The sequence below is a fragment of the Entelurus aequoreus genome, linkage group LG04 (assembly GCF_033978785.1).
Source record: "Entelurus aequoreus isolate RoL-2023_Sb linkage group LG04, RoL_Eaeq_v1.1, whole genome shotgun sequence".
NCBI lineage: Eukaryota > Metazoa > Chordata > Actinopteri > Syngnathiformes > Syngnathidae > Entelurus > Entelurus aequoreus.
Genome location: NC_084734.1, coordinates 29,375,168 through 29,447,256, shown reverse-complemented (window position 1 = coordinate 29,447,256; position 72,089 = coordinate 29,375,168). Strand labels below are relative to the sequence as shown.

Below are 72,089 nucleotides of genomic sequence, written 5' to 3'. Positions count from 1 at the left end.
CAACCTGCCATCCCGGGCCAGAACATACTGTTATGTATACAGGGGGAGTAGTGACGGCACGGTTCCACAAGGGGGTAATGTTGCGCTATGTTTTATTATATATATGCAATATATATATTTAAAGGCCTACTGAAACCCACTACTACCGACCACGCAGTCTGATAGTTTATATTTATATTGAGAAAGTTGTCCTCCAACAACTAAATCACTTCTTGGCTTCTACTGGCTGCCACAACAACTTCCAGTCAGGATTTCGACCTCTTCATAGCACAGAGACGGCCCTTCTTAAAGTTATAAATGACATCCGTCTAAACACAGACTCTGGCAAAACTTCAGTATTAATGCTTTTGGACCTCAGTGCTGCATTTGACACTGTCGACCACTCAATACTTTTGGACAGGTTGGAAAACTGGGTGGGGACCTCAGGCACAGTTTTAAGCTGGTTCAAGTCATATCTACAAGATAGGAACTATTTTGTTTCCATTGGTGACTTTGTATCAGAACCAACCAACGTAACGTGTGGAGTCCCCCAAGGTTCAATCTTGGGGCCGACTTTATTTAACATCTATATGCTCCCACTAGGACAAATCATGCAAAATAATAATATTGACCATCATTGCTATGCCGATGACACCCAAATCTAAGTAGCGCTATCACTAAATGACTATCACCCCATAGATCTTCTGTGCCAGTGCATTGAGTAAGTCAAACACGGGATGTGCCAAAATTTCCTACAACTAAATGAAGATAAAACTGAGATAATTGTTTTTGGTGCTAAAAAAGAAAGGTTTGAAGTCGTCCAACACCTTCAATCACTGTCCCTGAAAACCTCAAATAAAGCCAGAAATCTTGGGGTTATTTTAGATTCTGATTTACATTTCGACAGTCACGTCAAATCACTAACAAAATCGGCCTACTATCACCTCAAAAATGTAAAAAGACTTAGAGGGCTCATGTCAGCTCAAGACTTTGAAAAAGTTGTACATGCCTTTATTACCAGTAGGCTAGACTATTGTAATGGTCTCCTTGCAGGTCTTCCCAAAAAACTGTCAGGCAGCTACAGCTTGTTCAGAACGCTGCTGCTAGAGTTCTAACAAAGACCAAAAAATGTGAGCACATTACACCAATTCTTAAATCCTTACATTGGCTCCCTGTACATCAGAGAATTGATTTCAAAATCCTCCTGCTCACATATAAATCACTACATGGTCTAGGGTCGAAGTATATTACTGATATGCTCCCACTATATACGCCCTCTAGATCATTAAGATCTTCTGAGACCAATCTGTTAGTGGTTCCAAGAGTAAACTCAAATCAAGGGAGAGCATCATTCAGTCACTATGCAACAAATAGCTGGAATAAACTTCCTGAAGATGTCAGACTTTCCCCAACTCTGACTACTTTTAAAACTAGACTGAAGACTTTTATGTTCACCTTAGCTTTCAGCTAAATCTTTTAATCTTTTAACTTTTAACGTCTGCACTGTTTTTATTTTTATTGTCTGCATTTTAATTTTGCTTTTATTTTCTTTCATTTCACTTTGTTGTCTGTGAAGCACTTTGAGTCTGCCTTGTGTATGAAAAGCGCTATACAAATAAAGTTGCCTTGCCTTGCCTTGCCTATATATCAATGATGAAATCTTAACATTGCAACACATGCCAATATGGCCGGGTTAACTTATAAAGTGCAATTTTAAATTTCCCGCTAAACTTACGGTTGGAAACGTCTTTGGATGTGGCGTATGCGCGTGACGTCACGAGGGCAACGGAAGTATTCGTACCCAATGTGTCACCATACAAACTGCTCTGTTTTCATTGAACAATTCCACAGTATTCTGGACATCTGTGTTGGTGAATCTTTTGCAATTTGTTTAATGGACAATGAAGATTGCAAAGAAGAAAGTTGTAGGTGGGATCGGTGTATTAGCGGCTGGCTGTAGCAACACAACAAGGAGTACTTACTTGGATAGCAGACGCGCTAGCCGATGCTAGCCGCCAACGCATCTGTGATCGGGTGAAGTCCTTCGTCGCGCCGTCGATCGCTGGAACGCAGGTGAGCACGGGTGTTGATGAGCAGATGAGGACTGGCTGGCGTAGGTGGAGCGCTAATGTTTTTATCATAGCTCTGTGAGGTCCGGTTGCTAAGTTGCTAAGTTAGCTTCAGCGTCGTTAGCAACAGCATTGTTAAGCTTTGCCAGGCTGAGAATTATTAACCATGTAGATACATGTCCATGGTTTAATAGTATTGTTGATCTTCTGTCTATCCTTCCAGTCAAGGATTTATTTATTTTGTTTCTATCTGCATTGGAGCCAGATGCTATCACGTTAGCTCAGTAGCTAAAGAGCTTCGCTGATGTATTGTCGTGGAGATAAAAGTCACTGTGAATGTCCATTTTGCGTTCTCGACTCTCATTTTCAAGAGGATATAGTATCCGAAGTGGTTTAAAATACAAATCCGTGATCCACAATAGAAAAAGGAGAGTGTGTGGAATCCAATGAGACCTTGTACCAAAGTTACGGTCAGAGCGAAAAAAGATACACCCTGCACTGCCTCTCTAGTTCTTCACTTTAACGTTCCTCATCCACAAATCTTTCATCCTCGCTCAAATTAATGGGGTAATCGTCGCTTTCTCGGTCCGAATCTCTCTCGCTTCATTGTAAACAATGGGGAATTGTGAGAAATCCTACCTCCTGTGACGTCACGCTACTTCCGGTATAGGCAAGGCTTTTTTTTTATCAGTGACCAAAAGTTGCGAACTTTATCGTGGCAATATCGCGAAAGGATCAATGACACATAGAATGGATCTGCTATCCCCGTTTAAATTAAAAAAAATAATTTCAGTAGGCCTTTAATAATACACAATACTAAATATTTATATACACTAAACAAGAGAATGGAGTGTGACTAATCCAAAAGGGGTGTATGGTGGGAGACAATGTGTATGAATGATGAGTATTACCTAATTGTTGGATGAGGAAGCAGACAAGTCCCAAGGGGCTAAGCAGAAGAAGGTCCTTGAGACAAGCGGGAGGTCCATGGGGCTGAGAGAGGTGTCAAGGGGTTCGTGTGCAAAGCGGGGGTCGAGGATCGAGGGTGGCAGTCCAAAGTCCAAAGGGGAAGTTGAGGCGCACAGCTCGATCACGCGTGGACGAAGGCAGACTGGGTACACGACAGAAGATTATGTTCTGGCGACGGATAGCAGGCTGCTCAGGCTCTTGAAGGCAGGACCTCTCGTTAGCGCCAGGTGCGCAGATTGCCGGTGAATGATTGCAGCTGCCGGCTGCTGCGGGGCGGAGACACGCCCGGCGCGTCCCTGGAAGTGCGCCGCCGTGGGCTTGTCCCGAGGCGCGCTCCCGTAGGCGCAACAAGCAGAGCGCAAAGATGATGGTGCATTGGAATGTGCCCTGGCCGTGACAGTGGTATTGTTTTTCCATTGCATTCCATTTATTAAATTGTTTTATATGCTGTAAAAAAAATCACTGCTTTTACTGTAAAATTGTGGTGACTGAGCTGCCAGTTTTTAAAGTAAAATTTTAATAGCTTATGTAAATAAATATATTGTTAATGTATTATTATTATTATGTATTATTATGTAATTTATGTATATTCATATATTACTCATTGTTAAAAGAGACCCTCTGAGGGCAACGATAACTGCGATGTGGCCCTCAATGAAAACGAGTTTGACTCCCCTGCCCTACCCTGAGGGGCCTAGAGCCCGCCGCTGCCGGGAGGGAGATTCGTCTCATCCCAACAGCGATGGGAAAAACACATACAAATGTTTCTACATGTCTATTATTATTATAACGCCCTGGTTCTTCACCAGTCACTTGTCGATCTTACCTAGTCCTGAGAACACAGTTATTATGATGGTCATGATACACAGCACTGTAACACCACACCCCAAAACAGTCTGTTTACATTCCAAACACAGAGTGGAGCCGTTCACTTATTCGTTGTTAGGATGAGGTGCTGCACTTCTACACCATTGTGTTTGGTACAAACCCCCAAACCAGTGAAGTTGGCACGTTGTGTAAATCGTAAATAAAAACAGAATACAATGATTTGCAAATCCTTTTCAACCTACAGTATATTCAATTGAATAGACTGCAAAGACAAGATACTTAACGTCTGAACTGGAAAACGTTGTTATTTTTCGCAAATATTAGCTCTTTGGAATTTGCGACATTTAGGAACTTTTGTGGGGCATCTGTGTGCTGAAGAATGCTAATCAGTGGAACTATCTTGCAGTGTTTTTACTCAGCTGTAGTCTTTAAACCAGGGGTGTCAAACGTACGGCCCGCGGGCCTTAACAGATTTTATCCGGCTCGCGGGATGAGTTTGCTAAGTATAAAAATAAGCGGAAATTTTGAAATGAAAAAAACTGCCGTTCTAAATGTGTCCACTAGATGCCGCAACAGCAAATGTAGATGATGCTACATATGTAAAAAAAAAATAAACCACATGATGTTAGTGCACCGGTCGAGGAAAATGAGCAAAGTAAATAAATAACATCCTGTAATTTGATTTTGATATAATTTTTTTATCTTGATAGATTGAAAATTAACACCAATGAGTTGACTGATGAACATTATCACATCATTTATTCAGAAAGTATAAATAACGACAAATAAAGATAGAATACTATTTACCGCAACATGTAAGTGTAAAAAAAACCGAGCAACATTATGATTTGTAAATTTTCAGAATGTGCTTGTTTTATTTTTAAACAAAGAAAACAATCTGAAGTTGTCTTTATTTTTAAGTTATCCTGCCGTGATTTTACCAGTTCGGCCCACTTGGGAGTATATTTTTCTCCATGTGGCCCCCCATCTAAAATGATTTAAACTCTATGCAGTTTATTGTTTTTTATTATTTTTACAAACTTCATTCCAATACGCGAAGCTACAAGAAGCGGACTCTTTTAAACATATTAACGGAGGAGTATGAAGCCGGACTCGAAGCGGCGAACTCAACTGCTTACTCCACTGACTTCATTGGATAAATGTGGGGGAAAAGGAGGCAGCACACGAGTGGAACAAACGTAAATAACATGAAATATTAACTATTTACTTTATTACATGTTGTAAAAGTAGTCAGTGACACTCCATTTGTTGGATTATTAGCCTCAGCCCGAGTGAACAGAATACTAATGCTAACAAGCTAATGCTAAAGCCAATGCGTTCGTGTTGTCGGCTTGAGATAAACCCTGACAGTTATTATTTACATATTGTTATTTACAGCTGACATTGACCACATGGAATTCTTCATGTAAGTGGGAGAAGCCTGTGCAGAAAGCAATGAAATAATGTTGCTGTGAGTTTGTTGGTTGGTTCCGAGCATTCAGTCAGGGTATGCCAGAAGGTCTGACAGGCCTCTTTCTAATAGGTGCTAATTGCATTCCATTCTGTGCTGGTCAGTAGCCAGGAGGAATGCGGCTGTTATTAGACTTGATCACTGGAGCCTACATCCATCAGCATATTCTTTGTGTTAGTCATGACTTCTGACTTAACTGAGGCGTTCCCCTAGGCAGCCCTTTAAGTCCTCTGCTTTTTGGCAGTAACAATATTTTTTTTCCCAACAGGATTTATCTAACGAATGTGTTGCTGCAGCATTTTTTGTGTTTACTTCAGACGGAGTTAGCAGTCATTTCTTAAAAGTATTTACCGTATTTTCCGGACCATAGGGCGCACCGGATTATAAGGCGCACTGCCGATAAATGGTCTATTTTCTATCTTTTTTTCATATATATGGCGCACCGGATTATAGGGCGAATTAAAGGAGTCATATTATTATAGTTTTGTTTATAAATGTAAAACACTTCCTTGTGGTCTACATAACATGTAATGGTGGTTCTGTGGTCAAAATATTGCATGGATTATGTATTACAATGTAACGTGCAAGGACGGGAGTGGAAGAAGTGTCAAAAGATTGAGCTAACTGTTTTAATGACATTCAGACTTTACTTAAATCAATGACTGAGCAGCATCTCCTCATCCGTGAAAAAACGTCTGACCGGAACTCTCTAATAACTAAAGTTCCTTGGGTGAATAATGTAAACTCACTACTACTTCCCTCGCAAAATATCCGCTTCGCACTGACAACTTTCTTCTTTGCTTGCTCAGCTTTTCTCCATAATGCAATGAACAAATTGCAACAGATTCACCAACACAGATGTCCAGAATACTGTGGAATAATGAGATGAAAACAGAGCTATTTCGTATTGGCTTCAATGGGGAAGCCATACCTCTGTTAAACTGGCTACGTCACGCGCATACGTCATCATACCGAGACGTTTTCAAGCGGAAGTGCAGCGGGAAAATTTAAAATTGCACTTTATAAGTTAACCCGGCCGTATTGGCATGTGTTGCAATGTTAAGATTTCATCATTGATATATAAACTATCAGACTGCGTGGTCGGTAGTAGTGGGTTTCAGTAGGCCTTTAAATAACCTATATATTTAAATATGATATAGATTATGTATTGATGTACGTTATATAAATACCATATTTTTTGGACTATAAGGCGCACTTAAAATCCTTTCATTTTCTCAAAACTCGACAGTGCGCCTTATAACCCGGTGCGCCTAATGTACGGAATAATTCTGGTTGTGTTAACCGACCTCGAAGCAATTTTATTTGGTACACGGTGAAATTATAAGTGTGACCAGTAGATGACAGTCACACATAAGAGATACATGTAGACTGCAATATGATTCAAGTAAACAACACCAAAATATTATATGTTCCATTGAAAATATAGAACATTACACACTGCGCTCAAAAATCTATCAAAATGTTTTAGTACGACTTTGGTAAGCTATGATGGATTGTACTGTGCTTCAACAAACGAGTATTATTATGGTGTGTGGAAAAGGTAAGACATATTATCTGACCTTTTTTTTCCGCAATATTATGCAAAAGCAAATTTTCTTACCTTCTGGTACCTGCTGATCTGTATTTGGGATCTGCATACGTCCTGAAAATTTGCGCGCGTCCGCCTTTTTAGTCCGTGGTGACACCGTAGTCGATAAGCTTTTTCTCTATCTTCTTGTTATGGGACATTCATCCTCCGCTGTTGCCATTTATAATATGAAATAGTGTAAAGTTCTTACTTATATCTGTCAGTAAACTCGCCATGAAAGCGCTAAAACATACCGGTGTAGTGAGTTTACATTATTCACCCAAGGAACTTTAGTTACGGGACACATTTTCTGTGTTGTTGTCGCATTAGTGAGCCACGGATGAGGAGATGCTGCTCCGTTATTGATTTAAGTAAAGTCTGAATGTCATTAAAACAGTTAGCTCCATCTTTTGACACTTCTTCCACCCCCGTCCTTGCACGCTACACCGCTACAACAAAGATGACGGGGAGAAGATGCTGCCAAAGGTGAGCCATGTAAATAAGACCGCCCACAAAACGGCACATCCGGAAGCGACTGTCAGAAAGCGGCTTGAAGATGATCTGCAAAACAACAAAATTACAAAAATATGACCCCTTTAATGCGCCCTATAATCCGGTGCGCCTTTTGTATGAAAATAGACCTGACTAGACCTGCTCATCGGCAGTGCGCCTTACAATCTGGTGCGCCTTATGGTCCGGGAAAATACGGTATTGATATGTGCTATAAATAATTAAGAATGGACATAAAACAATTTTCAAAAATCAATTCAGTCCTAAAGGTTCAACAGTTTAGAAATCTTATGGAAAAGGGGGTAGATCCAAGTAAGGGTAGGGGCGCCCATATCTCCCACGTGAAGCGGTGTGTTGGTAGCTCATGTCAGGAATGATAACGCTACACCCTCTGAAATAGGTCAAAACACACAAAGTTGTCATCAATTGTATACTTGTAAATAACATTAGTTGACTATATTTTTAAAATTGCATACAGCAATATCAAAACCTTTTCTAAATAATACATTAAACCAATTAATGTCACATTCCATTCAGCAATTTTGAAATATTATCCAAATAATACATGCTTTCAATATACTGGTCCATCTCTTGATACATTTGCAATTTACTGTAAGTTCAAGAAAAGGTCAAAGTGCACTTTATAAATCCATAAACGAAGTTCAATTGGCATTAAAGCTAAGTTTTAATCATGTCACTGTCATGATCTGCCGCCTATCTGCTTTTTTATTCAGTACCTGGTTGCTGGGCCACGGGGCGTAGCCACCCGCACTGATGCCCATCATCTCCTGACTACTTAGGCAGGAAACTGCACAATTTTTATTTTTATTTTGCCGATTGTTCACAATCATTATGAGAGACAAAAACACATATGTCTTTAAAGGATTTTAAAGATGATACAAAACGCTTGGAAGATGCGGCTAATGGAAGTCACCATTGTAGCCTTCAAAGACGTCTAAGACAAATTCAAAACCCTCCATCAATGGGTCAAATGCAGAGAATAATTTCGCCACACCTAGTGTGTGACAATCATTGGTACTTTAACTTTAACTTAACATTTTATATACACACTACAAATATGTATCAAATGGAAATAACAGACATTTTCATAACAATATATAATATGTTCAATATATACCGTATTTTGGTCATTATATTCATTGCCGGTACCGGTACCAAAATGTATTTTGATACTTTCCGATAACTGTCGATACTTTTCTAAATAAAGGGGACCACAAAAAGTGGCATTATTGGCTTTATTTTAACAAAAAATCTTAGGGTACATCAAACATATGTTTCTTATTGCAATCGAAGAACAATGTTGTCTTTAATTTGTCTGCTGGGGTATGCAGTAACATATTGTGTCATTTTTCATTCTATTTTGTCAAAATAATGACGGACAAGCTGTAAAAATTGATCATTGGGGGGCGGCGTGGCGCAGTTGGGAGAGTGGCCGTGCCAGCAACCTGAGGGTTCCTGGTTCAATCCCCACCTTCTACCAACTTCGTCACGTCCATTGTGTCCTTGAGCAAGACACTTCACCCTTGCTCCTGATGGGTCAGGGTTATAGGGCCTTGCATGGCAGCTCCCGCCATCAGTGTGTGAAAGTGTGTGTAAATGGGTGAATGTGGAAATAGTGTCAAAGCGCTTTGAGTACCTTGAAAGTAGAAAAGCGCTATACAAGTATAACCCAATTACCATTTACCATTATTAATCCACTTGTTCATTTACTGTTAATATCTGGTTATTTTCCGTTTCAACATGTTCTATCTACACTTCTGTTAAAATGTAATAATCACTTATTCTTCTGTTGTTTGATGCTTTACATTAGTTTTGGATGATACCACACATTTAGGTATCGAACTGATACCAAGTCGTTACAGGATCATACATTGGTCATATTTAAAGTCCTCATGTGTCCAGGGCCGTATTTCCTGAGTTTATAAACATAATATGATTTTTTAGAAAGGTTAAAAGATTTCGTGACGATAAAAAATATTGATGTAATCATAGTAGTATCGACGATATACGCTATTGTACTTGGTATCATTACAGTGGATGTCAGGTGTAGATCCACCCATGGCATTTGTTTACATTTACGGTGAGCTACGGTGTGTTGTGAAGCATGTTTAGCTATTCCTCGTCCTGCAGGGATGATACTTGTAAGAAACTTACTTTATTTGTTGCCATGGAGGCGAGGATTAGTTATTTAGAAGTAGCTAAAACACTGCCAACTAGCTAGATAGCCATGTCTTAAAGCACCTCTTCCTGAGAGCGTTTCAGTGCTATAACTTCACCTTTATCGTTAGTTTTTAGGCCAACATGCGTCCGTTCTCCCTTTTCTGTCTACACGCTGTGTCTGCTTGTAAGTACTCCGTGATTGTGCGCTGCCGAACATGCTACTCTGCTTGCAAAACCAGCAGTGTCGCGACGTGACGACGCGCCGTCATGCCCGGGAACCAGTACTTTTCAAACAGAGTATAGTACCGTTTTTGATTCATTAGTACCGTGATACTATACCAGTACCGTTATAACGTACAACCCTAGTTCCTACTGTACGAAACAAAGGCGTGTGTCTTCTAATGATGGCAGACTTTGTAACAAACAACAAAGACGACTATTTTTGGACAAATGGGGATTCACAACCTTCTATTTTTTTTAAGCTGAACATACGAAGGATGAACTGCTGCTTCTAGAAGCGAGCACACAGGAACAGTGGGAGCAGACAGAGGCTGAGAGAGTGAGGTGAACGTGACGTCTCTAGAAATGTGCAAATTGGAGCCAAGCTATTTAGACAGAGATATAGGGATTACCCAAACAAATCAGAAAAAACTTGCCCGGCCAGCTGGACCAAAGAGACAACTGTCCATCGAGTGAGTCACACTTTAAATATTGATCATGATAGACGCAGCACACCAGGCTTGTTATTACAACTACAGTACATACGCTGTCTGGCTAGCGGCGTACAAACAAAACATGAAATGTGGGCTAATGCTTTACAAATACTGTAATATGATTGTTCATGTTTTTCACTCAGTACAAATAGGTGTCCTATCTCAGTGTTGTGCATTACTAACTCAAACACGTTTCGTGTTGACGTTGAAGCTAGCTCATCTCTTGCCGTAGTTAGCTTTTACGGCTAATACCGAAGCACGCCGATGTGTTACTACGTTTGTACGATAGAAAAATAATTTCTCAGTGTTCACTCTTACATTAACAATGTTGTTACAGCTTGGTTATTATACAGGTTCTGGAACGTAAATTAAGTATTGTTGACGGTTTTTTTAAAGCATTTTTAAAGTGACTTAGAGGTAGAATTGATTGCTCCCATTAGCTGCATTGCTAGCCTCCAAAAATGCCCTGATTTTTAGATGTTAGAATGCAAAATACAACAACTTTTGTGTTACGGTCTCTCATAATGATTGTGAACAATAGGCAACATTCCATAAAAAGTGTAGTTCCCCTTTAGGCTCTTCAGTCCCAATATACTCAGCGCCAGTATATTTCCTTATGTTACATCCTTCCTGCCGTGTTCATCTTCTCTGTCCCCATCTTGTCCCCTGTGACTTAGTCACAGCCTTGCTGTGTAGTTTATTTATTACCTCTCACACATTAAGTGTGCTCCCTTTGTTATTTTTGTCCTCTCCCCTTTTGAGTGCTCTTTTGGTTTAACCATATAAGAAACCCATTGAGATCAAGATCTCTTTCACAAGGGTGACCTGGCCAAGAGGTCAACAGCACATGTCACAGATCAGTTTCAAAAAGTAATACGTTAAGACATACATTTTAAAATACATAAAAGAGAACTGTAAAACAATAAAGATTTACACCTTTTAAAAACACAGGCACTGTGCAAAAGTCTCTTGCTGTCTGTCCCCCAGGACAGAACAGAAGGCTCCAAGTGGAAGTAATTCAGTGAGTTTCAGTTTCATCTGCAATGCATTCCATGCCATAGGGGCAGCAATGCCTAAAGCTCTTTTGCCAAATTCAGTCCGTACATGAGGAACAGTTAGAACATACAAACTGTTAGAGCGTAATGCATTAGAGCTGTTTTTTCTTAGTAACAAAGTACACAAGTATGGAGGTATTAAAGATGCGCGGATAGGCAATTATTTCATCCGCAACCGCATCACAAAAGTCGTCATCCACCCGCCATTCACCCGAACTAACATTTTATCAAAACCACAACCGCCACCCACCCGTTGTTATATATCTAATATAGACGATGCAAGGCATTAGTGAGGTTAGAAAGTTTTTGCCTGTTAAAGAAAGGAGACTGATCCAATGCAGCAGAGACATTCAATGCGTGCCACACATTAATATCTCTTGGCCACGCATTAGAGGCTAAGAGATATTAATGAGTGATAATATTATTTATCATTATTACAATATTATTGTCATTTCCATTAAGAAAGTGTTGGCTATTATTGTTATTTTTTTCCCCTGGTCTTTAGTATTCCCTTTTTTAGTTTGTCGCGTACCACGTTTGCTGCCGGCGTTGCCATCTTTTTATTTTTTTCTTCTTCTGCTGTTGTGTTGTGTTGTGGTGTGCTGTGTCACGCCAACCTTCTTCCCCCTACAAAAACCTCCCCTCCCCCCCATTTACTTCCGTGGTCATGTTTCCTCTTACGTCATTGACAGCGATCGATAGCACTTCGGCTTTGACTGCCCGTCGCTGGAAGGATACTTCGTCTTTGATGCTGGAATCTGAAGAAATCGATTATTGCTTTTTTTTGTACAGGCGCGAAACAGGACAGTCGCGTGCCGGTTAAGGACCCCCGGCAACTTTGGGATTTTATTGGACGCAGCCCCGGAAGTAAATAGGGAGGAGGGGAAGGTTTTTGTAGGGGGGAAAGAAATTTGGCGTGACAGCTGCAGCAGTGCCTGATGAATGATTGCCTGTTTCAAAGAGTGCTGCTCGTTTTTTGTATGTGGGTAACAACATTTAACTATGTATATATATTTCCGAATTGGTTCAACCGCCACCCGCCCGAATCTATTTAAAATCTATTTTTTTCGTCATGCATCCGCCCGACCCGCGGATTATCCGCGGACTCTGCGGTTGTGTCCGCAAACCGCCCATCTCTAGGAGGTATTAAACCTAAAAGAGCCTTATAAATGATAGTCAGCCAATGTGTGTATCTGCATGCACTCAGTGAAGATAAGTGTGACTTCATATACAGTTGACAGTGGTTGGTGAGACTACGACAGCCAGTAACAAATCTTAGAGCTGAGTGAAAAACAGTGTCCAAGGACTGGAGGCATTTAGATGAAGCACTAAAATAAAGCACGTCTCCATAATCAATTACGGGCAAGATAGTCGCTGTCACCAATTTCTTTCTGACTTTAAGAGAGAAGCAGTTTTTATTTCTAAAAAAGAAACCAAGCTTTACCCTAAGCTTCGAGACCAAGTTGTTAATATGGGCTTTAAATGAAAGCTCCTGATCAAGAGTAAAACCCAAGTACTTTTAATTTAAGACCTGCTCTATAGGGTTTCCATTTGATGTTACAATATTTGGAATATTTTCCAGTAGCACCCTTGAATGAGAGAAAACCATTACCTTGCTTTTATCTGTATTTAAAACCAATTTAAGATCAAATAAGCGAGCCTGGATGACATCAAAAGCAGCTTGTAAAAACTCAAAAGCCTGAGTGATGGAGGTTGAACAGCAATAAATAATGGTGACGTCTGCATAAAAATGTTACATTGCATTTGACAAATTATTGCAAAGATTATTTAAGTAGACAGAAAATAAAATGGGCCCCAGCACTGAGCCTTGTGGAACTCCTTTGGTAATGTCCAGTAATGAAGAGGTGATCCCAGCCACCTGTACACGTTGTGTTCTGCTGGAAAGATAGTCTGTGAACCAGTGGCGTGCAGTCACTAGAGGCAGGGTGGAAAGAAAAAAAATGTAAAAAGAAAAAAAAAAAAATTAAATTGTTATATGTATCCAGTAATTATACTAAAGTTATTTTCCATTTAACTTCACCAGTTTTAGATTATTTTTATTTTTATTTTCACATTTGCCGTTCAAATACTGAGAAGAGACGGTGCGGTGATCAGCAGCCAGTTGAGGCACGTCGCTGATTTGTGCCTCAACATGGATTGTGCACAATGACTCGGCTAACTGCTGAGCTGCTGTGCAGTGAGACTGTATTGCTATATGAATTATATCAGCTAACTAAACTATGGCAGAGTTTAGTTAGCTGAGGTATATAATGTACAGTGTATTTTGTCAAAAACTATATGTCTGTAACATATTTCTTGTGCTGAGCATTCATAAATCTGCTGCAAAAGACGTACTGGTTGAGGCTCGCAGTAATCCGGCCTCCTAGTGGTAGAGGGCGGTAGTGATCCCAGAGATCATTCCTCGGCCGCAGAACAAAAAAAAACAAAAACAAAAAAAACGTTTGCAAGTCAATTAGTGCAGCGATTGTTTATTTCCTCTCGCCTGGACTTTTATTAAAAACATGGAGGATTACATATGTAAAATTAAACAGTTTTCTAAACTGGACTTTCAATCGAAGCAGGAGGTAATAATTAAAGGTAGACCAACGCCGGAGCTAAAAGGTTTGCTTTTGACTTCGGGACAGAAGACCCGTTCTTTTCAAACGGCGTGGTGCACACGCAAAGGCTGGCTGTGTGGATGTCCAGCAAGAAAGGTAAGACCATAATAATGTTTTTTTTTATTAAATGTGCTTTTAGCAGTCCTAAGCGGCCTACAAGCTACGGTGTACCGGTTGAGACGCATAATAGATTTAGCTCTTTAGCTAGTCCTACACCCCAGTCTACCGGGCACCACACCTTAGTTATAGGGGACTCCATCACCCGAAACATAAAGCTTAGCAAACCAGCCACAATAAAGTGTATCCCCGGGGCCAGAGCACCTGACATTGAAGCTAATCTTAGGGAGCTAACTCGCAACAGGCCTAGTAAACACGTACGACAGGCTAATCGCACCACTAATTATGCGAATATAGTTGTACACGTTGGCTCCAATGACACTAGAATGAGACAGTCAGAGATTACAAAGAGAAACATAGCCAGGACTTGTGATCTCGCCAGAAAGATGTCCAGGCATCGAGTAATTGTCTCTGGCCCCCTGCCTGCGAGAGGCAATGATGAGAGATATAGCAGATTAGTCTCGCTTAACAAGTGGTTGGCTAGCTACTGTAGGACGCAGGGACTAACGTTTATTGATAACTGGCCCTCTTTCTGGGGCAAACCAGGCTTGCTGATGAGAGACGGCCTTCACCCTAACCAGGAAGGCGCCATCATCCTGTCTAGAAACATAGACTACTATTTAAGTCTCACTTGACTGACTACACTAGAGCAAGCCCGGTCACAGGCAATTACAATGTCTGTTAGTCCGGGTGAGGAGTCAGTTAAGCTAGAACTAGCCAGCGCCAGGCTGGATAATCCATGTACGCATAGCAATTCTCTTAGAATAATACACAATTCACATAATGTTTTTTCTGTTGTGTCTGTGTCAGAGGTGGACATGCATTCTACTGAGGTGGCAAATTATGATATGTCCAGTCTATTGCAGCACCAAGCAAACAATCGGAAAATTCCCGTCATATCAATTCCTAGATATGGTCGAAACTATTTAAAGTGCACTACGCATAATAAACGCAACATTGTTAATATTGCCACTACGGATAATCTTAACAAAAACTCGTCAAAACAGCCCAATACCTATAATATGGGCTTTTTAAACATAAGATCATTGTCTCCCAAGGCGTTATTGGTTAATGAGGTCATTAGAGACAACAATCTTAACGTCATTGGTCTTAGCGAAACCTGGCTCAAACCGGACGAATTTTTTGCGCTCAATGAGGCATCTCCTCCTAACTATACGAATGCGCATGTTGCCCGCCCTCTTAAAAGGGGAGGGGGTGTCGCACTAATATACAATGAAAATTTCAACCTTACCCCTAACCTAAATAATAAATATAAATCGTTTGAGGTGCTTACTATGAGGTCCGTCACACCGCTACCTCTCGACCTGGCTGTTATCTACCGCCCCCCTGGGCCCTATTCGGACTTTATCAGTGAATTCTCAGAGTTCGTTGCTGATCTAGTGACGCACGCCGACAATATAATCATAATGGGGGACTTTAATATCCATATGAATACCCCATCGGACCCTCAGTGCGTGGCGCTCCAAACCATAATTGATAGCTGTGGTCTTACACAAATAATACATGAACCCACGCATCGCAACGGTAATACAATAGATCTAGTGCTTGTCAGGGGTGTCACCACCTCCAAAGTTATGATACTTCCATATACTAAAGTAATGTCCGATCATTACCTTATAAAATTTGAAGTTTTGACTCTTTGTCAACAAGCTAATAATAATAATAACTGCTATAGCGGCCGCAACATTAATGCTGCCACAACGATGACTCTTGCTGACCTACTGCCTTCGGTAATAGCACCATTCCCAAATTATGTCGGCTCTATTGATAAACTCACTAACAACTTTGACGATGCCTTGCGCGAAATTATTGATAGTATAGCACCGCTAAAGCAAAAAAGGGCCCCTAAAAGGCGCACCCCATGGTTTACAGAAGAAATTAGAGCTCATAAATTATCATGTAGAAAACTGGAACGCAAATGGCGCGCGACTAAACTTGAGGTTTTCCATCAAGCATGGAGTGATAGTTTAATAACTTATAAACGCATGCTTACCTTAGCTAAAGCTAAATACTACTCAAATCTCATCCGCCTCAACAAAAACGATCCTAAATTTCTGTTTAGTACAGTAGCATCGCTAACCCAACAAGGGACTCCTCCCAGTAGCTCCACCCACTCGGCAGATGATTTTATGAATTTCTTTAATAAGAAAATTGAACTCATTAGAAAGGAGATTAAAGACAACGCATCCCAGCTACAACTGGGTTCTATTAACACAAATACGACTGTATATACGACGGACACTGCCCTCCAAAATAGTCTCTCTATTTTTGATGAAATAACATTAGAGGAATTATTACAGCGTGTAAGTGGGATAAAACAAACAACGTGTTTACTTGACCCACTTCCTGGGAAACTTATCAAGGAACTGTTTGTATTATTAGGTCCATCAGTGTTAAATATTATAAACTTATCACTTTCCTCCGGCACTGTTCCCCTAGCATTCAAAAAAGCGGTTATTCATCCTCTGCTCAAAAGACCTAACCTCGATCCTGACCTCATGGTAAACTACCGACCGGTCTCCCACCTTCCGTTTATTTCCAAAATTCTCGAAAAAACTGTTGCACAGCAGCTAAATGAACACTTAGTGACTAACAATCTCTGTGAACCTTTTCAATCCGGTTTCAGGGCAAATCACTCTACGGAGACAGCCCTCGCAAAAATGACTAATGATCTATTGCTAACGATGGATTCTGATGCGTCATCTATGTTGCTGCTTCTTGATCTTAGCGCCGCTTTCGATACCGTCGATCATAATATTTTATTAGAGCGTATCAAAACACGTATTGGTATGTCAGACTTAGCCTTGTCTTGGTTTAACTCTTATCTTACTGACAGGATGCAGTGCGTCTCCCATAACAATGTGACCTCGGACTATGTCAAGGTAACGTGCGGAGTTCCCCAGGGTTCGGTTCTTGGCCCTGCACTCTTTAGTATTTACATGCTGCCGCTGGGTGACATCATACGCAAGTACGGTGTTAGCTTTCACTGTTATGCTGATGACACTCAACTCTACATGCCCCTAAAGCTGACCAACACGCCGGACTGTAGTCAGCTGGAGGCGTGTCTTAATGAAATTAAACAATGGATGTCCGCTAACTTTTTGCAACTCAACGCTAAGAAAACGGAAATGCTGATTATCGGTCCTGCTAGACACCAACATCTATTTAATAATACCACCTTAACATTTGACAACCAAACAATTAAACAAGGAGACTCGGTAAAGAATCTGGGTATTATCTTCGACCCAATTCTCTCGTTTGAGTCACACATTAAGAGTGTTACTAAAACGGCCTTCTTTCATCTCCGTAATATCGCTAAAATTCGTTCCATCTTGTCCACTAGCGACGCTGAGATCATTATTCATGCGTTCGTTACGTCTCGTCTCGATTACTGTAACATATTATTTTCGGGCCTCCCTATGTCTAGCATTAAAAGATTACAGTTGGTACAAAATGCGGCTGCAAGGCTTTTGACAAAAACAAGAAAGTTTGATCATATTACGCCTATACTGGCTCACTTGCACTGGCTTCCTGTGCACTTAAGATGCGACTTTAAGGTTTTACTACTTACGTATAAAATATTACACGGTTTAGCTCCAGCCTATCTCGCCGATTGTATTGTACCATATGTCCCGACAAGAAATCTGCGTTCAAAGAACTCCGGCTTATTAGTGATTCCCAGAGCCAAAAAAAAGTCTGCGGGCTATAGAGCGTTTTCTATTCGGGCTCCAGTACTCTGGAATGCCCTCCCGGTAACAGTTAGAGATGCTACCTCAGTAGAAGCATTTAAGTCCCATCTTAAAACTCATTTGTATAATCTAGCCTTTAAATAGACCCCCCCTTTTTTAGACCAGTTGATCTGCCGTTTCTTTTCTTCTCTCCTCTTCTCCCCTGTCCCTTGCGAGGGGGAGTCGCATAGGTCCGGTGGCCATGGATGAAGTGCTGGCTGTCCAGAGCCGGGACCCCGGGTGGACCACTAGCCTGTGCATCGGTTGGGGACATCTCTGCGCTGCTGACCCGTCTCCGCTCGGGATGGTTTCCTGTTGGCCCCGCTGTGGACTGGACTCCCGCTGATGTGTTGGATCCACTGTGGACTGGACTTTCACAATGTTATGTCAGACCCACTCGACATCCGTTGCTTTCGGTCTCCCCTAGAGGGGGGGGGTTACCCACATATGCGGTCCTCTCCAAGGTTTCTCATAGTCATTCACCGACGTCCCACTGGGGTGAGTTTTTCCTTGCCCGTATGTGGGCTCTGTACCGAGGATGTCGTTGTGGCTTGTACAGCCCTTTGAGACACTTGTGATTTAGGGCTATATAAATAAACATTGATTGATTGATTGATTTTTTGTGTGCTACAGTTGTGTAAAGAATGCTGGTATGAGCTGTTTAACATAACCCGTTAACTGCTGCCAATCACGTGGTGAATAAGATACTATTTAGGGTTCACATGTTTGTAAATCTGACTGTGATGATGCAGTGCCTCACCAGAGATTAACCCAGAGCCGGCCCAAGGCATAAGCGTACTAAGCGCTTGCTTAGGGCCCCGCGGCCACCAGGGGACCCCCAAAAGCAATTAACAAAACGTTCTTATTTTTATTTTTTGCATGTACGAGTCTGACTGATGATTTCTAAATGATCAAAGATATATTATTGTACAAAAACACAATTTTAGGTCAACAGAGTGCTGCTGCTGATCTAGGCCTAGTGATTCTTCCTGCCTCTCTTTAAGCTGCCTCTACTGCACCTGTGACGTTTGCCGCCTGCCGTGCAATGCCAGACATGCGCACTGGGCATCAAAAGCGCAGATAGAGGCAAAACAATGTCACAAAAAAGGACATATCCTTCAGGTGCAGAAAAAAGGAAGAAGAAGAAAGTGGAAGAGGAGAAAAAATGCCATGATAAAGGTATGTTTGCATGACTTGGTAATAAAAAGTTTATCAAAGAGATTTGTAGCTGTAATTAGCTTTAGCTAGGTGACGTTAGCTAGCTAGCGCGGTGCTAGCAATATGTTTTTAGCATCAGGTTACTAGTGAGATATGTTGTTTGCACAAATTGTTTGCAGCAGAGCACGGTAATTTATGTGAGTAAAATAAACATTATTTTTTACATCAACTCATAAGTTATGTGAAACTTCCCCAGGAGCATTGTTAAAATACTTTGGAGGCACAGAATCAGCCCAGAGCCAGTCCACATCCTCAGGCTCAACTGTGAGTGATGAATCAGGTGAGGAAAAGACTGTCACCATACAGTATACATTTAATTTCTTAGTATAAACATTACACCTGAAGGGAAATTAATATAGTCAAAGTATCTCATTAATATGTGTGCCTATATGTATGTATGTATGTATTTCATCTTAGGTCCATCTCCATCCTCTACAGTGCTCTCTCACACACCTCCATCCTCTGTGCCCACTGTCCCCTCCATGTCTGAAACCACAGCTGATTTATCTAGTAAGTTAACTGCAAAACACCCTTTATAATTGCTCATTGTACTGCAGAACATTCTGAGATTAATAATTATGTCCAACAGTGCAATTTAATGACCTTATAGGTCCTTCTTTTTTAGTCATTGTCTTTATTTGGTCACTTCCTCAGCAACTTCCACCACAACGTCCCCTTCACACCATGGACCATCATCAGCTCTGCCAGTTGACCCAGCTGAGTGGCCTTCTTTCCTCTCAGATTCAGACAGGACTGAGCAGGTGATCAGAGGACCACTGTCTATTAAGGAGAACTTTTCATTCCCCAAACGGCATGATGTCCGAAGTTTTCATTATCATTATAGCTACAGACAGCTAGTCAATGGGGAAAAAGTAAAGCGTAGCTGGCTGACTTATTCAAGAAGTAAAGATGCAGTCTATTGCTTTTGCTGCAAATTATTTTCCAAAAAGTCCTTAAAACTGGCAGCCGAGGGACAGCGGGATTGGGTCAACATAGGTGCAATAATATAGTGAATCAGAATTAGCTTTATTGTCCAGTTATGTTTAACACACATGGAATTTAACTTCAGTAGACTGCGCTCTCTTAGTACAAAGTAAACATTAAATATGAACAATTAACTAAAAATATAAACTAGTAATTAAAGACTAATATGTACAAGACTGATGAGACAAGATGACACTTTTACTGTAAATACAAAGCTTTATCACTTGTACTGTTCAACCCCAGGCCACTCTTGTAGCTGAATGTTTTCTACATTTTAAGATTAGGAACCATATGTGGCACTGTGGACATCATTCGTTCATTCATTGGTATTATTTATGTTCTTAAAGGCCTACTGAAATGAATTGTTTTTATTTAAACGGGGATAGCAGATCTATTCTATGTGTCATACTTGATCATTTCGCGATATTGCCATATTTTTGCTGAAAGGATTTAGTATAGAACAACGACGATAAAGATTGTAACTTTTGGTATCTGATAAAAAAAGGCTTGCCCCTACCGGAAGTAGCGTGACGTAGTCAGTTGAACATATACGCAAAGTTCCCTATTGTTTACAATGATGGCCGCATGAAGTGAGAGAGATTCGGACCAAGAAAGCGACAATTTCCCCATTAATTTGAGCGAGGATGAAAGATTTGTGGATGAGTAAAGTGCAAGTGAAGGACTAGTGGGGATTGAAGCTATTCTGTGAGAGCCGGGGGTGACCTGATATTCAGCTGGGAATGACTACAACAGTAAATAAACACAAGACATATATATACTCTATTAGCCACAACACAACCAGGCTTATATTTAATATGCCACAAATTAATCCTGCATAAAAACACCTACGTCTTTGTTATGCTAACTCCTAGCTCCTATGCTAGCTCCTAACTCCATGAAACACGCCAATACAATTCAAACACCTGATCAACACACACAATCACTCAGCCCAAAAGACCGTTCACCTAACCCAAGGTTCATAAAGCTTATATATTTTTAAAAAGTTACGTACGTGACGCGCACATACGGTCGAGCTATCAAATGTTTAGCAGCCAAGGCTGCATACTCACGGTACCTGATATTCAGCTGGGAATGACTACAACAGTAAATAAACACAAGACATATATATACTCTATTAGCCACAACACAACCAGGCTTATATTTAATATGCCACAAATTAATCCTGCATAAAAACACCTGCATGTTTGTTATGCTAGCTCCTAGCTCCTATGCTAGCTCCTAGCTCCATAGAACACGCCAATACAATTCAAACACCTGATCAACACACACAATCACTCAGCCCAAAAGACCGTTCACCTAACCCAAGGTTCATAAAGGTCATATATTTTTAAAAAGTTACGTACGTGACGCGCACATACGGTCAAGCTATCAAATGTTTAGCAGCCAAGGCTGCATACTCACGGTACCTGGTATTCAGCTGGGAATGACTAAAACAGTAAATAAACACAAGACATATATTTACTCTATTAGCCACAACACAACCAGGCTTATATTTAATATGACACAAATTAATCCTGCATAAAAACACCTACGTCTTTGTTATGATAACTCCTAGCTCCTATGCTAGCTCCTAGCTCCATAGAACACGCCAATACAATTCAAACACCTGATCAACACACACAATCACTCAGCCCAAAAGACCGTTCACCTAACCCAAGGTTCATAAAGCTTATATATTTTAAAAAAGTTACGTACATACGCAAAAAAAAGTTGCGCACATACGGTCAAGCGATCAAATGTTTAGAAGCCAAAGCTGCATACTCACAGTAGCACGTCTGCGTCTTTGTCATCCAAATCAAAGTAATCCTGGTAAGAGTCTGTGTTGTCCCAGTTCTCTACAGGCGTCTGTGTATCGAAGTCAAAAGTCCTCCTGGTTAGAGTCTCTGTTATCCGAGTTCTTCCATCTTGACTGCATCTTTCGGGAATGTAAACAAAGAAGCGCCGGCTGTGTACTGTTGTTGCTGACTACGTTCGAAAAATACGTCCATTTCGCACCGACAACTTTCTTCTTTGCTTGCTCAGCTTCTTTCTCCATAATGCAATGAACATGATTGCAACAGATTCACGAACACAGATCTCCAGAATACTGTGGAATTATGAAATGAAAACAGAGCTTTTTCGTATTGGCTTCAATGTGGAAGGCATACCCGTGTTCCCCGGGCTACGTCACGCGCATACGTCATCCTCAGAGGCGTTTCGAACCGGAAGTTTAGCGGCAAATTTAAAATGTCACTTTATAAGTTAACCCAGCCGTATTGGCATGTGTTATAATGTTAAGATTTCATCATTGATATATAAACTATCAGACTGCGTGGTCGGTAGTAGTGGGTTTCAGTAGGCCTTTAACTGGGCCACCCCCATATCTTTATAAATGACATGTCATTTGTAAAGACATACCAGGCTGACAATAGGATAATATAAACAACACTGCCAGAGCCGCAATGAGTTTATAGTAGGTGTGTGAATGATCAACAATCAATATTATTGGCAGAAATAGAGGGCCCCATGGAGGCTTGGGCCGGCACTGCATTAACCTCACCGCACGCCACTGCTGTGAACCAACCAGCTGCATTTTTAGATAATCCAACGTGATGAAGGACTTGAATTAACAGACTGTGGTCTACTGTGTCAAATGCTTTTGACAAATCAATAAATAGGGCGACACAATATTTCTTGCCGTCTACAGCCTCGATTAAATCATTGAGGACCTTAAGAGCAGCTGTAATAGTGCTATGTTGTTTTCTAAAACCAGATTGAAATGGAGATACAATATTGTTTGATTCTAAAAAATCCTTTAGCTGGTTACTGATGATCTTCTCAAACAAAAAATGCATAATTTAGAAATTGGTCTGTAATTATTTATATTTGTGGGTTCACCCCCTTTTAGCAGGGGAAGAACAAAGGCCGATTTCCACATTTTTGGAATGCTTTTACTTGTTAAACGTAGGTAAAAAAATATGCGAGAGAGGCTCAGCAACAAAATCAGCAGCCAATTTTAAGAAAAAGGGTTCAATTTGGTCAGGTTCTGCTGCTTTAGTTGTGTCCAGGCGCTTTAGTGCATTGTTTACCTCAGATACTGATACAGGTGTGAACTCAAAAGTGCAGGTGTTGCATCTTTACAGCCTGTGGAGTATTTGGTATATTAACATTAGTTAAACCAACATTTGACAATTGAGGATTTAACGACTCAAACAAGGATCCGGCAGAAACAAAATACTCATTAAAACAATTTGATATAGTTGTCTTATCAGACAAAGTACCAGATTGAGTAATTAAAGGACTTGGAAAGTCATTTGTTGTCACATGATTTAAAGAAGCTTTTATGGTTTGCCAAAACTTTTTGGGGTCATTTATATGTTTTTTGCATTCATGCAGGTAAAAATCAGACTTGGCTCTCTTAACAAGCGAAGTACATTTATTTCTAAGCTGGCGAAAGCTAAGCCAGTCAGCCTCTGTCTTTGTTTTTGAGCCCTGGCCCAAGCAACGTCTCTCTCTTTGAGAAGGTTTCCAATTGCAGAGGAAAACCAGGGATTATTTTGACCTTTAACTCTAAATTTTCGAAAGGGAGCATGTTTATTGACCATACGTTGAAATTCATTATACAAGTATTTCAACGCTATCTCAATATCATCAATTAAAGCAACTCTGTTCCACTGAAAGGCAGCTAAGTCGTATATAAAAGCTGGGAGGCAAAAGTTTTTAATATCTCTTTTGCATGTAATAGTGGGTTTTGATTTTGGTAGCTTGCAGTTTCTTACAGCTGCAGTTGTACAATGGTCACTCAAGTCATTGACAAACACCCCAGTACCAGTGTACTTATGGGGAGCGTTGGTTACAATTAGATCAAGTAAAGATGATTTTGAGGAGTTTTTAATATTGGGTCGAGTTGGGGAAGTGATTAATTGAGTTAAATTTAGTGAGTTGCACACAGCTTTAAGGTTATCAGGAGAAGAAGTCAACCAGTCAAAATTTAAATCACCAACCAAGAGAAGTTCACTAGCATTTAACCCACTCATAAAGGATTCAAGAGAGGCAAGGGCTTCAGTGGAGGCAGAGGGAGGTCTATAACACCCTACATTTGCGAGAGGTTGGCCATGCGAGAATTCAAGCTGCAAGGCAAGGAGTTCAAATTGTTTAGTGATTGACAGTGTTGATAATAAGGTAATATTAAATTTGTTTTTTATATACATAACAACTCCGCCACCTTTTCAAGGACGATCGCATCGGAAGACATTATATCCATTTATAGCAATGTCCTTGTCAGAGACTGCCAGAGGTGGGACCAAGTCATTGCTTTGCAAGTCACAAGTAAGTCTCAAGTCTTTGCCCTCAAGTCTCGAGTCAAGTCCCGAGTCAAGACAGGCAAGTCCCGAGTCAAGTCCAAAGTCAAGACTGGAAAGTCTTAAGTCAAGTCCCAAGTCCTGCATTTTGAGTTTCGAGTCCTTTCAAGTCCTTTTAACCACAGACTAATATATTTACACAGATTGTGTATGCTTTTAAAACACTGTATTTATTTATTAAAACAAGTGCATTTGAAATTGCAGGAAAAAAAATAGTGCTGACATTGCACTTCATAATAGCACTATTAACCAGTTATTTTAAACATTTAACTCATTCCTTTACAGAATAAACCCATTTGAAAAAACAAGTGCAACTGTACTTATTTGTACAAAAGTGTTAACATTGTATTTCCATGGCATATTGCATTGTAACTAGTTCCACAGCAGTTTCTATCCTGTTCTTATCTTATCTCATTGATCTCATCTCATACGGTATGTGTGTTTATGTGTGCGTACACATGAAAAACATAACAAATACGTGAACAAAATAATGAACAGAGTTGTACTTTTTAGATGTCAGGGCCCTATGCAATATGTACATATATTTTTAATATAGTATACATTTTAACTGACCTTTATTTTACTATGTTTGTCTTTTTGTAGGTGGCTAAAATATGCGGTGCTGCTGACCGCCGTCTAACGTTACGTTACTGTGTGCGATACATTGACTAACGCAACGTTAAGTATAGGTACCTCATGCAACCCTGCTTAAAAAAATCACTTGAGAAAAAGTATGAATAAGGTGGCGAACTGCAGTGGATGCAACATATTGCCGTGTTGGCAATGACGTTATAACCATAGACATCTTATAACTAGACGCATCATTGGCAATTTGGCTGCCATCTTGAAGTGGTGATGAGGAGCCGGCGAACAGCCTAAACTGACAGTTGACAGGTAGAAAACAAAGATGCCGGGCTGGTGTTCAGCGTTTTCCTACTCAAATGAGCGGACTGTTGAAAATAGGAATCGGGGGATTACTTTTCACAAGTAAGATTTAACATTAACGTACTATTGGTTGTATTTTATGAAAATAATATTACCACAGAGTTGAGAAGGAGCAAATATCTTCAATATTTGTATGTGAAAATCACAAATAAATCTTCTGGGGGAGGATGACCCCCCTACAGGGGTTTGGTTTACAAACTTTCAGCCCCACCTAAAACAAAATTCACCAGCCGCCCCTGATTATGATGCATTCTCATTTTAGGCAAAATATAAGACAATACTTTCTTAACAGTATAATTGTAACCAGGACTAAGTCTTCAAGTAACAATATTCAAATACTAACATTGTTGGGTAAGACAGAATTTGGTTTTATTCTGAATCCAGAGAGACATATTGGTGGTTTTAGCTGATATAAAGACTTTCAGGTGTTTATATATGTTTAAGTATTTGGCAGACGCTTTTATCCAAAGCGACATACATAAAAAATACATATATAACAATCACTGTAAACATTATCATTTAAGGGAAGAATGTAATAGAAAATATCAATACAAAGTGTCAAGACAGAATAAACTCTCTGCTGCTGCAGCAACAGAGATACAGTCTATAAGATATATAGATATCTAATGTATTCATACATTGTTTATGTAGGCTATACGCATGTTTATATAACCTAATCATATTGTTTTTTCAATTTAAAAATAGATGACCGTTTTTTCCCCCTTCTCTGGGATTATATTCCCAGTTTTGATCTCGGACGTCTGTATAAGAATATTATATTACTGTTAAGCAATATATGAATAATAAAACATGCCAAAACATGTGTCCTTTATCATAGATACACGTATGACAAAAAAGCGCGTAAAAATCAGTGGTATTCAGTGAGGTAAGATGAATTAAATGCGCTGACAGTTCATTGCTCCTGCCAAATGAATTGCACTAGTGGAGCGGATCACCACTCCAAGATGGCGGCCCCGCGTCTCGTCTGCGCCTGTAGGCAGTAGCGCTCCATGCTGCGTCTACGTATAAGATGTCTATGGTTATAACGTTAGCAGTGAGTTTACAGCCTCACTGATTTAACTACACATCAAATAAAAGTCACGTTACTTAGCCAATAAACGTTAGCTTACATTCAAAACTTACCCTTCTTTGTGCAACTTCAAATGTCGAACGAAGTTGGAAGTTGTTACGTCTCCGTCTGTAATATTCGAACCGCGTGATTTGCATAGGGCAATTCGTTTTTTGTTGACCGAGTCGTAGTTTTAATACCCGAACGAAATTAACTTTGGCATAATTGTTTCTCACTGCCGCATTGTTTGACAATTCTTCTTCATTGGTTGTCCTGCAATTTGATTGGATGAGAGCTGTGGGATGAAAACAACGTATATCTAATTTGATTGGCTGTTGTAATGAGAGCACAGCAGCTGACAGGAACAACACGCTGATAGACACAGACGAAGAAAAGGAAAAATACGGAGCGGCGCGCTCCCAAATAACTTTTTAATCTTTGGGTTTTGGGGAAAGTAGCAAGTCATGTCAAGTCAAAAGGCTCAAGTCCAAGTGAAGTCACAAGTCATTGATGTTAAAGTCTAAGTCGAGTTGCAAGTCTCTTTACATTTTGTCAAGTCGAGTCCAAAGTCATCAAATTCATGACTCGAGTCTGACTCGAGTCCAAGTCATGTGACTCGAGTCCACACCTCTGGAGACTGCTTTGCTTAGCCAGGTTTCTGATAAGATGAATATATCTGCATTGGTTGATCTGCGTTTGGGGTCCCAATATTCCTCACCCCCGCCCCGTTTCACTGGTGAGTCCGGCTTGTGATGATCTGTTGCCCGGATCATAGTTTGTTTATGTTTTGATTCACTTGTTGTTTAAGTTCTGTTTTGATTGTCTCAGCTTCCTCTGATTGGTGTGCAGGACGCTCACCTGCTGCCGGGCGCTAATCAGAGAGCTATTTATTCCGTCCTCTCGCCTCTCTCGGTCTGGTGCTTTTATTTGCTTCTGAGCAACGAGTTACGACGTCTACCTATTCTATTCCTGAGCTAATCTTCGCCCTGTTCATGTGCTTAGCTTTTGTTTTTAGCTACTCCGTTAGCTTCCCGTGCTATAGGCACGCTTGTTTTGTTATTTGGTATTTTTGGTATTTATTATAAATCATTCTTCTTACCTGCAAGCTGCTTCCTGGCGTTCCTCCGCATCTTGGAAAGACGACCTCCGGCATCACCATGCCACGCACTCCTAACACGGCTGCTGCAAACCGTTTCTCCATCAGAGCTCGTTAATTTTTGACCAGCAGTCTGGTTCTTATTCCACTGACCAAGCCTGCTATTGGACAAAGCAGCCGCTTGGACCACATCTCCTGCTTGCGCACGTCACTACCTTTGTTTACTAAGGAAATAATGAAGGTTTTTGATTACCCTCTAAAAGGCAGAGAAAAGTTAAAGTTAAAGTACTAATGATAATCACACACACTAGGTGTGGTGAAATTACCCTCTGCATTCGACCCATCCCCTTGTTCCACCCCCTGGGAGGTGAGGGGAGCAGTGAGTAGCAGCAGTGTCCGCGCTCGGGAATCATGTTGGTGATTTAACCCCCAAGTCCAACCCTTGATGCTGAGCGCCAAGCAGGGAGGCAATAGGTCCTATTTTTATAGTCTTTGGTATGACTCGGCCGGGGTATGAACTCACGACCTACTGATCTCAGGGCGGACACTCTAACCACAAGGCCACTGAGCAGGTGAATAAGCTGTCAGTCGTCTATTGGACTTTAAACAAGGCAAGCTTTTTGTAGCCCCTTACTCCATTAACTTTCGTATCCTCGCCACAGAAAGTGTTTTTTGTGAATCTGCGATGTGCAGCATTTTTTTCAAGGGGTTAAATGGTAGCATCAAGAATGAACTTGCCACCCTTGACACAATGATTGAATTAGACATTCGCCTAGACTACAGAATTTGCGAGTGCATTAGAGCAGACGCTAAGGAGGATAGCCGATATTGTCCCGCTTTGCCCTGTGAGCGATATCGACAGCGGTTGGGGTCGACCCAGTAATCGTTGCTGCCAAAACCACCATCCTTCAGCCTAAGGACGAGGTGCCAATGCAACTCTGAGGACAAGTCACTGCTGCTGAGCGAGCTCGTCGATAAAAATTACGCCTCTGTTGATGCTGTGCTGAAGTGTTTTTCTGGTCTTGTCATCCTCGTCCGGACAGAAGGAATGACACGGCAGTGCGGCTGGATCAAAAAAGACGTCGGAGACGCTTTGCTGAACAAAAAGTTGCTTTATTACAAGCGTGCGTCATTAAACAGGTCTGCAGTACCTGGAGGAACTCCGGTCAAAAAATAAAGGACACTTAACCTGGAGAGCCCGAACCACAGTCATATATCCCTTCTTCCTGCATCTGGGTGTGTGTTAATACAGAAGAACAGAACCTGATCGTGTAAGGAGATGTTCATGTGAAAGTGTCTGAAAAACAACTCATTTAAGTCATAACTGAAATGTTGGCTTTGAGCTAGACAGGTAGTCTCTTCTTAAGGATACGGCTTTCACTTTTGCATTCCGAAGTCCCAATTAGAGCCTCTTTTTCTACGAGAAGTGATCCAATCTACCTGCGAATATCAAACTAAGGTGCCTTATCTTATTTGTGCTCAAACTGAAATACCACTATTTAATTAAACTTGGTGGTTCGCCTTCTGCAAGTTGGATATAAATCTTCACCATAAGCAAAACATGATATGAGTTAATTAATTCACAACAGTGCTAGCCCGGACCATCATAAGTCCAAATGCTCCATTCGTCCTGCCAGACATACGACGCTCACAAACCCTGCTCCTTAAGCTCCTTCTTCTCCTGCAGGGAAAAAACAAACAGCCTGATTCTAATGAATTGTGTGAGTACACGCACTGTAAAAAGGTTTGAACATTCAGGGATTTGTCGGGTGGGTTGGTAAAGCAGTGTAAAGTTTTTGCTTTTATTGACTTAAGGGCAGACTATTGCTTCATGGACTCGGATTTTGTGGACTTGCATAAAATAGCTAGCAGAAATTAGGCTTTACTCCCCTAAGGAGGTATGGTCTTTAGATGATCGTTTATTGGCGAGGGTGACACACAAAACTGAAACGTCAGCGTTAAATTTATCCGGTTATCATAATGGAGCAATTTGCTTCTTTATTCTTCAATATCAGTCTAAACCTATTGTGTTATGTCTACCATGGCGGAAACTGTATAATCCCACTCTTCATTGGGGCAGGACCACCATTTTGAATTGGAGCACTTTTTGCCACGCTAAGTATTTGCGTTCCTTTGTCCCCTCGACAGCCACGACTAGCCATGTTAATGAAATCACGTGGTGTATTTCTGGTCTTGTCATTCTCTCCCGGGCAGAAGGGTGACGCGGCTGGATCAAAAGAGAAGTTGGAGACGCAATCACTTCGTCAGATCACATGCCCTTTGGAGCCCTATTCAAATTGCAATGTCAAATCTGTGTCAATTAACAATGTGACCATTACAATTATTGGATAAAACTGTAGAAAAACTCAAAGATTCCTTATACTTTGGTTGGCTATAACTTCAGCTGTAAATTCGCTCAAATGCTAAGTTAGCATTAAGCGCTATTGGCTTTACATACTGTATTTTCCGGACCATAGGGCGCACCGGACTACAAGGCGCACTGCAGATGAATGGTCTATTTTTAATCTTTTTTTCAAATATAAGGCGCACCGGATTATAGGGCGCATTAAAGGAGTCATATTATTATTATTTTTTTCTAAATTGAAAACACTTTTTTGTGGTCTACATAACATGTAATGGTGGTTCTTTTGGTCAAACTCGATAGATTTTTTTTGCAGATCATCTTCAAGCCGCTTTCTGACAGTCGCTTCAGGATGCGCCGTTTTGTGGGTGGTCTTATTTACGTGGCTCACCTTCGGCAGCGTCTTCTCCCCGTCATCTTTGTTGTAGCAGTGTAGCGTGCAAGGACAGGGGTGGAAGAAGTGTCAAAAGATGGAGCTAACTGTTTTAATGACATTCAGACTTTACTTAAATCAATAATGGAGCAGTATCTCCCCATCCGGAAACAACAACAAGGCCGGAAATGTGTCCCTTGAAACGTTGTCCGACCGGAACTCTCTAATAACTAAAGTTCCTTGGGTGACTAATGTAAACTCACTACACCGGTATGTTTTGCCGCTTTCATGGTGAGTTTACTGACAGATATAAGTAAGAACTTTACACTACTTTATATTAGAAATGGCAACAGCGGAGGATGAATGTCCGATAACAAGAAGATAGAGAAAAAGCTTATCGACTACGGCGTCGCTACGAACTACAAAGGTGGACGCGCACAATTTTTCAGGATTTATGCAGATCCCAAATACAGATCAGCAGGTACCAGAAGGTAAGAAACGTTGCTTTTGCATAATATTGCGAAACAAAATGCCAGATAATATGTCTTACCTTATACACACACCATAATAATACTTATATGCTTAATGCGCCGACAATCCATCAAGCGGTGCGGCTTCATAGCTTACCAAAGTCGTATCAAAACATTTTGATAGATTTTTGAGTGTTGTGTGTAATGTTCTATATTTTCAATGGAACATATACAATGTTGGTGTTGTTTACTTGAGTCATATTGCCATCATATTGCAGTCTACACATATTTCTTATGTTTGACTGCCATCTACTGGTCACACTTTGGTCATTACACCATGTACCAAATAAAATTGCTTTGAGGTCGGTAAGCAAAACCAGAATTATTCCGTACATTAGGCACACCCGGTTATAGGGCACACTATCGAGTTTTGAGAAAAAAAATAGATTTTAGGTGCGCTTTATAGTCCAGAGAAACGGTAGATGGCGCCGCGATTATACTGCTAAACAATAACAAAAAGGGGACACGTTGAATCACTGCTGACGGAGTGTTTAGGGAAAGCTGAAGAAGGTTTGTGTTCATATAGTAGTTTTTCCCAATTTTAAACAATGTAAGCACGCATACGCCGTGTCTGGCTCAAATCAGCTTCACCATTATTTCTGCAGTTTTTAGACTCTGCATGTTTTGTTCTGCATTGCTCAATGTGACCATATTTTCTGAGAAAATGTTCTCAAAATCGTTGGTAGTTTGTTTCCAATCGGATGTCATACTGCTCGTGGGAAATGGAAAAGCCTTGGGGGCATTTCCAGTAGCATTATTTTTAGTGAGATGGTAAACTTGGGGAGGGGAAAGAGGAACCCTGGAACAGTGCGTGAAAGTAATGTAACCAAAATCTGCTACATTAAATGTGGAAAATCCCTGAAAGGCATGTTAGTAACATCATATTTGCTGAGGCGGAAATGAAAGATTCTACTCCAGGCGTATTTTCAGTAGCAGAAATGTTATTAAGAGAAACAGAAACCACAGCATTCAGGGGAAGAACACCTTAAAACCAGGGGCTTGAAGAAGCTTAACCAGACATCCACGGCCCTAGAGGCCTAATACGTGACTCTCATCTCTTAAGCCTGGGGTTCCAAAATCCATGTGGGGTGTTAGCGTCTTCAGTGGCATCTCACAAAGAAAGTAATAAATGCTTGCTCAATCATACTCAGTGTATGAAATACCTTTTTAGTAATACGTTTTTTAGTAAGAAACACTGTAGTTCAAAGTAGACAAACCAAAGTAGCTGATTAAGGCATTCAATGTCCCACAGGCCTAATTAACGAGGCCCTGACCTCCAAGGCCGGGGGTCAGCAACCAGCAGCTCTAGAGTCGCATGCGACTCTTTAGCTCCGACATAGTGGCTCCCTGGAGTTTTTTTCAAAAAATGCATACACATTTTTGTTTTAATATGGTTTCTTTAGAAGGACAAACATGACACAAACCTTCCTAACTGTTAGAAATCCCACTGTTTATATTGAACATGCTTTACTGATGAGAGTATTTGGCGAGCGCCGTTTTGTCCTAATTTCAGCGGCCTTTTAACTCGCCGTAGTTTGTTTACATGTACAACTTTCTACGACACTGCCATAGAAAGACGTGTTTTATGCCACTCCTTCTTTGTCTCATTTTGTCCACCAAACTTTTTATGCTGTGCATCAATGCACAAAAGTGAGCTTTGTTGATGTTATTGACGTCTTTGGAGTGCTAATCAGGCATATTTGGTCACTTCATGATTGCAAGATAATCGATGCTAACATGTTATCTAGACCAGGGGTCACCAACGCGGTGCCCGCGGGCACCAGGTAGCCCGTAAGGACCAGATGAGTAGCCCGCTGGCCTGTTCTAAAAATAGCTCAAATAGCAGCACTTACCAGTGAGCTGCCTCTAGTTTTTAAATTGTATTTATTTACTAGCAAGCTGGTCTCGCTTTGCTCGACATTTTTAATTCTAAGAGAGACAAAACTCAAATAGAATTTGAAAATCCAAGAATATATTTTAAAGAATTGGTCTTCACTAACTGACAAAGAAACAGATAACAGATTTGGTGTCCAGTTCAAAGTGTGACACGATTTATTTAAAAATTTGAGAGTTGACTTTTGTATTTTACATGATTTATTATTTGTACAAACATGGTGCAAAGTAATTAATGATTTGTTAAAAAATGTTAGTGGCTAGCTAGTTAAAATGGGATATTGTGATTTCACAAGACTGTCTTAGAAGTCATCATTTGAAAATGTTCAATTTGAAAAATGTGCACTTAGAGAAAATATAAAAATAAAGTGTTGCATATTGATATTTATCTGTTTCTATATATATTTATTATGAGAAATCATTAAGATGATCAATGTTTCCACAAAGATAAATATCATTAATTATTAATAATAACATAGAGTTAAAGGTAAATTGAGCAAATTGGCTCTTTCTGGCAATTTATTTAAGTGTATATCAAACTGGTAGCCCTTCGCATTAATCAGTACCCAAGAAGTAGCTCTTGATTTCAAAATGGTTGGTGACCCTGATCTAGACTAGCTGTATGTACATATTGCATCATTATGCCTCTTTGTAAGTATATTTGAGTTCATGTAATTTCCTTTACTTATGTCCTCTGTGTATTTAATTTATATTTGCTTGTCTCATGACACATTATGTGTATGTAACATTGGCTGCATTTCTGATGTGTGCCATGTTGTTCCAGACCACAGCAAATGTTACTCAACTTGCAAAGATTGTAATAAATACATTAGAAGAAGACAGCCTGCAGTTTCCTTTAACTTGGACACACACATCTATACCTTTGGCCATTCTATGCCAGGGATTATCTCACCCACTAAAAAGCCTCTGTTTTCCAAATGTTTTCCAATGTTGTAAAAATGTGTATATTACTGTCAACATTTTTGTCAACAAAGATTTGCATCAGCTTGTGACACACATAGTCATTTTGATAGTAGGCTAATATAGACACTTACGTCATGTGTTGCCTTCATTATAACACTCATATAAGGCTTTTATTTGTTGGAGGCTCCGGACAGATTTTTTTTTTGTATTTTTGACAGACAGACAGACAGACTTCCTTTTATTGTCATTCAAATGTGAACTTTACAGTACAGATAAAAACAACATTTTGTTGCATTAGCTCGTTGTAGTGCAGGATAAAAGAGCAATAAGGTGCAGATATGAATAAATTGATTACTGTACAGATAAATATATTGCACTTTTTCATATGCATCCACGTTTATGGATGTATGTTATATTGTCTTTATATTCCAGCGAGTTAATCCATTTTTTGGGGGGGGGGAATTAAGGGAATTATTGTGATGCGTTCAAGAGTCTGATGGCCTCAGGGAAGAAGCTGTTACAGAACCTGGAGGTTCTGCTACGGAGGCTGCGGAATCTCTTTCTAGAGTCCAGCAGTGAATACAGTCCTTGGTGGGGGTGGGAGGAGTCTCTACAGATTTTCTCAGCCCTGGTCAGGCAGCGGCTTTTTGCGATTTCCTGGATAGGAGGAAGAGGAGTCCTGATGACTTTTTCCACCGTCCTCACCACTCTCTGCAGAGACTTCCAGTCTGAGGCACTGCAGGCTCCAGTCCAGACAGAGATGTTGTTGGTCAGCAGGCTCTGTATAGTGCCTCTGTAGAATGTGCTGAGAATGGGGGGAGGGAGCTGTGCTCTTTTCATCCGACGCAAAAAGTGCATGCGCTGCTGAGCTCTTTTTACAAAAGCTCCGGTGTGTAGGGACCAGGTCATATTGTCAGTTATCTGCACCCCCAGGAACTTGGTGCTGCTTACAATCTCCACTGCTGCTGTGCCGTTGACAAGTGTGGCTGGACTGGTGCCTCCTGAAGTCGACGATGATGTCCTTGGTCTTGTCGACGTTCAGGACCAGGTTGTTGGTTCTGCACCAGTCAACCAGATGTTTCACCTCCTCCCTGTAGTCCTTGTCGTTCTTGTCACGGATGAGGCCCACTACTGTTGTGTCATCCGCATACTTCACAATGTGGTTAGTAGTGGACCTGGCGCAGCAGTCATGGGTCATCAATGTGAACAGCAGCGGACTCAGGACGCAGCCCTGGGGGGAGCCAATGCTCAGGGAGATGGCACTGGAGGTGTTGTTGCCCACTCTCACAGACTGGGGTATGTCTGTGAGGAAGTCAAGCAGCCAGTTGCATCGGGGGGTACTGAATCCAAGGGGGGCCACTCATGGCTCTTTCAACATTTTGGGTTGCCGACCCCTAGGCCTAGGTGATGGCTTCAGTGGCACCTTCAAAAGGTGCTCTCAACACTGCTGGTCTTGAAGAGGGTTCCAACTTAAGGTTAAAATGCAACTTGGACTGTGGGAAAGTGAATAATTCACATTTTTGTTTTCAGTACCATACATTTCATCTGGAGATATTAGGGGAAAGGATAACCAAAAGAAAGTAATCTTTAAGGCCAGGTATGCGGACTCAAGTTAAAGGCCTACTGAAACCCACTACTACCGACCACGCAGTCTGATAGTTTATATATCAATGATGAAATCTTAACATTGCAACACATGCCAATACGGCCACGTTAACTTATAAAGTGCAATTTTAAATTTCCCGCCACACTTCCGGTTGAAAACGTCTAGATATGATGACGTATGCGCGTGACGGAATCAGTTGATGCGGAAGTATTGGTACCCCATTGAATCCAATACAAAAAAGCTCTGTTTTCATTTCAAATATTCCACAGTATTCTGGACATCTGTGTTGGTGAATATTTTGCAATTTGTTTAATGAACAATGGAGACTGCAAAGAAGAAAGTTGTAATTTGTGATCGGTGTATTAGCAGCGGACTACAGCAACACAACCAGGAAGACAGAGATGGATAGCAGATGCGTTAGCCGCCAAACTCACCTTAACTTCCTCCGTCTCGCCGACCGCATCTGTGATCGGGTGAAGTCCTTCGTCGCACCGTCGATCGTTGGAACGCAGGTGAGCACGGGTGTTGATGAGCAGATGAGGGCTGGCTGGCATAGGTGGATAGCTAATGTTTTTACCATAGCTCTGTGAGGTCCGGTTGCTAAGTTAGCTTCAATGGCGTCGTTAGCAACAGAATTGTTAACCTTCGCCAGGTTGGAAAGCATTAACTGTGTATTTACATGTCCCTGGTTTAATAGTATTGTTGATCTTCTGTCTATCCTTCCAGTCAGGGATTTATTTATTTTGTTTCTATATGCAGTTAAGCATGATGCTATCACGTTAGCTCCATAGCTAAAGTGTTTCGTCGATGTATTGTCGTGGAGATAAAAGTCACTGTGAATGTCTATTTCGCGTTCTCGACTCTCATTTTTTAAGAGGATATAGTATCCGAGGTGGTTTAGAATACAAATCCGTGAACCACAATAGTAAAAGGAGAGAGTGTGGAATCCAATGAGCCAGCTTGTACCTAAGTTACGGTCAAAGCGAAAAAAGATATGTCTTGCACTGCATTCTAGTCATTCACTCTAACGTACCTCATCCACAAATCTTTCATCCTCGCTCAAATTAATGGGGTAATCGTCGCTTTCTCGTTCCGAATCTCTCTCGCTCCATTGTAAACAATGGGGAATTGTGAGAAGTCTTTCCTCCGGTGACGTCACGCTACTTCCGGTAGGGGCAAGGCTTTTTTTTTATCAGATACCAAAAGTTGCGATCTTTATCGTCGTTGTTCTCTACTAAATCCTTTCAGCAAAAATATGGCAATATCGCAAAATGAACAAGTATGACACATAGAATGGATCTGCTATCCCCATTTAAATAAAACAAATTCATTTCAGTAGGCCTTTAAAGTTCAGTTACATCAATACACCTCCTCAACATGGTTCGATGCTGGTTTTTAAGAAGGTTCCAACTTGATGTCAAAATTTAACCTGAAAAAAGGAACAGAACACATACAGGTATAAAGTGCATTTTCCATAGCAGTATTTTTGTTGGGACTAATCCAGCATCCTGAGGGTCAAAAAGTATTTGGTGCTGTCAAATGATCAATATTTTAAAATTGGAATGATCACATTTGGATTAAGCATGATGCATCACAGATTATTAGTTACTTGCATGATTTAAATTAAAAAAAAGACTCCAATATTTGAAAACAAATGCAATTTTATTGTCACAATGCCATCCTTTGACTGCACGGCATTTATTTCTTCAAAAATTGGTAACAGTTGTATCTAAATTTGCCTGTGACCACACCAGTCAGAATCTCCTTGCTCTTCTATGTACTGATGTATTGACCTGCTCACTGATCTGTGCCTCCTTTCAGATTTAATTTTGTAGTTAAAGAAGTAAATAAATTATGTGAATAATCTGCATATATACACTGAAAGTTTGATACAGTGATATATATGATATATATAACGCAACGTTCTATATAACAATTGTGCCGTGGACCCTGACTTTTTCCTCGTTTTTTTTCCACCAGAGTCAATCGCGTTGTTTTTCACTAAATTATAGCGTATTAACAAACTTATAGAGTAAATCTTTATGAAAGTCTCCAAAAAGAAGGAATTTGACGTCCGGGCAATATCCACCCAGTAGGGTGGATAATTTAAGATTTAAATGCAAAGCATATCTCGCAAATAACACGATCGGTATTTTGTGGACCCCAACGACCGCGGTATAGCAAACTGTACTTTAACGGTGGATGGTTACCTGAAAGGCGGCTCAGGTGATCTGGCCAATCTTCTATAAATGATGTGCATTCAAATAAAACATTTGATGAGGTGAGGTGCTAACTTGTTCAGGGTGTGGCCTGCCTTCCGCCCGAGTGCAGCTGGGATAGACTCCAGCACCCCTCTCGATGACCCCGAGAGGAGCAATGCGGTAGAAATAGATGGATGCATATATGGATGCAATTCTGACAGTAAAATTGCATTTGTGTGAAAATATTCTCTCATGCTTTTAAAAAATAATTAAAGTTATGTATGTGAGTAAAAATCTGTGATTAATCATGATTCATCCAAATTTAAAAATGTGATTAATCTGATTACAAAAACATGAGAGAGAGAGAGAAAGAGAGAGAGAGAGAGAGAGAGAGAGAGAGAGAGATTTCCACATAGTAAACAGTGAAAAAATCATGTACAAAAGGAAGGATTTATTTAAAAAAAAAAAGCTTCCCCAAGTTGTCATTCTGTGAGAGGCAGGAGGCAAACAAAGGCAGTGATTCTTTCAAGGTAAACATGTCCTGCCAGCATGATGTGGGATATTGTTCACATCCAGTCATATGTCAGTCAGCTTCATATTGCTGGGAATTACTCTTTCACCTGAGAAAATATTTGAAGTGTGCGTTTGTGTGTGTGTGTGTGTGTGTGTGTGTGTGTGTGTGTGTGTGTGTGTGTGTGTGTGTGTGTGTGTGTGTGGGTGTGGGTGTGGGTGTGGGTGTATGTGTGCGCGCACACAGGATGGTATGCACGTTCCCACATTAGGAACACACGGGGAAGCTGGTGTCGCACTCATGACGGGAAAGGAAGTAAATGAACTCCTATCCTTCCTCGTGTTTCTACTCCCCGCTATTGTTTGCCACAATGCTGTTGGAACACCAGCCAAGTAGCAACATAACCACTGTCTTCTCATGCTGTGTGATCACATTCTCATGCTGTATGATCATGTTCTCATTCTGTATGATCATGTTCTCAATCTTTATAATGTTCTCATGCTATATGATGTTCTCATGATGTATGATCGTGTTCTCATGATGTAGGATAATGTTCTCAAGCTATATGATCATGTTTTCATGCTATATGATGTTCTCATGCCGTATGATAATGTTTTCATGCTATATGATGTTCTCATGATGTATGATAATGTTCTCATGATTTAGGATAATGTTCTCAAGCTATATGATCATGTTCTCATGCTATATGATGTTCTCATGCCGTATGATAATGTTTTCATGCTATATGATGTTCTCATGATGTATGATCGTGTTCTCATGATGTATGATAATGTTCTCATGCTGCATGATCATGTTATCATGATCTATGATAATGCTCTCATGCTGTATGACCATGTTTTTATGCTGTACGATAATGTATTCATGTTGTATGATCATGTTCTCATGATGTATGATAATCTTATCATGCTGTATGATAATATTATCATGCTGCATGATCATATTCTCATGATGTACGATGATATCTTCATGCTGTATGATCATGTTTTCATTCTGTATGATAATGTTTTCATGCTATATGATGTTCTAATGCTGTTTGATCATGTCCTCATGCTGTATAATAATGTCTCCATGCTGTATGATCATGTTCTCATGATGTATGATAATGTATTTTGCTGCATGATCATGCTCTCATAATGTATGATAATGTTCTCATGATGTATGATAATGTTCTCATGATGTATGATAATGTTCTCATGATGTAGGATAATGTTTTCATGCTATATGATCATGTTCTCATGCTATATGATGTTCTCATGCCGTATGGTACTGTTTTCATGCTATATGATGTTCTCATGATGTATGATCGTGTTCTCATGATGTATGATAATGTTCTCATGCTGTATGATCATGTTATCATGATCTATGATAATGTTCTCATGCTGCATGATCATGTTTTTATGCTGTACGATAATGTATTAATTCTGTATGATCATGTTCTCAAGATGTATGATAATGTATTCATGTTGTATGATCATGTTGTCATGATGTATGATAATCTTATCATGCTGTATGATAATATTCTCATGCTGCATAATCATATTCTGATGATGTACGATAATGTCTTAATGCTGTATGATCAAGTTTTCATTCTGTATGATAATGTTTTCATGCTATATGATGTTCTAATGCTGTTTGATCATGTCCTCATGCTGTATAATAATGTCTCCATGCTGTATGATCATGTTCTCGTGATGTATGATAATGTATTTTGCTGCATAATCATGCTCTCATGATGTATGATAATGTTCTCATGATGTATGATAATGTTCTCATGATGTAGGATAATGTTTTCATGCTATATGATCATGTTCTCATGCTATATGATGTTCTCATGCCGTATGATAATGTTTTCATGCTATATGATGTTCTCATGATGTATGGTTGTGTTCTCATGATGTATGATGAAGTTCTCATGCTGCATGATCATGTTATCATGATCTATGATAATGTTCTCATGCTGTATGATCATGTTTTTATGCTGTATGATAATGTATTCATTCTGTATGATCATGTTGTCATGATGTATGATAATCTTATCATGCTGTATGATAATATTATCATGCTGCATGATCATATTCTCATGATGTACGATAATGTCTTCATGCTGTAGATCATGTTTTCATTCTGTATGATAATGTTTTTATGCTATATGATGTTCTAATGCTGTTTTGTCATGTCCTCATGCTGTATGATAATGTCTTCATGCTGTATGATCATGTTCTCATGATGTATGATAATGTATTTTGCTGCATGATCATGCTCTCATAATGTATGATAATGTTCTCATGATGTATGATAATGTTATCATGATGTATGATAATGTTCTCATGCTGTATGATAATGTCTTCATGCTGTATGATCATGTTCTCATAATGTATGATAATGTTCTCATGCTGTATGATCATTTTCTCATGATGTATGATAATGTCTTCATGCTGTATGATCATGTTCTCATGACGTATGCTAATGTCTTCATGCAGTATGATCATGTTCTCAAGATGTATGCTAATGTTTTCATGCTGGATCATGTTCTCATGCTGTATGATCATGTTCTCATGATGTATGGTAATGTTCTCCTGCTGCATGTTAATGTGTTCATGCTGTATGATAATATTCTCAGGCTGCATGATAATATGCTTGGACTGTATGATAATAGTGTCATAATGTATGATAATGTCTTCATGCCGTATAATTAAAGATTAAGATTAAAGTACCAATGATTGTCATCATGTTCTCATGATGTATGATAATGTTCTCATGCTGCATGATCACATTCTCATGCTGTATGATATTGTTTTCATGCTATATGATGTTCTCATGCTGGATGATAATGTTCTCATGTTGTATGATAATGTCTTCATGCTGTATGATCAAGTTCTCATGATGTATGGTAATGTCTTCATGATGTATAATCATGTTCTCGTGATGTATCATATTGTATTCATGCTGTATGATCATGTTCTCATGATGTATGATAATGTTATCCTGCTGCATGTTAATGTTTTCATGCTGTATGATAATATTCTCAGGCTGCATGATAATATTCCCGGACTGTATGAAATGTATGAAAATGGTTTAATGCTGCATGATAATATTTGAATGCTGAGTGTATGATCATGTTCTTCCGCTCTATGACAATGTTTCATGCTCCATGATGAAGTTCTCACGCTGTGAGATTTCTTACCATATGATAATATTTTATGCTGAATGATCATGTCCTCATGCTGTATGATAATGTGTTCAGCCTATATGGTAAAGTTCCCATGCTTTCTAATAACCATGCAGGTGCATCTTGTTGAATTAGAATTGTTCATAGCCAATCTGAGGTTGGTGCTTAAAGTAAAAAGCTAACAACCAGAATGATTTACTGTACGATTTGTGTTTCATGCTGTATTTATTGAATTTTTTTAATGTCTTTTGTGTTTTATGTGTCATTTGACGTAGATGGTTTTATTATCACAATATATATATTTAAAACAACTATAGAGTCGCTCCCAAGAAAACCAGAGTGGAATGTTGGCAGAACGTTGTTCGTCGTAAAATCATTTTATTATTAAATGTACTTTGCCAAAGACTTACTGTGTATTCCATTACATGCTATTGAAGTATTTAAGGATCTTCATCATTACATTTAGCACAGTAAACAATACTGAAGTATTTAGGATGATATGTCATTGCATGTACAATGTTCCCTTGCCGCTTTGCAATTCGTTTACAACAGTTGTGGATTTTAGAGTATCATTAAGTACATGGAGTTTTGAGTCATCATTTAAGTTGTGTTTCAAAATGATGTACTAGAGCAGGGGTGTCAAACTCATTTTAGATGCGTGGAGAAAAATCTACTCCCCAATGGGCTCGATCGGTAAAATCTAACTTAAAAATAAAGACAACTTCAGATTGTTTTCTTTGTTTAAACATAGAACAAGAACATTCTGAAAATGTACAAATCATAATGTTGTTGTTTTGTTTTTTTTACACTTACATGTTGCGGTTAATAATATTCTATCTTTATTTGCTGTTATTTACTACTTTCTGAATAAATGCTGTGATAATGTTCATCAGTCAACTCATTGGTGTTAATTTTCAACCTGTCAAGATAAAAAAAATAATATCAAAATCAAATCACAGGATGTTATTTATGTAGTTTGATAATTTTCCTCGACTGGTGCACTAACATCATGTGGTATTTTTTTATTTTTTTTTTACATATGTAGCATCATCTACAAAATACAAAGACTTTCTATTGCAACATCTAGTGTACACATTTAGAACTGCTGTTTCTTTCATTCAAAAATGTCGGCTCATTTTTATACTTAGCAAACTCATCCAACGGGCCGGATAAAACCTGTTTGCGGGCCTAATCCGGCCCGCGGGCCGTATGTTTGATACCCCTGTTCTAGAGCGTACGACTAAAGCATAAGAAGTATTTACAAGTGTGTGTGTGTTTGTGTGTTTGTGTGCGTGTAAGGTGTGATGAAAGTGTGGAGGGTTTGTCAACGTTTTGAATGCATCTATAATATTCCTATGAATTCTTCAATCAATGTAATATATTACATAATAATAAAGTATTTAAAGGTATCTATTACAAATATTTTTTTACTGTAATATATAATTACTTAAGTATTTGCAACAACATTTATTAGATGTTATAGTATAACATTAACTAATTAGAGTCATTATGTTTACTATAGTACATAATATTAAAGCATTTAAAGGGGAACCACTTTTTTTTTTAAATGTTGCCTATTGTTCACAATCATTATGAAAGAAAACAACACACGTCTTTTTTTATTTTAGGATTTAAAAGATGATAAAAAAAACGCTTAAAAGATGTGGCTAATTCAAAGCCCTCTAAAACAACTTCAAAACCCTCCAGTAACGTTCTATATACACACTGCAAGTCTATATATAATGTAGTAACAGACAAGTTCATAACAATATGTAATATATTCAATATTTATCCCATTTTTGATCATTTTTATAATCGGCAACTTTTTGCATCTTAACGCTAAGAAAACGGAAATGCTGATTATCGGTTCTGCTAGACACGACATATATTTAATAATACCACTTTAACATTTGACAACCAACAACTCGGTAAAGAATCTGGGTATTTTCTTTCGACCCAACTCTCTCGTTTGAGTCACAAATTAAGAGTGTTTCATCTTTGTAATATCGCTAAAATTTGTCCCATTTTGTCCACCAGCGACGCTGAGATCATTATTCATGCGTTCGTTACGTCTCGTCTCAATTACTGTATTGTATTATTTTCGGATCTCCCTATGTCTAGCATTAAAAGATTACAGTTGGTACAAAATACTGCTGTGAGACTTTTGACAAGAACAAGAAAGTTTGATCATATTAGGCCTATACTGTATATACTTTATATACATATATACATATATATATATATATATATATATACCTATACTGGCTCACCTGCACTGGCTTCCTGTGCACTTAAGACGCGACTTTAAAGGCCTACTGAAATGAATTGTTTTTATTTAAACGGGGATAGCAGATCCATTCTATATGTCATACTTGATCATTTCGCAATATTGCCATTATTTTGCTGAAAGGATTTAGTAGAGAACATTGACGATAAAGTTCGCAACTTTTGGTAGCTGATAAAAAAAGCCTTGCCTGTACCGGAAGTAGCGTGACGTCACAGGTTGAAAGGCTCCTCACATTTCCCCATTGTTTACACCAGCAGCGAGAGCGATTCGGACCGAGAAAGCGATGATTGCCCCATTAATTTGAGCCGGGATGAAAGGTTTGTGGATGAGGAACGTGAGAGTGAAGGACTAGAGTGCAGTGCAGTACGCATCTTTTTTCGCTCTGACCGTAACTTAGGTACAAGCTGGCTCATTGGAATCCACACTCTCTCCTTTTTCTATTGTGGATCACAGATTTGTATTTTAAACCACCTCGGATACTATATCCTCTTGAAAATGAGAGTCGAGAACGCGAAATGGACATTCATAGTGACTTTTATCCCCACGACAATACATCGACGAAGCACTTTAGCTACGGAGCTAACGTGATTGCATCGGGCTTAACTGCAGATAGAAACAAAAGAAATAAACCCCTGACTGGAAGGATAGACAGAAAATCAACAATACTATTAAACCATGGACCTGTAACTACACGGTTAATGCTTTCCAGCTTGGCAAAGCTTAACAATGCTGTTGCTAACGACGCCATTGAAGCTAACTTAGCAACGGGACCTCACAGAGCTCATCAACACCCGTGCTCACCTGCGTTCCAGCGATCGACGGAGCGACGAAGGACTTCACCCGATCATCAATGCGGTCGGCGGCTAGCGTCGGATAGCGCGTCTGCTATCCAAGTCAATGTCCTCCTGGTTGTGTTGCTGTAGCCAGCCGCTAATACACTGATCCCACCTACAGCTTTCTTCTTTGCAGTCTTCATTGTTCATTAAACAAATTGCAAAAGATTCACCAACACAGAATATCGTGGAATTTTGCGATAAAAACCGAGCTTTTTGTATTGGATTCAATGTGTCCGAATACTTCCATTTCAACGATTGACGTCACGCGCATACGTCATCATACATAGACGTTTTCAACCGGAAGTTTAGCGGGAAATTTAAAATTGCACTTTATAAGTTAACCCGGCCGTATTGGCATGTGTTGCAAGGTTAAGATTTCATCATTGATGTATAAACTATCAGACTGCGTGGTCGGTAGTAGTGGGTTTCAGTAGGCCTTTAAGGTTTTACTACTTAGGTATAAAAGTTGAAGTTAAAGTACCAATGATAGTCACACACACACTAGGTGTGGTGAAATTTGTCCTCTGCATTTGACCCAGCTCCTTGTTCACCCCCTGGGAGGTGAGGGGAACAGTGAGCAGCAGCAGTGGCCGCGCCCGGGAATCATTTGTGGTGATTTAACCCCAAATTCCAACCCTTGATGCTGAGTGCCAAGCATGGAGGTAATGGGTGCCATTTTTATAGTCTTTGGTATGACTCGGCCGGGGTTTGAACTCACAACCTACCGATCTCAGGGCGGACACTCTAACCACAAGGCCACTGAGTAGGTTATAAAATACTACATGGTCTAGCTCCATCTTATCTTGCTGATTGTATTGTACCATACGTCCCGGCCAGAAATCAGGGTTCTAAGAACCCTGTGCTTATTAGCGAGTCACAGAACCCAAAAAGGGTCTGCAGGCTTTAGAGCGTTTTCTATTCAGGCTCCAGTACTCTTGAATGCCCTACTGGTAACAGTTAGAGATGTTACCTCAGTAGAAGCATTTAAGTCCCATTTTAAAACTCATTTATACACCCCAGCTTTGGAGAGGTTACCAGGTGGCCACAGATCAGCTTCCACGGAGGACGCGCCAGCTGTTCCAAGTCCGGACCCAGGATGGACCACTGCTCTTTGCATGAGTTGGTGACGTCTCTGCGCTGCTGACATGTCTCCATTCAATAAGATCCACATCTGCGGTCCCCATTGGGTTGAGTTTTTTCTTGCCCTGATGTGGGATCTAAGCCGAGGACGCCGTTGTGGCTTGTGCAGCCCTTTGAGACATTTGTGATTAAGGGCTATATGAGTTAACTTTGATTGATTGATTGATTTACGGGACTGATTTCTATCCGCATTGATTTCTGTTTCCATAGCAGCGCACGTCTGACTTCTGGAAAAAACTGTTTGTTCCTACACTGAACTAAAATATAAACGCAACACTTTTGTTTTTGCTCCCATTTTTCTCGAGTTGAACGCAAAGATCTACAACTTTTACTCGATAAACAAAATCAGTGTGTGGATGTGTGTGTGAATGGGTAAATGTGGAAATACTGTCAAAGCGCTTTGAGTACCTTGAAGGTAGAAAAGCGCTATACAAGTACAACCCATTTAAAATGCCGATTCCTTTCAAATATTGTTCACAAATCTGTCTAAATCTGTGTTAGTGAGCATTTCTTATTTGCCAAGATAATCCATCCCATTTCACAGGTGTGGCATATCAAGATGCTGATTAAACAGCATGATTATTGCACAGGTGTGCCTTAGGCTGCCCACAGTAAAAGGCCACTCTGAAATGTGGGATGGATTATTTTACTCCCATTAGCTGCTTTGCTTGCTACCTAAAACGAGCCAATTTGTATGTTCGAAAGCGAAAAAAACAAAACCTTTTGTCTTCTTGCCTTTCATAATGATTGTGAACATCCATCCATCCATTTTCTACTGCTTGTCCCGTACGGGGTCGCGGGGTGTGCTGGAGCCTATCTCAGCTGCATTCGGGCAGAAGGCGGGGTACACCCTGGACAAGTCGCCACCTCATCGCCGGGTCAACACAGATAGACAAACAACATTCACACACTAGAGCCAATTTAGTATTGTCAATCAACCCCAGTTGCATGTTTTTGAACAAAATTCCAAAAAAAGTGCAGTTCCTCTTCAAACAAATGTATCATTATATTCATCACATTAGATAAGATTTAAGTATTCAAGGATTATTATTGATATTAAAATATATCACACTACATAATATCGAAGTATTTAAATATATTCATCATTACATTTTTCATATTAGAAAATATCTAAGTATTTAAGGATATTAATCACAATATTTATAAAATAACATACAAAACCCAAAACCAGTGAAGTTGGCACGTTGTTTAAATCGTAAATAAAAACAAAATACAATGATTTGCAAATCATTTTCAACCTCAATTTTCAATTGAATAGACTGCAAAGACAAGATACTTAACGTTCGGACCGTTAACATGTTTTCAAAAAAGCTGGCACAAGTGCCAAAAAAGACTGAATGCTCATCAAACACTTATTTGGAACATCCCATAGGTGAACAGGCTACAAACGTTTGTAATTGTGAACAGATGGGTGCCATGATTGGGTATAAAGTCAGCTTCCATGAAATGCTCAGTCATTCACAAACACGGATGGGGCGAGGGTCAACACTTTGTGGACAAATGCGTGAGCAAATTATTTAAGAAAAACATTTCTCAACCAGCTATTGCAAGGAATTTAGGGATTTCACCATCTACGGTTCGTAATATCGTCAAAATGTTCAGAGAATCTTGAGATATCACTGCAAATAAGCAGCAAGGCTGAAAACCAACATTGAATGCCCGTGACCTTCGATCCCTCAGGCGGTACTGCATCAAAAACTGACATCAGTGTTCAGAAAAACACTGTCAATTTACACTATGTTGCTACATCTGTAAGTGCAAGTGACAATTCTACTATGCAAAGCTAAGGCCATTTATCAACAACACCCAAAAAGGCCGCCGGCTTCACCGAGACCAAGCTCATGGACTGATGCAAAGTGGAAAAATGTTCTGTGGTCTGACGAGTCCACATTTCAAATTGTTTTTGGAAACTGTGGACGTCGTGTCCTCCGGACCAAAGAGGAAAAGAACCATCCGGATTGTTCTAGGCGCAAAGTTGAAAAGCCAGCATCTGTGATGGTATGGGGGTGTATTAGTGCCCAAGGCATGGGTAACTTACACATCTGTGAAGGCACCATTAATGCTGAAAGGTACATACAGGTTTTGGAGCAACATATGTTGCCATTCAAGCAACGTTATCATGGACGCCCCTGCTTATTTCAGCAAGACAATACCAAGGCACGTGTTACAACAGCGTGGCTTCATAGTAAACAAGTGCGGCTACTAGACTGGCCTGCCTGTAGTCCAGACCTGTCTCCCACTGAAAATGTGTGGCGCATTATGAAGCATAAAATACCACAACGGAGACCCCGGACTGTTGAACAACTTAAGCTTTACATCAAGCAAGAATGGGAAATAATTCTACGTGAAAAGCTTAAAAAATGTGTCTCCTCATTTCCCAAACGTTTACTGAGTGTTGTTAAAAGGAAAGGCCATGTAACACAGTGGTAAAAATGCCCCTGTAACAACTTTTTTGCAATGTGTTGCTGCCATTAAATTCTAAGTTAATGATTATTTGCAAAAAAAAAAAAAAAAAACGTTTTTCAGTTCGAACATTAAGTATCTTGTCTTTGCAGTCTATTCAATTGAATATAAGTTGAAAAGGATTTGCAAATCATTGTATTCTGTTTTTATTTACGATTTACACAACGTGCCAACTCCACTGGTTTTGGGTTTTGTAATATAGAAGTATAAAATTGATGTGTAGGACTAAAACAAATCCCACAATTCTTTGCTGTCTGAGCAGTGACAGGAATATTGAGTGCAACATGTGCACCTGGGGAGTGTGTCCTTGTTTTGTGTGATAGCACCAGATTGTAGTCTTGAAGAGGAGTCCTGAGCACCTGCCGCCTCAGAGGGCGCAGCAGCGGGGGGCATGACCTCCCAGCTGAATGGCCCGAGTGAAGGGAGTCACCTTACTGTTATTGTTGTCATATCAGAGGCCCCTCTGAAGGCCGCTGGGATGGAGACCATTGACTTCTCTCTGCGTCAATAAACAACGTGTGATCTGCCTTCAACACGGATGCTTGGCAGATGTGTTAAATCAAACAAATAAGACGGAACATTCAATCCAATCCAGATCTGCTTGGGAAGGGAGAGCAAAGCAACATGTGATGAAGTGCAAAGTAGGAAACATTCTTTGAAAAGTGTTCATTATTTCATTACATTTTCAGGACTTATGCAGATCCCAAATACACATCAGCAGGTACCAGAAGGTAAGAAAAGTTGCTTTTGCATTATATTGCGAAACAAATCGCCAGATAATATGTCTACTAATAGGTGCCATTTTGCGGTCCTTATACACACACCATAATAATACTCGTATGTTTAATGCGTCGACTATCCATCAAGAGGTGCGGCTTCATAGCTTACCGAAGTCGTACTAAAAACCTTTTCACAGATTTTTTCAGCGCCGTGTGTAATGTTCTATATTCTCAATGGAACATTAAAAGGCCTACTGAAACCCACTACTACCGACCACGCAGTCTGATAGTTTATATATCAATGATGAAATCTTAACATTGCAACACATGCCAATACGGCCGGGTTAACTTATAAAGTGCAATTTTAAATTTCCCGCTAAACTTCCGGTTGAAAACGCCTTTGGATGATGACGTATGCGCATGACGTAGCCAGTGAAACAGAAGTATTGGTACCCCATTGAAAACAATACAAAATAGCTCTGTTTTCATCTCATAATTCCACAGTATTCTGGACATCTGCGTTGGTGAATCTTTTGCAATTTGTTTAAGGAACAATGAAGACTGCAAAGAAGAAAGTTGTAGGTGGGATCGGTGTATTAGCGGCTGGCTGTAGCAACACAACCAGGAGGACTTACTTGGATAGCAGACGCGCTTGCCGACGCTAGCCGCCAACCGCACGGATGATCGGGTGAAGTCCTTGGTCGCACCGTCGATCGCTGGAACGCAGGTGAGCACGGGTGTTGATGAGCAGATGAGGGCTGGCTGACGTAGGTGGAGCGCTAATGTTTTTATCATAGCTCTGTGAGGTCCCGTTATACTAAGTTAGCTTCAATGGCGTCGTTAGCAACAGCATTTTTAAGCTTCGCCAAGCTGGAAAGCATTAACCGTGTAACATGTTCATGGTTTAATAGTATTGTTGATTTTCTGTCTAAACTTCCAGTCAGGGGTTTATGTATTTTGTTTCTATCTGCATTTGAGCCCGATGCTATCACGTTAGCTCCCTAGCTAAGTTAGCTTCAATGGCGTCGTTAGCAACAGCATTGTTAACCTTCGCCAGGCTGGAAAGCATTAACCGTGTATTTACAGGTCCATTGTTTAATAGTATTGTTGATCTTCTGTCTATCCTTCCAGTCAGGGGTTTATTTATTTTGTTTCTATATGCAGTTAAGCACGATGCTATCACGTTAGCTCCGTAGCTAAAGTGTTTCGTCGACGTATTGTCGTTGAGATAAAAGTCACTGTGAATGTCCATTTTGCGTTCTGGACTCTCATTTTCAAGAGGATATAGTATCCGAGGTGGTTTAAAATACAAACCCGTGATCCACAATAGAAAAAGGAGAGAGTGTGGAATGAGCCAATGAGCCAGCTTGAACCTAAGTTACGGTCAGAGCGAAAAAAGATATGTCTTGCACTGCATTCTAGTCCGTCACTCTAACGTTCCTCATCCACAAATCTTTCATCCTCGCTCAAATTAATGGGGTAATCGTCGCTTTCTCGGTCCAAATCGCTCTCGCTGCATTGAAAACAATAGGAAAATATGAGGAGACGATCAACTGACTACGTCACGCTACTTCCGGTAGGTGCAAGGCTTTTTTTCATCAGAGACCAAAAGTTGTGAACTTTATCGTCGTTGTTCTATACTAAATCCTTTCAGCAAAAATATGGCAATATCGCGAAATGATCAAGTATGACACATAGAATGGATCTGCTATCCCCGTTTAAATACAAAAAATCATTTCAGTAGGCCTTTAAAGTTTTGGTGTTGTTTACTGCCGTCATATTGCAGTTGACACATATCTCTTATGTATGCCTGGTCACACTTATCATTACACCATGTACCAAATAAAATTGCTTCGAAGTCAATAAGACGCACCGGGTTATACGGCGCACTGTTGATTTTTGAGAAAATGTAAGGATTTTAAGTGTGCCTTATAGTCCGAAAATTACGGTAACTTTATCCAATCGAGGGAACTTTGTCATCGTCAAAATAGTTTCTTGAGTTTCTCCATGCTGATCACTAACTAACCGCTGGTTATGTTTGGGGAAAGCATGTCAACAAGTGTGAGCCCTCAAACAGGAAATTATGTTATTTTTTAGAGGTGCTTGAAAAAGCTGATGATGATAAGTGACATTTTGGGCCTGATCTACTTTGCGTGTCTCAAACAGTGATGGGCAAACTACTCTGAAAATTTAGTAAACTAAGCTACAATTTACTCTCGATTAAATGTAGCTAAACTACAGGGGAAGCTATTTTCGGAGAATTGTCGCAAGCTACACTACAAGCTACACAGCAAAAGTAGCTTGCCAAATCAAAGCTACATTTAACAGCATTTATATCTATTTCTATATCAATGTTAATGTAACTGAAAGTGTACAAATGGACCCAACAAGGGTCCATTACTATTAAATATATGTCATTTAGCTGGGGACACCCTACACCTACTTCTAGGAGTCCCCGCATCCCACTGTATGTATTTAAAAATGACTCTTTTTAAAGAGTCATTCAAAAGACTGGTTCGTTATCAAATGTATTTTTTGTTGTTGTTGTTATCAGATAAACCATCACTGGTATTAGTTCTAAGATAAGATGTGTTTAAAAAATATTTTCAATGAGGTGTGGTTGTAATGTATAAGTATGTGTCAATCAAAGGGCATTTTATGACTTTTCCTAATTTGATTACAATTTTATTGTTATAATTGTATTGCATGTTTTTAACCAGGGATTGCAGATGGAAATTAGCTATTTAGCTCTAATCTGGTGCAGAACATATCTGTCTTTGAGCTTAATGTCTCTGTGCATTGTCCCTTCAAATAAAGACTAAACCAAACTAAACTACATTTTCACCAATTGTATTCTATTGGTGTAAATTATTCTGAATTATACTTACAACATTGTTATTGTAAACATGCTTTGACAGTAACATTACTATTTAGAATTGTCCCTCACTTAAAATAACTTTGTATCACAAGAGAAATTTACAATACATAAAAAATACACAAATAATAAGTAACAATAAATCAGCGTTCACACTGATCCATATACTTGTCCCATCACTTATTTTCTTTTTCTTTTTTTTTACTTTATTATTTCAAAACCTAAGCGGATTCTTCTTTCAAGTCACTTATTTTGAGAATAGAAAACAAATCATTGATGTATATAAATACTTGAAAAAAGACGTCAGCGGTTCTCAAACTTGTTTCACCAAGTATCACCTCAGAAAACACTTGGCTCTCCAAGTACCACCATAATGACCAACATTAAATACAGTAGCATAGTATACCTAAGTATTCATTAAACACAAAGCAGAGGTTTTATCGAAGAAGTATTTTTGACCACTGTAACATTACTCAATTTGCACAGTAACACTGTGTTTGGATATAGGAAAACAAAACACTGTACTTCAATCAAGTGGTTCTTTGGCGTACCACTAGATCAGGGGTGTCTGAACTTTTTGACTCGGAGGCAGCATTGGGCGAAAAAAAATGTAAGTAAAGTAACTATATAATAACATCAGTGTATAATCAAGCTTTATTTACAGACTACAAAATCCAAGTAGACATACAATCACAGTACATAAAACAAACAAAATACAGTGTAAAAGGCATCACATACTATTAAAAACAGTGCTTGTGCATATTCAGTAAAAAGCATCTAATAAATAAATAAAAGCAGCAAAAAAAAAAAAAAAAGATATATATAAATATATATATACATATATATATATATATATATACACTACCGTTTAATAGTTTGGGGTCACCCAAACAATTTTGTGGAATAGCCTTCATTTCTAAGACCAAGAATAGACTGTCGAGTTTCAGATGAAAGTTCTCTTTTTCTGGTCATTTTGAGCATTTAATTGACCCCACAAATGTGATGCTCCAGAAACTCAATCTGCTCAAAGGAAGGTCAGTTTTGTAGCTTCAGATTGAGTTTCTGGAGCATCACATTTGTGGGGTCAATTAAATGCTCAAAATGGCCAGAAAAAGAGAACTTTTATCTGAAACTCGACAGTCTATTCTTGTTCTTAGAAATGAAGGCTATTCCACAAAATTGTTTGGGTGACCCCAAACTTTTGAACGGTAGTGTATATATATATATATACATATATATATATATACATATATATATATATATATATATATATATATATATATATATATATATATATATATATATATATATATATATATATATATATATATATATATATATATATATATATATATATATATATATATACACTACTAAGAACAAGAATAGACTGTCGAGTTTCAGATGAAAGTTCTCTTTTTCTGGCCATTTTGAGCGTTTAATTGACCCCACAAATGTGATGCTCCAGAAACTCAATCTGCTCAAAGGAAGGTCAGTTTTGTAGCTTCTGTAACGAGCTAAACTGTTTTCAGATGTGTGAACATGATTGCACAAGGGTTTTCTAATCATAAATTAGCCTTCTGAGCCAATGAGCAAACACATTGTACCATTAGAACACTGGAGTGATAGTTGCTGGAAATGGGCCTCTATACACCTATGTAGATATTGCACCAAAAACCAGACATTTGCAGCTAGAATAGTCATTTACCACATTAGCAATGTATAGAGTGTATTTCTTTAAAAGTACAGTGCTTTTCCTTCAAAAATAAGGACATTTCAATGTGGCCCCAAACTTTTGAACGGTAGTATATATATATATATATATATATATATATATATATATATATGTATATATATATATATATATATATATATATATATATATATATATATATATATATATATATATATATATATATATATATATATATATATATACATACTTTATATATACAGTACATTTATGTGTATGCACATGTATATATACATATCATATTAATATAATGGATACATAATTAATAATTATGGATATCAAGAGTATGTGAAAGTTTGACTGCTACCTTGTTTACTTATGTGACGAACTCCTTAAAGTTTTGTACTCGATCAGAAATATCAAGCAGCTAAAATGCGCCAATTATTGATAAGTGTAGAAAGAGTATTTCACATTTTCCTATGTTGCATTGTAGTGGATTTAAATGGGTATAATTTTGCTTGGTACTTAAATTTTTTTTATAATATCCACAAAGTTCAGGGAGTGTGTTGTATTTTTGTTTTTTTCTTTGTTGCAGTTTATTTGTGCCATGAGTGAGAAAAAGGGGTGTTTGAATTGGGTCATACACCGTAAGTAAGTGCTGTGCTGTGCCGTAATTTGCTTGATTAATCTGATTTACTCACGTTGTCCACAAGATGGCGGCACATTTGCGGTTTTTAGACCGTCCGACCGTTACGTTCTGGACGCATTGCTGCGATGTTTGTGTTCTCTCGGAAGCAGACGGACGAGCAGGAAAGCGGCAGCTGCAGCGTATAGGTAGGAGACTATTTTAATTCTTCAAGGCAAGACAACAAGTACAAAAACTCAAGTGTGGATTAAAAAAAACCAAGAAAGTCTTTAACTACAAAAAATACACCAAAAACAAGCACCAAATTAAATGTCGCGAAGAGCAAGCATTGACCCAGCGACTTGTGCTGGGTGACTGAAAAATATAAAGGGGAGTGATTAACCCAGGGGTGTCCAAACTTTTTCCACTGAGGGCCCCACACGGAAAAATTTAAGCATGCGGGGGCCATTTTGATATTTTTCATTTTCAAACCTTAACAAAATATATGGATATTTTTTTTAAACCTTTAGGGCTCCCTGGGACCATAAAGGGTCTCAGTCATTAAAATGTTAAAAATAAGTCAAATTATTATTATTTTTTATTTAACGCTTACAGTAAATCTCTATATCAACTTCAGGTTGATATAAAGTAAAAAAAAAAAAGAGGTTTTAGGCCTTTTCTGTCAAAGACAACTTTTGTTTTTTATAGTAATACTGAAATATGCAGTACTTAGTATTAGAGCCTTAAAAGATCAATAATATAGGACACCATTGATTTTAATTCTTTAATATTTTTGAGTAATCACAGTGAAAAGTTAAATAAAATCCTACTAAATATATTTGGGATCCAAATGGTGCCCCACTCATAAAGTGATACATTTGTATTAGTTTTTTTTAAACTTTTAACACTTAAATGACGAGATCAACTTCCGATATATCTGTCGATTTTACGTTTGAACTATTATTTTGTTTTATTCTCTCTTTTGTCAAATAAAACTTTGATGTTTTTATATGGCAACCACACAATATATGCAACATTTTTTTCACATAAAACATTTTAAAGTGATATTTTTTAAGTAATAATTCATTATAATATAGATTTTTAGTCTTTTTCTTTTTTAGCAATGGCAAAAAAAGGAAAAATAAACAAAGACAAAAGAAAAAAAACAGCCTGCATGGCAGCTTTGTGTCAACATTGCAACTTTTTCTTGTTAGATTTCACCTCATCCCACTTTTTTAAAATGTTTTTTTTAAATTTTTGCAATATTATCAATTTTGCAATTTTTGCAGAATGTGTGGCGGGCCGGTAAACAATGAGCTGCGGGCCGCAAATGGCCCCCGGGCCGCACTTTGGACACTTCTGGATTAACCAAAACAGCTGGAGGGAACACAGAGTCAGAATCAGAATCAGAAATACTTTAATCATCCCCGAGGGGAAATTAAGATTTTCAGCACAATCCCATTCAAGAGCAGACTAATATTACAGGGAGACAGAACAGGATCGCTGACGGGTCTGCCAACTTCTGGCGCCCCTTACAAAAAAAGGTGAGAAACAGGTAAACGTTGGGGACGGGGGGGGGGGGGGGGGGGTGTCAGTCTAAGCCTGGGCCCCTGGAGAGGAGGTCCAGACTGAGGCCAAGGGGAAAAAGCTCATAGCCATAGCACACATAAACGTGTGTGTAAGAGGGAAACATAAAAAAACACAAAGGACATTAAAGACATTAAAAGAGCAGAGCTGATGCAACCAGCCATTTCTACACACAGCCACAAAAGTAAAACAACAACAAAAATTTAAAAAATAAACATATACACTGTGGTGGCCTCTGCGGTGTTCTACGCCATCGTCTGCTGGGGTGGGGGGGAGCATGGCCAGAGACAGGAGCAGACCCAACAAAGCAACCAAGAGAGCCGACTCCACTAACGGCCGCCCACCAACTCTCGGCCAGTGTCCAGTCCGCATGGATGAGCGAGGATACTTCCAAAGAACCCGAGGTGTCCGATACCTGCTCATTCAGCCAAGACACTGTGAAGCCCGTCCGTCCCGGCGCTCAGCGCTCGCTCCGCAGCCCTGTCTCTTCATCCGCAGTCCTCCAGTCTCTCCAAACGGACTCTGGTGTGGCAGAGACCCAGCAGCTGGTCTCCATGGCCAAAAGGCCATACATGTCACACTAAGGGTGGCCATATGAACAACGCCAACACTGTCATAACGTTGTGCCACATAGTGAAACCATACTAAACAACAATGACAATAATAAATATACCTGGGATTTATATAGCGCTTTTCTAAGTACCCAAAGTCGCTTTACATGTAGAACCCATCATTCATTCACACCTGGTGGTGGTAAGTTACTTTCATAGCCACAGCTGCCCTGGGGTAGACTGACGGAAGCGTGACTGCAATTTGCGCCAACGGCCCCTCCGACCACCACCTATCATTCATCATTCAATTCACCGGTGTGAGTGGCACCGGGGGCAAGGGTGAAGTGTCCGGCCCAAGGACACAACAGCAGCGATTTTTGGATGGTAAGAGGAGGGGAGCGAACCTGCAACCCTCAGGTTTCTGGCACGGTTGCTCTACCCACTACGCCAGTGGTCACCAACCTTTTTGAAACCAAGAGCTACTTCTTGGGTACTGATTAGTGCGAAGGGCTACCAGTTTGATACACACTTAAATAAATTGCCAGAAATAGCCAATTTGCTCAATTTACCTTTAACTCTATGTTATTATTAATAATTAATGATATTTACACTTAATTGAACGGTTTAAAAGAGGAGAAAACACGAAAAAAATGACATCTAAATTTTGAAACATAGTTTATCTTCAATTTCGACTCTTTAAAATTCAAAATTCAACCGAAAAAAAGAAGAGAAAAACTAGCTAATTCAAGTCTTTTTGAAAAAATAAAAAAAATAATTTATGGAACATCATTAGTAATTTTTCCTGATTAAGATTCATTTTAGAATTTTGATGACATGTTTTAAATAGGTTAAAATCCAATCTGCACTTTGTTAGAATATATAACAAATTGGACCAAGCTATATTTCTAACAAAGACAAATCATTATTTTTTCTAGATTTTCCAGAACAACATTTTTTAAAGAAATTCAAAAGACTTTGAAATAAGATTTAAATTTGATTTTACAGATTTTCTAGATTTGCCAGAATATTTTTTTTGAATTTTAATCATAATAAGTTTGAAGAAATATTTCACAAATATTCTTCGTCGAAAAAACAGAAGCTAAAATGAAGAATTAAATTAAAATGTATTTATTATTCTTTACAATAAAAAGAAATAATTACTTGAACATTGATTTAAATTGCCAGGAAAGAAGAGGAAGGAATTTAAAAGGTAAAAAGGTATATATGTTTAAAAATCCTAAAATCATTTTTAAGGTTGTATTTTTTCTCAAAAATTGTCTTTCTGAAAGTTATAAGAAGCAAAGTAAAAAAATTAATGAATTTATTTAAACAAGTGAAGACCAAGTCTTTAAAATATTTTCTTGGATTTTCAAATTCTATTTGAGTTTTGTCTCTCTTAGAATTAAAAATGTCGGGCAAAGCGAGACCAGCTTGCTAGCAAATAAATACAATTAAAAAAATCGAGGCAGCTCACTGGTAAGTGCTGCTATTTGAGCTAATTTTAGAACAGGCCAGCGGGCTACTCATCTGGTCCTTACGGGCTACCTGGTGCCCGCGGGCACCGCGTTGGTGACCCCTGCACTACGCCATGCCGCCCACATATTGGGAGAATATTTGCACCGCAACACAACATAAACACTACAGAACGAATCCCCAGAATTCCCTGCAGCACCAACTCTTCCGGGACGCTACAATATAAACAAACGCCAATGGTGGATCTACACCTAACATCCACTGTAATGATACCAAGTACAGTAGTCGATACTACTATGATTACATCGATACTTTTTAGCATCACAAAATCTTCTTTCGTATTTTTTAAATTTATATTATGTTCATAAACTCAGGAAATATGTCCCTGGACACATGAGGACTTTGAATATGACCAATGTTTGATCCTGTAACTACTTGGTATCAGATCGATACCTAAATTTGTGGTATCATCCAAAACTAATGTAAAGTATCTAACAACAGAAGAATAAGTGATTATTACATTTTCACAGAAGTGTAGATAGAACATGTTGAAAGAGAAAGTAAGCAGATAGTAACTGTAAATGAACAAGGAAATTAATAATACATTTTCTACGACTTGTCCTTAATAATGTCGACAAAATAATAAAATGGAAAATGACACGATATGTTACTGTATACGTCAGCAGCTAAATTAGGAACCTTTGTTTGTTTACTTACTAATAAAAGACAAGTTGTCTTGTATGTTCACTATTTTATTTAAGGACAAACTTGCAGTAAGAAACATATGTTTAATGTACCGTAAGATTTTTTGTTAAAATAAAACCAATAATGAAATATTGGTATCGGGACAACACAACCCCAGACCAACATAGGAAAGAAAGCCACAAAACATAAATCCAGCCATGACCTGGGCAACGGATCATGACACAGACATTCAAAATTAAGCTGGTGGTACCTCACGGGCCGGATTCCTTATTGAATTTGAAGACGCCAGCGGCTGCACTTTTACCACGGGCCGTAGTTTGGACACCACTGCACTGGATGGAGCCCGCGTCCACAATTTGAGAATCCCTGCGTTAGGTAGCAAAAAAACGATCCATATTTAATCAAAGTAACAATTCATCACACAGCTATCAGCAGATCTCAGCTGCACAGAGCAACTCGTACAACTAAACGTGTGTGAGTGTACCTTTTGGCCAAAACCCATCAAAGAAGGTCAGCGCAATGTTTGCATGGCTTCATGTCCATCCTGGTATTCTTGCCAGTGTTGTGTGTACAGTGGGAGGGGGCTTGGGAACCAGTCACTCACTTTGTTCTCGGCCATTGTTCATCTTCAGGATGTCCTTCAGGAAAGTTACGTCGGAGCTCAGAGGAGAACTGTCTGGAGGGACGCCAAGTCTGATGTTGGTTGACTACCAACAGGACACAAAAGTGGTAAAAGTTGTAAAAATAAACAAACCCTACTGATTAAGCGATAAAAAAAGAGAAATAAGATTGAAAAACTAAGGACAACAGATAGCTGTGGAAAGCATCAATAACTAATAGTAACTAGAAAAGCACTCGGAGAGAACAGACCTCATCTCTTAATAAGAACGTAATGCTTGAAAAAATCCTGAATCCAGACGGTGATCCAAATCACCCACAAAATCTAATCACTAATTCCTTATCCCATTTTTCCCACATTTCTTGAAAGTGTCATCAAAGTCCACACATAACATTTTAGTTACGTTACTAACTAACAAACAAACCCCAGCGAATACATAACCTCCTGGCTCAGGTAATTAATGGGAGGATAAACAAAATTGGCATGTCCGTGCGTGTTTGTTTTGGTCGTCTGTTGCTTCTGAACAGGCTGCTCGAGGGTTCACTCTTCACAGAATGAAATCAACAGAGTGATTGCAAAGCGAGTTAGCCATCAATTTGTACGTAAAAAATTTATAGTAAAATAGGCAATTGTGTAAAGTTATACATTAATACCGTATTTTCCAGACTATAAGGCGCACTTCAAATATATTTTTTTTCTCAAAACTCGACAGTGCGCCTTATAACCCGATGCGCCTAATGTAAGGAATAAGTTTGGTTGACCTTACCCACCTCGAAGCTATTTTATTTGGGTATGTGGTGTAATAAGTGTGACCAGTAGATGGCAGTCAAACATAAGAGATACGTGTAGACTGCACTATGACGACAATATGACTCAAGTAAACAACACCAACATTTTATACGTTTCATTGAAAATATAAACCATCACAAAAATCTATCAAAATGTTTTAGTACGACCTTGGTAAGCTATGAAGCCGCTGTTGTACCGAAATCTGTTACCCATCGGAATTTGTAACTCCAGAGGGCGATGTTCCCATGGCGTTTGTTTGATGGTTAAACGGCAAGCCCAAGGAGGAGGAGAAGAAGAATGCTTGCGTAAACTATCCTTAATGCTGAAACGTCAGTTGTCAGAATTTCAGCATTAATAAATTACACATATTCTGGAAATCAATGACTTACTTTCATTATAGTATGAGTCCATTGTATCAGCTGTTATGTGTAATTTATTAATGTTGAAATTCTGACAACTGACGTTTCAGCATTAAGGATAGTTTACGCCATTTACGCAAGCGTTCTTCTTCTCCTCCTCTTTGGGCTTGCCGTTTAACCATCAAACAAACTCCATGGGAACATCGCCCCCTGGAGTTACAAATTCCGATGGGTAACAGATTTCGGTACAACACCGCACCGCTTGATGTGCTTCGACATACAGGTATTATTATGGTATGTGTATTAGGTAAGACATATTATCTGGTGTTTGTTTCGCAATTTTAAGCAAAAGCAACTTTTCTTACCTTCTGGTACCTGCTGATCTGTATTTGGGATCTGCATAAATCCTGAAAAATTGCGCGCGTCCGCCTTTGTAGTCTGTACAAACGCCGTAGTCGATAAGCTTCTTCTTTTTCCCTACCTTCTTGTTTTCGGACATTCATCCTCCGCTGTTGCCATTTCTAATATAAAGTAGTGTAAAGTTCTTACTTATATCTGTCAGTAAACTCACCATGAAAGCACTAAAACATACCGGTGTAGTGAGTTTACATTATTCACCTAAGGAACTTTACTTATTAAAGAGTTCCGGTCGGACGGTTTTTCAAGGGGACACATTTCCGGTGTTGTTGTTTCTGCATGAGGAGATGCTGCTTTGTTATTGATTTAAGTAAAGTCTGAATGTCATTAAAACAGTTAGCTGCATCTTTTGACACTTTTTCCACCCCCGTCCTTGCACGCTACACCGCTACAACAAAGATGACGGGGAGAAGACGCTGTCGAAGGTGAGCCACGTAAATAAGACCGCCCACAAAACGGCGTACACTGAAGCGACTGTCAGAAAGCGGCTTGAAGATGATCTGTAAAACAACCTATGCAAAATTTTGACCAAAGAATTACATTATGTGGTCTACATGTTATGTAGACCACAAGGAAGTGTTTTACATTTAGAAAACAATTCTATTAATATGACTCCTTTAACGCGCCTTATTATCCGGTGCTCCTTTTAAATGAAAACATATCAAAAATAGACCATTCATCTGCAGTGTGCCTTATAACCCGGTGCGCCCTATGGTCCGGAAAATACGGTAAATGTGGGCAAGGTGCAAAAATATTTTTCTTGTGGTCCATCAGTGAACAACATGCTATATATAGAGAAAGGAACTTTCTAGAAGACATCCAAAATATGTCTTTAGACCTTCTGGCTGGTGAGGAGCCCATGGGCTACAATGCCTTTTGAATGGGTTTAATTCTTTGAGGGTGACCGAGGTTAAGCCCACCACCATGTGAGTCATGAGGGTCACATGACCCATGTGCGGCGCAGCGTTAAGCTGTCCACTGAGAGCCGTGTTTGAATGTCCAACATCCCTTTCTGGGGTGTGTCCTTAGTCCTAACCCTTTCATTTTGATAAAACATGAAAAATGAAGTTTGACGTCCTGATGTGTGAGGAATTCATGCCATGTTCTTCACGTTCGGATGGATTTCTTTGCTCCGACATGTCAGTCATTTCAATGAAACTTAGGAAGAAATATTCCCTAAATACCAACATAAATAATCAGTTTTAAGGTGAAATGGTCAACCCTAATTTGCTGTACACAAAATTTGTAAGTCAATGAAAATACGACTTTTAAACACAGTGACATTTTTCTAAAAAAAGCTGTTCAGGTGCATAATGAACATGCTTATTCATACGAGTGATGCTCGCTCACAGTTTTAGAAGTGTTTCTTGTTGTCATTATAATAATGGTGTCTTGTCCTCAAATATAATAGTTTATTTTAAATGCAAGTGCAACAGGAAGAGTTTAAAGAGTGTGAATTAAAGTTGTCTTTGACTATCAATCAATCAATCAAAGTTTATTTATATAGCCCTTAATCACAAGTGTCTCAAAGGTCTGCACAAGCCACAAAGACATCCTCGGCTCAGATCCCACATCAGGGCAAGAAAAAACTCAACCCAAAGGGATACAATGAGAAACCTTGGAGGGGACCGCAGATGTGGGGACCCCCCTCCCCCCCAATCCCCCTGGGCGACCGGTGCAATGGACATCGAGTGGATCTAGTTAATAGTGTGAGAGTCCAGTCCGTAGTGGATCTAACATAATAGTGAGAGAGTCCTGTCCATAGTGGGGCCAGCAGGGGATCATCTTGAGGGGAGACAGGTCAGAGACGTCTCCAACTGATGGACAGATGAGTGGTCCACCCCGGGTCCCGACTTTGAACAGCTTTGGTCACCTGGTAACCTCTCCACGCAGGAGAGAGAGGCATAGCAGAAAAGAGACGGCGGATCAAATGGACTAAAAGGGGTGTCTATTTATAGGCTAGAGTATACAAATGAGTTTTAGGATGGGACTTAAATGCTTCTACTGAGGTAGCATTCCAGAGTACTGGAGCTCGAATAGAAAATGCTGTATAGCTCGCAGACTTTTTTTGGGGCTCTGGGAATCACTAATAAGCTTGAGTTCTTAGAATGCATATAGAATACAATCAGCAAGATAGGATGGAGCTAGACCGTTTAGTATTTTTTACGTAAGTACTAAAACCTTAAAGTCACATCTTAAGTGCACTGGAAGTCAGTGCAGGTGAGCCAGTATAGGTATATATATATATAGGTATATATGTATATAGGTATATACATTATAGGCCTAACATGATCAAACTTTCTTGTTCTTCTCAAAAGTCTAGCAGCCACATTTTATATCAACTGTACTCTTTTAATGCTAGACACAGGGAGTCCTGAAAATAATATGTTACAGTAATCGAGACAAGACTAAGTATTTTTATAGTCAAAACTGATTGGTTAGATTTTGCCCATCACCGACAATCGGTTGAATCTATGTCTTTTTTTTTTAGACAAATAAACAGATGGATATGTAGCTTCAGCACTTATATATGTGAATATTCCAAAGGTAATTAAAAGGTACTCATGGAAGCAATGCAGTCTTTCATTAAAGTGAACAAAACAATGATCTCATATGCAACTTGTTCCACCTAGAAAAAAAGGTTAAAACACAGTTTCTGAGGTCCTTGGCTCATAGCGCGCAACAACAAGAAGACATCAACCTTGACCAAATAGAGGAAGTAGTAAAAGTCATAAAGTTTCTGTATGTCTATGGATGTTCTCATTCATCCAGGTCAATGCATTCTCAGGGCATTCAATCATGGACAGAAGGGTTGCTCCTTTGCATCTCAAAAGCTGTTTTTTCACTACAACAGGGCGGAACCATCCTTATGTTGGAGGATGAATAGTTGGGTTTTTGGCACCGGCATCTAGACTAGATCTGACCATTCTAAGTCTAAAATTAGATCTGACCAATCTAAGTCTATGAGCACGAACCAGTGAAGCCTACTTGGATGAGAGACAGAACGTCTTCTAAAACAAATTTAAAAGTCCAGTTGCGATCGAATCAATGCCGTCAGAAAAGTATACGTTTGTGAAACTACAGAAGGATCATTACCTTTTTCAAATGGAGAGCTACACTTCTGGCCGGAAGCCGTGCGTTCTGCCCATGTCCAATTTCAAGTGAGTCATGCCGGGACCGAGGACGGGATTTTAGCCAGCCAGTGATGTGTGATGGCACAACGAGCTCCGTGTCTGACAGTGAAGTGAAGTGAATTATATTTATATAGCGCTTTTCTCTAGTGACTCAAAGCGCTTTACATAGTGAAACCCATTATCTAAGTTACATTTAAACCAGTGTGGGTGGGAGCAGGTGGGTAAAGTGTCTTGCTTTGAGGTCTGAAATATATTGTGGTGCTGATTGATTGATTGATTGATTGAGACTTTTATTAGTAGGTTGCACAGTGAAGTACATATTCCGTACAATTGACCACTAAATGGTAACACCCGAATAAGTTTTTCAACTTGTTTAAGTCGGGATCCATTAAGAGATTTAAAAACAAACAATAACATTTTAAAATGAATGAACTGGGAGCCAGTGAAAGGGGTTGGGTGGTAATGTGCTCATGTTTTTGGTGTCAGTTAAGAGGCAAGCAGCGGCATTTTGATCTAACTACGATCGAGCAAGTGAGGCCTCGCTGGTTCACGCCAACATAAAGTGAGTTGCATTAGTCCAAACGTGATAAAATAAAAGCATGGATTACCCGCTCAAAGTCATGAGAAGACACAACTGATTTGATTTTTGCCAAAAGTCTCAATATGACAAAAACAGATTGAACAACAGAGTTGTTCCCATTTAAAATCATCAATTAACTTAAACCAAGATTTGTGACTGTGAGTTTGAAATAAGGCATCAGGGGGTTGAGGTCACTGGGGTGAGCATTCAGATTTACAGTTGGGCTGAATGCAATTATTTTCGTCTTGTTCTCATTTGAATTTAGGAACTTACCTGCTAACCATGATATTATGTCTTCAAGAAAATGTTAAACACGTGTCACTTTTTAGAGCAGGGGTGTCAAACTCCTTTTAGATGGGGGGCCACATGGAGAAAAATTGACTGCCAAAATCACGGCACGATAACCTAAAAATAAAGACATCTTCAAATTGTTTTCTTTGTTTGAAAATACAACAAGCACATTCTGAAAATGCACAAATCATAATGTTGTTGTTTTTTTTTTTACAATTACCTGTTGCGGTTAATAGTATTCTATCTTTATTTGTCGTTATTTATATTTTCTGAATAAATTATATGATAATGTTCATCAGTCAACTCATTGGTGTTAATTTTCAATCTATCAAGATAAAACAAATTATATCAAAATTAACTTACAGTATGTTTTTTATGTAGTTTGATCATTTTCCTCGACTGATGTACTAACATCATGTGGTTTATTTTGTACATCATCTACAAAGATACAAATAATTGCTGTTGCGACATCCAGTGGACACATATAGAACAGCTGTTTATTTCATAAAAAAATTTCAAGTTAATTTTTATACTTGGCAAACTCATCGGGCCGTACGTTTGAAACCCCTGTTTTAGCTAGACATAGATTTGTGTATCATCAGCGTAAAGATGATATATTACAGTTTTTTTTAAAATGTGTTGCCGGGCAGGATGTACAGTAGGAACAGGATAGGTTCAAAAATCGAGCCCTGAGGGACAGCACAGGACAAGGCAGAATCATCAATTGTGATTTTCAAAGATCTGTTTGTCAGATATGATTCAAGCCAGTTCAAGAGTGTGCTTCTTTAAAGCCACACATTGTTCCAAGCCACTGACGAGCGTTGTGTCAACAATTCTGTGCAAATCAAGACACGACTGTTTCTAAAAAGCTCGAGTTCTCTAAAACCTTTAAAATGAAAGGAAGCTTCGAAATGGAATAGAATAGAGATATCTAAAATTGGTTTTCTCAGCAGAGGTTCAATAACAGCTTGCTGACAATAATTTGGCACAGTTACTGAAGAAAGATCGCTGATCATTTTCTCGATGGAAATTATCAACATTTCAAGATCCAAAGTGTGGCCGTGTTCTTGTGTGGAACCAAGAACATGTTGCACAAGATCGAAAGAGTTCCAAATATGTATAAAAGTCTTGAGAGAGCAGCTTCAGAGGATAGCAGATGTGAACGTTGAGGTCCCTAACAATTAAAAGTCTGTCACAATAAGCTAACCCACTGGACAAAAACTCAAAAAAAGTCATTTGTAAAATGTCTGCTAAATTTACAGCATTGAACACATAGCTGAGACTTAAAAAGCTTCCCTGCTGTGAGATGTTGCTACATTTTTTCACATCTTTATTCACACAAAGTACAAAACCCAAAACCAGTGAAGTTGTCATGTTGTGTAAATGGTAAATAAAAACAGAATACAATGATTTGCAAATCTTTTTCAACCTATATTCAATTGAATAGACTGCAAAGACAAGATACTTAACGTTCAAACTGGTAAACTTTTTTATTTTTTGCAAATATTAGCTCATTTGGAATTTGATGCCTGCAACATGTTTCAAACACTTATTTGGAACATCACACAGGTGAACAGGCTAATTAGGAACAGGTGGGTGCCATGATTGGGTATAAAAGCAGCTTCCATGAAATGCTCAGTCATTCACAAACAAGGATGGGTGAGGGTCACCACTTTGTGAACAAATGCCTGGGCAAATTGTTTAAGAATAACATTTCTCAACCAGCTATTAAAAGGAATTTAGGGATTTCACCATCTACGGTCCGTAATATCATCAAAAGGTTCAGAGAATTTGGAGAAATCACTGCAGGTTGAGTTGAGTTGAGTTGAGTTTGAGTTTATTTCGAACATGCAAGCATACAACATGATACATCACAATTTACAGTTTCTCTTTTCAACATGTTCGAAAAGGAGTAGGAAGAAGCAGAGCTTATTTAATCCTACCCCTTTTCTTTACATAACAGTAGCTAAAACTTTTTGTTCACTTCCTGTTCACAATTTATTCACAATAAATTCCATAAGTAATCACAATAAAATAAATAAATAAATAATAGTAATAATTTAATAATAATAATTGGTGAGGTAAGTCATATTTCATATGCTGAGATAAGTAAGATTACTTTAAGAATGAATGAATGGATGGATGAAATAAATTGACAATGTTTGTCATGGTTCTTCTTCTTTGTACTTTGTAAACACTTTAAGTTTGAAGAGTTTCTTGAAGTGGATCATATTAGTACATTGTTTGATTGCTTTGCTTAATCCATTCCATAATTTCATTCCACATACTGATATACTGTAGGTCTTAAGTGTTGTACGTGCATACAAATGTTTTAAATTACGTTTTTCTCTAAGATTATATTTCTCCTAAGGCCGTGACCTTGGATCCCTCAGGCGGTACTGCATCAAAAAGCGACATCAGTGTGTAAAGGATATCACCACATGGGCTCAGGAACACTTCAGAAAACCACGGTCAGTAACTACAGTTGGTCATTACATGTAAGTGCAAGTTAAAACTCTACAATGCAAAGCCAAAGCCATTTATCAACAACACCCAGTAACGCTTCACTTCTCTAGATGAAAACACCTGTAAAATAAAGCATAAACAGAAAAGGCAGGCCGATTCGACAATAAAAACACAACGGTCTGTAGCTATTGACAGGTGAGCGGTTATGCATGTAAAAATCAGTTTCGATTAAAAAGTGAAATACATGTTTCAGAAATACTCATAAAATCTTTGACTCTTGCATGCAGATATGCCAACTTTAGTGTTCCACTGTGACTGTGGATCAGTAGACAAAGCAAGGTCCAGAGAGGCATGCTTGGATGAATTTGGTATGGAATAACTTGACTGTGTTGCACATTTAGCCTCAAACACCAGTGGGATGAAACACAGTAGAACAGCGATTGTCAACCATCACAAACACTTTTGTTTACTCGCTCTGCGTGCAGGTGTACAAGGTTGGCAACATTCAAGGTTATTTGACTGTTAATTGATTTGTTTCACTGTCTTTTATTACAGTGGCAAATGTGTGATAATATTGTTTTACGAGTGAACATAGGGCTGGTTGGAAACATCTGTGCTTGGTGTGGTTTCCTCAAACTCTTAATGAAGCCTGTCTACTCACAACTGCAACAACAAAGAACAGTTTGATCATGTGACCGCATGTACGTGCATGTGTAAAGGCAGTTACACCAGAAAGCTACCGTGACAGCAAAGTGGGTTGCTCAGTTGCGAGCAGGCCACTTAAAGAATGCAAACAGCCGCACAAAAAACAACACACAATCTTGCATCTTTGTTAGCACAAACCCACAACCATAAAACTGCAGCCATTAACCAGTCCCAGTAAAAGCTTGGTGGTCTCATTTCCTCTGGGATAGATCTTTACTTCCCATCCAGACAACCTGATCACAATTATTACCTTGTTTACAACACACACATCAGACCCTTTACAGCAGGGTTTCTTAACCGTAAGGCCGGGGGCCATTGTTGGGACACCAGCTGCCCCTAGAGGGCCACCAAAAACATCTGTTTCTCAGCTGTGGTGCTCAGTTTTAATACACTTTTGTACCATGTGTGGCAGGAATGACAATATGAAGCCAGAGTCGTGTATATAGAGAGAGTATGGACAACTAAACGAGAGGCGCCATGTTTGGTACCCAGGACGTGTGCGGGTGTGCCTGGAAGTATGCAATTGAGTTGTTCTGACGTTAGTTTTCCTGACCAAAACAATACGTGTAAAAATAGTTCTAAATTAGGGTTGTACGGTATACCGGTATTAGTATAGTATATACCGCCTCTGAAAAGTACTGGTCCTCCCCGCGGTGATTACTGTTTTGCACGCTCTTTGCATTCTCTCGGTGAGCCTCAAGAGGTAGTCACCTGAAATGGTTTTCACTTCACAGGTGTCATAGTTTTGATGCCTTCAGTGACAATCTACAACAGGGGTCCCCAAACTACGACCCGGGGGCCGGATCCGGCCCGCCAGCGTCCAAAATCCGGCCCGCAGGAAGTCCCAAGTATTAAAAAAAAAAAAAAATATATATATATATATATATATATATATATATATATATATATATATATATATATATATATATATATATATATATATATATATATAATATATATATATATATATACATACTGTATATATATTTTTTTTTCTGTCTTTTATTATCCACTTTGTACCGCTTGCTACTCACGGTGTCTCCTAGCCGCTCAGGCAAATCCTATTGTCTAAAAATGCATTTTCTCATCGATAACGTGACATCATCGCACACGCGGAAAGTGCGCTATATATATCTAATTTATATATATATATAAAACTAATATATATATATCAAATATATATATATATATATATATATATATATATATATATATATATATATATATATATATATATATATATATATATATATATATATATATATATATTAATATATATATATATCTAATATACACAGTATATAAAAAATATATATATATATATATGTATGTATATATATATATATATATATATATATATATATATATATATATATATATATATATATATATATATCCCCTCCTGCACCGGCCCGGCTGCACCAAATGATAATATAAATACATTTAATAAAGTCAAATACAAATAAGGCAACAAGAGAAGTATCCTACACTTCTCTTTTGTAAAGTAAATCTGAACAGCCGATATGGGCATCTACATCAACTGTGTGTGTGACAATCATTGGTACTTTAATCTTATATGATTTGCCTGAGAAGCTGGACAGGACAAAAAAATAAATAAATAAATAAAAAATAAAACTTGAAAATAAAGAAAACACATTGTTCCAAATACACAGGACAAGATGTTAAAATCCAGAGTGCCACCTCCTACCTCCCGTGTTGAAGACTTAAAGACAATGACTTATTATCTATGTTGCTGCAGGCTGGGCAGACACATCATTAGGGTTTTCAAGTGGGCTCCTACTCTCATAGACGTTTCGCTGACTGGGCCCACGACGCCTCAAGGAGGTTCAGCGGTGCATTCTGGCGTCCCAGAAGCACCCCCCTCTGCATCTGACCAGCCTCAGCATGAGTACTGATTTATTTTGGTGACCAGTTGGGGTCTTTCTTCTTTAGCCAGAGCCACTGGCTGCTCCGCTCTGCCACCCGCGATGTTTCCTTCATGGCCTGACGTAGAGCTTGACCGCCAACTCCCAGGTCCCTCATCAGCCTTATTGTTGATGTTGCCACAAAGCCCCGACATCCAACTTCTACAGGGCAGACTTGTGTTCTCCAGCCTCGCCGTTCAGTCTCTTGGGGGTGGGAAGGACATCATAGGTTGCTCGAAGTAGGAAACTTACCCTACTCGATTCCATTTCCCATATGTCCCTCCAGCTGATCTTCCGTTTCTCCACCCCTTCCCACCTTGTCCACTGGCCCTGCTTAGCTTGCGCCACAGCCTTGGCATATCTATTTGACTCTTCCTGTCGACGGACCTCGGCCACGAGCAACTTGCGCCGCTCAGCAGAGGATGCCTTATTCCAGGAAGGTCGTGTCTCTCCAAATCCCAATCCGGCTTTTCCATGTTGGACTTGGCCCACGATATCAGCGTGGTGAAGAGCAGATTTTGCCTGCTGTACTACGTTCTTAGCTGACCACTTCTTCCCTGCTGTCAGATTTGGGGCAGCAGCTCGGACTACAGTATCCTTCGACTCTGTTAGGGTCATCTCGAGCCTCACTTTGGAGCATTTGAACTCCTCTGTCAGGCTAGAGAGAGACAGTTTGAGTAATCCATGACCATACAGGCCGATGCTGCTCAAGCATCGAGGGACACCTAGCCACTTTCTAACATAAGAGCTGATTGTTCTTTCCATTTTCTCCACTCTGGTGAGGGAGATACCATACATGGTTAGTGGCCACATGAGGCGGGGTAGTAACCCGAACTGGAGGCACCAGATTTTCAGCTTGCCAGGCAGCATAGATCTGTCAATGTTCTTCAGACCTTTGGTGACTTCTTGCCTTAGCTTGTCTGCTTGCTCAGTGTCCTTCAGATTTGAGTCATACCACCTTCCCAGGCTCTTAATTGGCTTCTCTGACACAGTTGGAATGGGTTCTTCACCAATGAGAAACCTTTGTTCTGTCAGTTTGCCTCTGATGATGGAGATGCTTCTTGATTTTGAGGCCTTGAATTTCATTCTGGCCCCAGTGATGTTCTCATAAAGCTTCCCTAGTAAGCGCCTGGTGCAGGGTGCTGTAGTTGTTATGGTTGTCATGTCATCCATATAGGCTCTGAGAGGAGGTAGGCGAATTCCGGAACTCAGCTGTTCGCCACCCACTACCCACTTGGATGCTCGCATAATGACTTCCATTGCCATGATGAAGGCCAACGGGGAGATGGTACACCCTGCCATTATTCCAACCTCCATATGGTGCCAAGTGGTGGTGAAGTCTGGCGTGGTAAAACAGAGCTGCAGATCTTCAAAGTATGCCCTGACAAGGTTGGTGATGGTCTCTGGTATCCTGAAGAAGTCAAAGGATGCCCAGAGTAAACTGTGTGGGACAGAACCAAATGCATTGGCAAGGTCTAGGAAGATGATGTGGAGATCTCTCCTCTCTTTCTTCGCAGCCTGGATTTGATGCCAGATTATGCTGGTGTGTTCGAGGCATCCGGAGAACCCTGGGATTCCTGCTTTTTGGACTGAGGTATCCACAAATCTGTTCTTGTCCACGTAGTAGGTCATCCTCTGGGCAACTACGCTGAAGAAAATCTTACCCTCGACATTGAGGAGGCTGATGGGGCGGAACTGGCTGATATCTTTAGATTCCTTCTCCTTGGGAATCAAGACTCCTCCGGCCCTACGCCATGCTTTGGGTATGATTCCCTTCTCCCAAGCCACCCTCATTAGCCGCCACAGGAAGCGAAGTACATCAGGGGCACTCCTGTATAGTCGATACGGAACTCCATTTGGCCCTGGGGCTGATGATGCTCTCGCCCGCTTTACTGCTTTCTCCACTTCACTCCACTTTGGGGGGCTAATGTCCATCTGGTGTTGTGGTTGTTCAATTGGTGGGATGTCCGATGGAATAGCTGTCTGCACGTTCTTCTTGTCATCCACAAACATTTCTTCCAGATGTTTCTCCAGCTCCTGCTTAGAGGTTTTTAGGTTTCCCCCCTTTTTTTCAGTGAAAAGTGATTTCACAAATTCGAAGGGGTCCTTGAAAAAACTTGATCTTGCACGTTCTTTCTTTTCCCGCTGTTTTCGCAGGTTTTCTGCTCGTCTCAGGGTTGTTAACCGGCTTTTGATGTTTCCCTGGAGATTGTTAATGCCGTCTTTCTCACTGTCTGAAGCCTTCCTCCACTTCTTCTTAAGTTGTCTTCTGTGCCGAATCAGGCATTCTATCTCCTGCTTCCGTCTGGACTTGCATTGTGGTGCTACTACCTTTGCCGTTTTGACTCTTGCCCCATATCGCTCTGCCCCATAGTTGTAGATGATGTCTCCCATCTTGTCAAGCTTTCTTTCGACTGTGCCCTTTAGTCCATGTAGGATGCTGATTAGGTCTGAGTTTATGATTCCCCATTCTTTCTGTTCGGAGGCTCCGGGCCATTTCACCCGAGATTTTCTCCCGCTGATCTTCTTTTCCACTGCAGGTTTCCTTGGCTGGATGGGCTCTGCACCTTCCTGTGCATCTGTCAATTTGCTTGAGTTTCATTCCTCAGGGCGGCTGATTCCTGCAATCTTTGGTGAGACTCCAGTTGCTGGACTTCATTCGACTGATTTGATTGACTTCTCAATAAGTACTTATCAATGCGAGATCCCTGTTTTCCTT

At 39.5% G+C, this 72,089-nt stretch overlaps 1 protein-coding gene across 1 annotated transcript; it reads left to right on the top strand.

Moving 5' to 3' along the window:
• The first annotated feature begins 18,899 nt into the window (after nucleotides 1-18,899).
• On the top strand, nucleotides 18,900-48,252 carry LOC133649177 (uncharacterized). The gene is made up of 5 exons (XM_062046012.1): nucleotides 18,900-19,026; nucleotides 19,262-19,345; nucleotides 19,483-19,575; nucleotides 19,720-19,826; nucleotides 48,181-48,252. Exons 1-5 carry the CDS (start codon nucleotides 18,942-18,944, stop codon nucleotides 48,250-48,252), a joined length of 441 nt encoding a protein of 146 aa, XP_061901996.1. The 5' UTR covers nucleotides 18,900-18,941.
• Nucleotides 48,253-72,089: the final 23,837 nt, after the last annotated feature.

Coding starts and splice junctions, on each gene's coding strand:
- LOC133649177 (XM_062046012.1), top strand. CDS start 18,942: ATGTCACAAAAAAGGACATATCCTTCAGGTGCAGAAAAAAGGAAGAAG. Junction 19,027..19,261: donor GAAAAAATGCCATGATAAAG/GTATGTTTGCAT, acceptor AAACTTCCCCAG/GAGCATTGTTAAAATACTTT. Junction 19,576..19,719: donor AACCACAGCTGATTTATCTA/GTAAGTTAACTG, acceptor TCACTTCCTCAG/CAACTTCCACCACAACGTCC.